The 68,626-nt window shown below is 52.5% G+C and overlaps 1 protein-coding gene and 1 long non-coding RNA gene across 6 annotated transcripts; one reads left to right on the top strand and one right to left on the bottom strand.

Moving 5' to 3' along the window:
• Positions 1–18,084: 18,084 nt before the first annotated feature.
• ANGPT4 (angiopoietin 4) lies at positions 18,085–64,237 on the bottom strand. 5 transcript variants are annotated; one of them, XM_085003486.1, is made up of 9 exons: positions 63,375–64,237; positions 41,000–43,140; positions 39,402–39,523; positions 36,395–36,627; positions 32,194–32,309; positions 29,151–29,252; positions 27,689–27,855; positions 21,148–21,278; positions 18,085–20,244 (listed from the first exon to the last, which is right to left on the bottom strand). In XM_085003486.1, exons 2-9 carry the CDS (start codon positions 41,168–41,170, stop codon positions 20,084–20,086), a joined length of 1,203 nt encoding a protein of 400 aa, XP_084859612.1. In that variant the 5' UTR covers positions 41,171–43,140; positions 63,375–64,237; the 3' UTR covers positions 18,085–20,083. The 5 variants fall into 5 exon arrangements, 2 of the variants coding, with proteins under 2 accessions (XP_084859612.1, XP_013840664.1); XM_013985210.3 differs by having other exon boundaries at positions 41,000–41,155; positions 63,781–64,237; XR_014832134.1 differs by having other exon boundaries at positions 18,184–20,244; positions 29,151–29,540; positions 31,903–32,309; positions 41,000–41,155; positions 63,781–64,237.
• Positions 56,745–58,247, top strand: LOC110257400 (uncharacterized). Its single transcript, XR_002339950.2, has 3 exons — positions 56,745–56,885; positions 57,401–57,484; positions 58,115–58,247. It is a non-coding gene; the product is annotated as an uncharacterized LOC110257400 (long non-coding RNA).
• Positions 64,238–68,626: the final 4,389 nt, after the last annotated feature.

The following is a 68,626-nucleotide window of genomic DNA, read 5'->3' as shown; positions in this document are numbered from 1 at the left end:
CTGTCCCAGGCTTAGAAGCCCTGCCCGGGCCCCGCCCCTCATCTCCTTAGGAGGCTGCCGTACCAGCTCCTTTGCCAACCCCTTCTCTGTCCGGGCAGTGACCCCCAGAGAGCTGGCTTCTGGCCACCCACTGAATACCCTCAGCTCCCGGGGCAGCAAGTTTGGGCAGCTTCCCCGCCAGGCCAGCCCCAGTGACCTGGAGGGAGGTAGCGCCCTCGCCCCCACAGCAGAACAGGGCCCAAGGGCATAGGAGCCAGGCCCGAATCTGGCAGCCCAGGGGAGAGGGACAAAGCACAGACTTGGGGACAGAGGGACGATAGCTAAAATCCCAGCTCTGCCACCCACTGGCTGCAGCACTTTGCTGAGGTGCAGCGTCCAATCTGTGAAATGGGAGCAGGAATGCCCTCCTCCAATGGCCAGTGAGCTAAGACACCTGAAACTGTTGGTGGGAGCTCCGCAAATGCACAAGTGCTCGTCCCTAACCTCTTCCTTCTTATGAGCCTTGGTTTCCCTACCTGCGAATTCTCCTTGTGCCTGAGATGTATCTTGAGGGCCATTTTAGCTCTAACAGTTTAAACCTTTTTAGGGTTTAAACTCTGGCTCTGCTTCTCATCAGCGGTGTGACCTTGGATAAGTCACTGAAGGTCTGTGAGTCCCAGTTTTCTAACCTATAAAACGGCCTATAAATGATACCTATCATTACATGAGAGATGCAGGTCAGATACCTAGTCAAGTGTCTCAAAAAATGTCAGCTAGTTTATCGTGTCATCATTGTCATCATTCCTAGTGTGTGAGTTAGGTCATGCCTGCTGGCAGAGGCAATAGGGCCCGACCTCCCAGGGTGTGGAGAAGTTGTTTTCCTTGGAGATAAATGTTTGTGGGCTGGGCTGGGCCTGCAAACACTTGTGGGAAAACAAAACTTGTCCGTCTCCCCCTGCCCAGGGGCCCTGCACCCATTGAGGACCAGGTCCCAATATCACAGTGCTTATAAAGGGTAATTACACAGGCAGGTTCTGGGAAACAAAAAATACGCATTTCTGTTTCCGATTCTGGAAATTTTGTGCTGTTTTTCTCTACGGGCATGCCTGTTGTTTATGCAAACACCTGGATGTGGGGAGGTGTGTCACAGGCACAGACTAGGGTGGGGATCCCTCTGTCCCCACTGGCGGTGTGGGAATTATCCACGTGGTCCTCCAACCACAGCTAGCAGACACCTGACTGCAGGCTGGCAGGGGGCTGGGGGGAGAACACAGACTTTCTCCTGGGAATTTGACACTTGAATGGATGGCACCTAGAGAGGACCCCTCCCATGAATCCACCGCTGGGCCCCTGGGTTTGTCACTTTCTGGTGTTTGTTACCCAACTCCCCTTGGTTGATATGGTGACTTGCGGGACAGCACACTATTGGGTGTTGAGGACACAGGGTGGATGGAGCAGTGGCCCTTCTGGTCCCTCCAGGCAGCCATGGGGAGATTCTGTGCAGAAAGTGCACTGGACTCTAAGTCTGTTTCTCTGTGACTTGCTGGCTGTGTGACCTTAGGTAAATCGCTTAGCCTCTCTGTGTGGTCCAGGGAGATGGGACCAGGAGTGACCTCAATGAGCAGATGGGGAAATTGAGGACCAGAAAGAGGAGGGGCTTTACATAAAGCCGCATAACAAATTTAGGGTGGACCCCAGAGAGCTCCTGGGTCCCCCTATTCCCCACCCTGGGGGTGGGACATTCCCTGGAGTAGGAAGCTTGTTTCTAATTAGTGGCAGGGTCTGTTTCTCCTGAGTGAACCTCGGGCCCCCACGCACATCACAGATCACAAATTCCTTTCCCAACTGGGTGTCACGTTTGGCTGGCAACATTATCAAATCACATTCAGAAGCTGAGCAAACTCAGGCCAGAGGGTCCCAAGCGGGACTGGTCCAAGGTCACACCGCGAGTTCATGGCAGCCTGAGTCAGATCTAAAAGCCTAAGCTTTTTTTGCTCTAAACCAGTGTTTCTGAAGCTGGCATTGGCAGTAATGGTTAATGAGTTCTCCATGAGAATTTTTCGGTTGCTTGCTTTCATTTTGGTGATAACCCTAAAAAAGTAATTCAAATATATCATGAATCATCTGCATGACCACAGGTGAATCCTACCAGAGATTGTATTTGGATTTGAGATCACACTGGCATCGAAGAATGACATTTACTGAGAAGTAACTATGGGCCAGGCACCATACTTTTCTTACACCCCTGTAAGACAGCTACTCTGAGCATCCCCATTTCACATATGAAGTTGAAGCACAGAGAGGTTAAGCAACTTGCAATAAGGTCAACAGCAAGTGAGAGGTGCAGCCAAGATTTGAAGCCAGCCCGACTTCAGATCCTGGGGTTTTTTTGTTTTGTTTTGTTTTGTTTTGACTTTTTAGGGCGTGCCGCACTTGCGGCACATGGAGGTTCCCAGACTAGGGGTCTAATTGGAGCTGTAGCTGCCGACCTACGCCACAGCCACAGCAACGCCACATTGGAGCTGAGTTTGTGACCTACACCACAGCTCACGACAATGCCAGATCCATAACCCACTGAGCGAGGTCAGAGATCGAACCCTCGACCTCATGGTTCCTAGTTGGATTTGCTTCTGCTGCACTACGACGGGAACTCCCCAGATCCTGTGTTCTTGACAGCAGTGTTTACCACTGTAACCAGCTTGGACGGGTGAGAACAGGGCAGAGGTGGCCTTGTAAAATGAATTTCTGCTAAGTGAAGCCCATGTGATGCAGAGGTAGGGGGTGGGAAGGAAGTTTTGCCATGAGTAAAACTGACCACAGTGGTGGCAGAATAAAGTCATCAGCCCGCAGGGCTGGGTGGAAGTGTGTGACGGACTTAAAAGAAACGGCAGCATGGTTGAATGTCCCACATTCACACTGCTGGTGACAATCCAGGTTTAGCAATAAAACATCATCTGTATCCCTAACTTAATGTTGTTACATTGATGCCGTGGCAGCATGACTTTGTGGTTAGGGCTTAAAAGTCATAATTTTTTTCTTTCTTTCTTTCTTCTTCTTTGGCCACTTCACAGCATATAGAGTTCTGAGGGCCAGGGATCAGAAGATCTGAGCCGCAGTTGTGACCTACGCTGCGGCTGCGGCATTGCCGGAGCCTTAACTCAGTGCCAGGCTGAGGATCAAACTTGTGTCCCGGTGCTCCAGAGATGCCACTGACCTCGTTCCATCTTCCTCCTGGCCTCGTCCTCAGACTGTGGGCAAGTCATTTAACCTCTCTGAGCCTCAGTTTTCTCATCCCTAAAATGGAATTATAAAAGCATCTGAAAGACTGCTGGTTCCCTATGCAATTCCCTTCTCTGCAATTTCTTTGTTGATCAGACCCCAATTTTAGTCCTTGTGGCAATGTACCCAGCCCAAAATACTACATTCCTAGCCACTCTTGCAGCTACTGATAGCCAATGAGTAGAAGTTGTTAGGTGAGGTTTCTGGGAAATATCCTTAGAAGATGCTAATACAGCTGATGGGAAAATTAATTTGCACTTTTTTCTCTTCCTACATGGAACTCAGGCATTAAGGCTGGAGCCCCAGCAGCCGTCTTGGATCAAGAAGGACCTCGAGGATGAAACCACATGGTAAGGATGAAACTAAGAGGAAGCTGGAAGGGACCTGAGGCTTTGATGACACCATAGAGGCTGCACCAGCTTTAGCCTGAACTTACCTTTCCAGACTTCTTTTTTAAAATAAGATTTTGTTTTAGAACAGTTTTAGATTTACAGAATTATTGTAAAGATAGTACAGAGAGGTGCTATATACCCCACACCCAGTTTCTCTTATTGTTACTGTCTCATATTATTACTATGGTACTTTCGTCACAATTAGTGAACTAATCATTAACTATTATTAACTAAAAATCTACTCTTATCCAGGTTTCCTCAGTTTTCCTCAAATATCCTTTTTCTGTTCTAGGACCCCATCTGGGACCCCACAGTACGTTTAGTTAACATGTCTCATTAGGCTCTTCTTTGCTTTGACAGTTTCTCAGACTTTTCTTATTTTTGATGACTTTGACCGTTCTGTCCTTTTGTGTGTGTGTGTGTGTGTGTGTGTGTGTGTGTGTGTGTGTGTGTGTTTTTCCAGGGCCGCACTCTCGGCATATGGAGGTTCCCAGTCTAGGGGTCTAATTTGTGCTGTTGCTACCGGCCTACACCACAGCCACAGCCACGCAGGATCTGAGCCACATCTGTGACCTACACCACAGCTCATGGCAATGCCAGATCCTTAACCCACTGAGCGAAGCCAGGGATATAACCTGCAACCTCATGGATCCTAGTTGGATTCGTTAACCACTGAGCCATGACAGGAACTCCGACTTTAACCATTTTGAGGAGTACTGGTCAGGTATTTTGCAAAATGTCGCTCGTTGGGATTTGTCTGATGATTTTGTCATGATTAGACCGGGTGATATGTTTGGGGAGGAAAGTGGCAGCCTCTTTCCCTCTGTGACCTCCCTGTCAAGTTCTGTCAAGGATAGACAGTGTGTCAACATGACTTATCAGTACGGATGTGAACTTTGATCACTGTCAGGTTCTCCCTGCAGGTACTACCCACCCCCGCCCCTTCCTGTGCTGTGCTCTTTGGATTCCGGTTCTATGTGCAGCCCGCATTCAAGGAATGAGGAGTTACGTTCCCTCCTTAAGGGTGGAGTAGCTACATAAATTATTCAGTGTTCTTCTGCATGAGGGATTTATCTCTTTTATTTATGTGTGTATCTATGTGTGTGTCTATCATGGATATGGGTTCATGGATATTTATTTTATTCCTGGGGTATAATCGGGTACAACTTTATTTTTTTTGCACATATTGTGCCACCTTTGGTCATTGGGAGCCATTTCTATTGCCTCCCAGACCTCTCGACATGAAAAAACAAACTGAGGTAGATTTTTTAGCAACAATAGCCTCAAATTCCTCCCATGCCTCCTACTCAGGCCTTCACAATGTGACTTGGCAGCTTCTAGCTTCAAGAGCGGACTCCCTCCATCCCTGGAGTGTGGGCTGGACCATGTGACTTACTTTGGCCAATGGGAAGAGGCCAAACTTGAATGTGGCTTGTGCATTGGGGCTGCTGCACCTGGGACCCTGAGACCGCCATGTGAGTTAGTGGGGCTACCCTGCAGAGGAGGAGGGGCTGGGTGAACCAGTCACCTCCGCTGGCCCTTGCTCTAGCCAGGCGACAGCCATGTGTGGGAGGCCTTCGATCATAGCAGACTGCAGATGGACATTGCACCCACAGACAAGCTGTCCCCACTGAGCCCAGGCCACACTGCTCAGCCACAGGGTCATGAGCAAATCAGTGGTCAGTTTAAGCCACTATGTTGTGGGGTAGTTAGTTATGCAGCAAAAACTAACTGCTATACAAGCCACTTTTGCAAATGTGTTAAGTTTTCTCTTACATGAAGTCAAGCTTAATTCTAAAAAGACACAGAATTTATTCCACAGGGAGATGGTGGGGCTTGAATGAGTGAGGCAGGGACAGTATGTACAACCGTGCCCGGGTAGATTAATAATAATAATAATCACTCCGAGGAGTAGTAGTAGGTAATCATATTACATTTATATAAGCTATCTGAGATATAGAATATAACAACTATTCTAGTTATGTGATAGTTGTTAGTTTTGGCTTGTGTTAGTATTTAATTTATAACTTCGTCTCAGATGGTAGTTGTTTGACAGCTACAAGCTTCAGGAGCTGAGACGTCAATTTGCCAGTAGACACAAATAAGCAGTTTTCTGTCCCTCCCTCCAGCCTAATCCCAGGAGCACAGCAGCTGTTAAACAGATAGGCTTTACCAGCCACGGCAGGGAGGGAATGCCTGCCAGGGGGATCCCTCACGTTCCAGTAAGAGGGTGTCAAAGGAGGCTCATCATAGGATTCAGGTTAAGGTTAGGCAATTCTGAGGAAATTTTAAGGAAGTGGGGTTTTTCTCCAGACTGGGTGCTGTCAGGAAGTGGGTGTCCTCATGGCGTGGGATCTTGATAATCTTTCTTTTCTTTTCTTTTTTCTTTTTTTTTTTTTTTTTTTTTTGGCTTTTTAGGGTTTTACCTGCGGCATATGGAGGTTCCCAGGCTAAGAGTCCAATCAGAGCCGTAGCTGCCAGCCTACGCCACAGCCACAGCAATGTCAGATCCGAGCCATGTCTCCGACCTACACCACAGCTCACGGCAACGCCAGATCCTTAACCCGCTGAGCAAGGTCAGGGATTGAACCTGTGTTCTCATGGATGCTAGTCAGATTTGTTTCTGCTGAGCCATGACAGGAAGTCCTTGATAATCTTCTTAACAGAGGTTGACTGGAGCCTGGCTGGTAAGCGGTGAAGAGGCAGCAGTCACTGTGTCAGCTGGGACGGGAGTGGGGCGGGTGGGGGGGGCGGTGTTTGGTCATTTTGCACTGAGGCATGATTACAGTGGTCTTGCTTTGGTCTTGATGCATGTCACCCAGCGCCTTGTCTGCTGTTGGTGTTCTGTGAAACTGTTTATGCTCAGCAGGGCATTGGCTGTTACCTGTGAGTGTCAGGCCAGTTTGTGGCAACACCCAGCCTAGGGGACCACCATCCAGGGGGCCCCCAGGGGGCAGATCTGCTTTTCTCTTTCTCAGTCTAAGTCAACACTGGCGGGTCTGGGAGGATTCCTTCCCCGTTTTTAAAGATCTCAGGTTGGAGCAAAATCTCATTTCGGCTCAATCTGGACAGACTTTTTCTTTTTCTGCTTACGGCTGTACCTGCGGCATATGGAAGTTCCCAGGCTAAGGGTTGAATTGGAGCTGCAGCTGCCAGCCTACACCACAGCCGTGGCAACATTGAATCTGGGCCGCATCTGCGACCTATGGCACAGCCTGAGGCATCGCCAGATCCTTAACCCACTGCTTGAGGCCAGGGATCAAACCCGAATCATCACAGAGAAAATGTCAGGTCCTTAACTGCTGAGCCACACTGGGAACTCAAGGTTAGGCATTTTTAGACACTTTTCTTCACCCAGACGTTTTCCTCTCCCACTTACATGTGATATTAACACTATCTTAATCATGTAGTTATTGTCTTAATTATATATACATGAACTATATTACCAATAGGATATATTAATGGTAATAAAAATATTTACCGAGCACTTGCTATGTGTCAGGTATTGTTCTAAGCATTTTGTATCTATTCATTTAAAGATTCTTTACCTGGGGTCTGGTTTTTTTTTTGTTTGTTTGTTTTTTGTTTTTTTTCTTTTCTAGGGCCGCTCCTGAGGCATATGGAGCTTCCCAGGCTAGGGGTCTAATCGGAGCTTAACAGCCACAGCAACGCCAGATCCAAGCCGCATCTGTGACCTACACCACAGCTCATGGCAACGCCAGATCCTTAACCCACTGAGCAAGGCCAGGGATCAAACCCACAGCCTCATGGTTCCTAGTCAGATTCGTTAACCACTGCGCCACAATGGGAACTCCAGCCTGGGGTCTTACCAGGGTCCCTGGATAGAATTTATCTGCAATCATCTTTCATTAAATTCAGCACTTTCTTCAATTATAAACATGGACACAAACCACAGTGGTATTAGGGCCTGGGACTTTGTCGCCATTAGAAACAATGGCTACTTTCATATCGTGTCAGTGGACATCTCAGAATACGTTAACACCATTACTTTGGAATTGAAGGGCCAACGACATCCACCGCCCGGTCCTATAATAAGTGTTAACAAAGAAGCGTATGTAGTACTAAACCACACTTGCATTCTTTAAACATATTTTGATCCTGTGCATCTATCCTGAGAAAAATTTAATTCGAAAAGATACATGCACCCCAATGTTCATGGCAGCACTATTTCCAACAGTCAAGACATGGAAGCCACCTAAATGTTCATTGAAATGAATGGAGCAAGAAGAGGTGGTACATACATACAATGGAATATTAGCCAGAAAAAAGAATGAAATAATGCCATTTCCAGTGACATGGATGGACCCAGAAACTATCACACTCAGCGAAGTTAAACAGTGAAAGACAAACGTCATATAATATCACTTGTATGTGGAATCTAAAAAAAAGGATACAAGTGAACTTATTTTCAGAACAGAAACAGTTCCACAGGCTTTGAAAAACTTACGGTTACCAAAAGGGAGAAATGGGGGTGGGAGGGATGGACTGGGGGTTGGAACTGGCATATGCTACTGAGGTGTATGGGGTGATCGGCCAACGGGGACCTGCTGTAGAGCAAAGAGAACTCTACCCAGTATTCTGTGATAATCCATGTGGGAAAAGAACCTGAAAGAGAATGGGTATGTGTATGTGTGTGACCGAATCCCGCTGTTGTTCAGCAGAAATGAGCACAACCTTGCAAATCAACTACACTTCAGTAAAACTTTCAAAAAATATGTCGATCACAATTTTAATACATTTATTTCCTTCAACATCTAACGCATTTTATAATGAGCATTGGAAAACATTCTGAGAAAGGCTCCATGGCTTCACCACGCGCCATAGGGATCTGTGACAAGACAGGTATGCGGAGTCCTGGGTGTGGATTCGATCCTCCAGTGACCCCATGCACAGGTGTTATCACTGACTTGTTACGGAGGAGGACGGGAGGCACAGAGAGGTTGTGCGGTTTCCTTAAGGTCACGCAGATGAGTGGTGACATCTGTCCGCTGTGTTTACAGTTATGGGCTGCTGTGGGCTTGTTCTCTGAGTTATGCGTATGCATGAGAATGTCCCCAGGCAGGGGTCATGCACGTGGATGTGTGGATCTCTGTCCACAGACGTATGGGTATTTCTGTACGTGGGTGCGTGCAGTGCATATGTGCAGAAAAGGGAACCACAAACACTTGCCCACCCTGGACCTTCGGTCTGACTTCGGGGATCACTTTGATTAATTGCATCTCTGTGTCCCTTGGGCCCTGGAAACTGAAGGGCGGGGCTGGGGAAGGACAGTGGAGCCAGGCAGGAGTGGGGGTGGGGGCAGCAGGTGAAGGCAGGGTAGGAGGGCCCCAGAGCCCCAGTGCTCAGCCTCTGGCCCAGTGCTGAACATGTGACCTGGGTACAGCTGGTTGGCAGGAGAATGTGGAGGGAAGAAGATGCATTTCCCATAGTGACACTCTTGGCACTGGTGACTGAAGAATATCTGGGACCACAGTCCCTGTGCCAGGCTGCCTGTGGGGGATAGGAATGCTGCAGGGAGGTCTCCCATAAAAACCACACTCTTGTCCGGGGCGGGGGGGTGGTCCTCTGCTCTCAATACCCCACTACAACACTACCTTACTTTTGATGCCAGATGTGTGGGTTTTCCACACATCAGGCAGTTCTGAGACACCAGCGCGCTGTGTCCTACAAGTTAACTCAATTCAGACACTATCCACCTGGGGTCAGATCCCAAAAATGTGCCCTCTCTCTGCTCCAGACATCAGAAGTCTGGGGCTTCTGACTGACCAGCTATAAATTGGAATTTTCCAAGACCCCCTCCCCAGGTTTGGTTAATTTGCCAAAGCAGCTCACAGAACTCAGAGAAACAGTTTACCCACTAGATCACCAGTTTATTAGAAAAGGACAAAACTTAGGAACAGGCAGATGGAAGAGATGCGTGGGGCAAGGCTTGTTTCCCCAGAGAGTGGGGTAGTTTGATACACAGAAATAAATGTATCCCAGTTTATTCATCTGGGTTGATTCCAATCTTTTGTTAATACAAATGAAGCTGCGATGAATAACTTTGTGCATAGTTTATGTATATTCAAGACAGATTCCTAGAAATGAGGATTACTGTGTCAAAGGGTAAATGCATTCACAATTTTATTAGCTCTTGCCAAACTCCTCTCTAAACAGCTTTTTTTTGTGTGTGTGTTTTTAAAAAATTTTTTAAATTTTTTGTCTTTTGAAGGCCGCACCCAAGGCATATGGAGGTTCCCAGGCTAGGGGTCGAATCGGAGCTGTAGCCGCCAGCCTACATTACAGCGCCAGCAACATGGGATCTGAGCCGCGTCTGCAACCCACACCACAGCTCACAGCAACGCCAGATCCTTAACCCACCGAGCAAGGCCAAGGATCAAACCCACAACCTCATGGTTACTAGTTGGGTCTGTTAACCACTGAGCCACAATGGGAACTCCTTTTTTGTGTGTTTATAGGATATTTGTACATGCATAATTCTCCTCCTCAACAAACTTACAGAGAATCATAGTGAAAAATGCACAAACATACATAGTGAAAAATGCACAATTTTTTTTTTTTTTTTTTTGGCCATGCCTGTGGCATGTGGAAATCCCCAGCCAGGGACTGAACCCACAGCAGTGACATAGCAGTGACATAGCAGTAACATAGCAGTGACAACACCAGATCCTTAACCTGATACACCACAAGGGAACTCCCAATGGTTTGATGAATTCCTTTTTCTTTTTTTCTTTCTTTCTGTTTCTTTTCTTTCCTTTTCTTTTCTTTTCTTTTTTAAATCTTTTTTGCCATTTCTTGGGCCGCTCCCTCAGCACATGGAAGTTCCCAGGCTAGGGGTCAAATCAGAGCCATAACCGCTGGCCTACACCACAGCCACAGCAACCTGGGATCCAAGCTGCGTCTGCAACCTACACCCCAGCTCATCGAAATGCCAGATCCTTAACCCACTGAGCAAGGCCAGGAATCGAACCAGCAACCTCATGGTTCCTAGTCAGATTCATTAACCACTGAGCCACGACGGGAACTCCATGAATTCTTTTTTCTTCATCTTTTCTTTTTAGGACCGCACCTGCAGCATATGGAAGTTCCCAGGCTATGGGTCGAATTGGAGCTGCAGCTGCTGGTCACAGCCATAGACACAGCAATGCCAGATCCAAGCCATATCTGTAACCTATGACATGCAGTTGTGGCAATGCTGGATCCTTAACCCACTGAGCGAGGCCAGGGATTGAACCTGCATCTTCATGGACGCTCCATTGGGATTTTAACCTGCTGAGCCACAACAGGAACACTGTTTGAGGAATTCTTGATGAAATGAAACACATGCGTGTAACCTTTACCCAGGTCAAGAAACAAACACTCCTAGGAGTTCCCGTAGTGGCGTAGTGGTTAACGAATCCGACTAGGAACCATGAGGTTGCAGGTTTGATCCCTGCCCTCACTCAGTGGGTTAAGGATCCGGTGTTGCCGTGAGCTGTGCTGTAGGTTGCAGACACAGCTCAGATCCCGTGTTGCTGTGGCTGTGGCATAGACTGGTGGCTGCAGCTCCGATTAGACCCCTAGCCTGGGAACCTCCATATGCCGTGGGAGCGGCCCTAGAAAAATAGGCAAAAAGACCAAAAAAAAAAGAAAAAAAAAAAAAAAGAAAAAGGGAATAAACACTCCTAGCACCTAAAAGCTGCCCAAGTCCCCGTCCCAGTGAATACTGCCTTCCACAGGATTAATTTACCACCTCTTATCTAATTTCCTCTTGGTATTTCCAGTTAGGGGCTAATGTGTTCTATGTTCTTTGGCTTTTTAAAAAAACAGTCATCAGAACCTGTTTCACCAATGTCAGCTTTGTTAGATCCTCCTTTGCTGGTCTGTTGGGTTATTGTTCTCAAACTAGATTCCCGTGGAACCCTGGGTCCTTTCTCAAATGACAGGAAATGGACAAATGCATAGAGTGGCTCTTCTCCGTTCAAAGATTTCTCTAAAGCCTCTGGGGTTCAGTCCTACTTGTCTGCTACCAAGTTTTAGCCGTGACAGATGTTCAGGAAACAGGAAATAATGAGAAAATCCAGAAATGCCACCGGCTGCACAGTGGTCCTCGTCCAAGGAGAAGTCTGTTGCATTGGAATTGGGCTTTTAAATACAGTAGATAGAGTTCCTCTAATTTTCAAAAGCCTTTCAAAAATAGGTATTGTGGAAGTTCCTGCTGTGGTGCAATGGGCTTGGCGGCGGCAGCATCTCTGCTATGCCAAGACACAGGTTCGATCCCCGGCCTGGTATTGCCACAGCTGTGGCTCACATCTGATCCCTGGCCTGGGAATTCCATATGCCATGGGATGCCCCCTCCCCCCCAAAAAAAGATGTATTGAGATCCCTCTTTCACTGGGAGTGAAAATCCAGGCTCTGAGAGGAGAGGTAACTTGCTCAGGGTTCCAAGCTCCCACTGGAGGATGGGAGAGCCAGCAAGCTCTGAGCTCCCCCACGGCCCTGGCTCCCTTTGGTTTAGACAATGTCTCCTTGTGTCCCCTTCTCAGCCTGGCACCCTGCCTTTCTCCGTGTCTGTCAGAGCTCTGGCCTCTTCCCCTTCCCAATGCTCTGAAGCTCTTCCCGGAGCCAGCCCCTGGGCCTTTGCATGTGCTATTCCCTCTGCCTGGAACCCTCTTTTTCCCTCTTCACCTAACTCCTCCGTGTCCTTCGAGGATACCTTCCCTGAGTTGGCATCGTTACTCTAATAGCACCATACCAGTTCCCATCACATTCAATATACTTTTTCTTTTTCTTTTTTCTTTTTTGCTTTTTAGGGCTGCACTTGCGGCACATGGAGGTTCCCAGGCTAGGGGTCTAATCGAAGCTGTAGCTGCCGGCCTACACCAGAGCCACAGCAACACCAGATCCCAGCCGCGTCTGCGACCTACCCCACAGTTCATGACAACGCCGGATCCTTAACCCAATGAGCGAGGCCAAGGATCGTACCTGCAACCTCACGGTTCCTAGTCGGATTTGTTAACCACTGAGCCAGGACAGGAACTCCCTCAATATACTTTTTCTCATTACGTTAATTTCTATTGAATATCTGCCTCCTTCTACCCACCCCAGACTGTATGCACCTTGGAGCAGGTGTCTGCCTGTCTTGCTCATGGCTGTGTCCGCAGTGCCTAGCACTGATCAGTCCCCTGTGATTTGCCGACACAGCCAGGCCTGGGTGACTGTGGTGCTGACACCTCCCTCAAGTCAGGGGGTTTCCAGGGCCCCCAGAGCCCTCCCCTGCTCCCCAGATTAGAATTGACAAGGGGGACCTATTCTTGCCCCTTGTCTGCCCAGGGCCCGGTGGTGGCAGGGAAAGCCAAGGAGTTTGCCAATTAAAAAACTCAATCCTGTTCCCAGAGGGCTGGGGGTGGCCGGGTGTGGTCACATGTTCCGAGGCCAGGGCAGGGGAGTCAGGAAGTCAGAAGCAGGAAGGAAGCTCCTGTCCCTGCCCCAAGGGGATGCAGCGGGGACAGTGGGCCTTTATCTTCCTGTGTCTTTGCAGCAGTGACCAGCTCGAACCCAGGAATTGCTTATGCATGTACTTATTTGCCTTTAACCTTGGTCACAGGGTTACGACAAGGTGGATACACCCGGGAGCAGGAGATTTGGATCCAAAGCCACCTCTGTAACCCTTCACTGTGTGACTTTGGCCAAGTGTCTTGGCTTCTCTGGGCCTCAGTGTCCCCATCTGTAAGAGGATGGAGACGATAATATAGTACCCATTGCCTAGGGTCATTAGAGGGCCTCCATGGATATTCTAAGAGTTCTTCGTGGGGTGTCTGGCATAGAGAAATAATTGGAGATGACATCATAGAGACCCATGTACAGACTCTGTTGTAGGGATCTTACAACTTACTAAACCTTCTTGAGGATTTTAGAGGCTCCAGCATTGTCCTTGAAAGGGGCAGAAGTGGGACGTGGACCTAGTTCTCTGCAGAGCCAGAGGGCTGAACCACTAAACCATGTTACTTACAGAGCAGCCACCGCAGCCCTCTTTTTTTTTTTTTTTTTTTTTTTTTTTTTGTCTTTTCTAGGGCCGCACCTGTGGCATATGAAGGTTCCCAGGCTAGGGGTCCAACTGGAACTGTAGCCGCCAGCCTACGCCAGAGCCATAACAATGCCAGATCCTTAACCCACTGAGCGAGGTCAGGGATTGAACCCACAACCTCATGGTTACTAGTCGGATTCGTTAACCACTGAGCCACGATGGGAACTCCAAGAGCAGCCACTGCATACTGGGCCCTGCATTCCATGCCGTGGGGACAAAAAAGCCAAGTGGAAGTGGACAATTCTCCCAGGACAACTGATGGCCACCTGGGACCCTTTCTTCAGAAAGAATGCTTCAGGGCCCCAACTCCAGTATAAGGACCCCTGGAAAAGGGTTGAGCTGGGTGATGAAGAGTCCTGCTCGCATGCTGAGCTCAGGGTCCAGGGGAGCCACTGAAGGCTCTAGGCAGGGGAAGTGACATGCCCGTGGGCCAGGAGGGAGCAAACCTGGAGATGGAGCCCTCCTGGGAGGCTGCTGGGATCTTCTGGGTACAAGATGAGGCTAGGATGAGAGGGTCGGTGCTGGAGGGGAAGTGGTGCCGGATGTCCTGCTTCCCTTCCTGCCAGCTGGGAAATGCCACCTTTGGGTACAGCTGCCTGGGCCCAGAGAGGGAAACCTTGGTTGAGGATGGCAGAGCCACCCATCAGACCTGGACTGTTCAACTCCAGACTTACACGGAAGAGAAATATTTAACTCACTGAGTTTGGGGGTCTTTCTGCTGCAGCAGCTTAGCTGTACCAGACTCTCATCTGACCTCAGGCTGGGCACTTTACTTCCGAGCCTCAGTTTCCACATGTATAAAGTGGGAACAATATGAGAATCTATTAGGATTTAGAGATGGCGTGTGTAGAATAACACGGAGGAAGTATGCAATTAATGCCTATTATTGCCACACAAGCCCCCCTGGCTACCCCCAACTCCCAAGTAGCCCAAGGGCAAGCCTTTTATTTTCTCTTCCTCTTTCGGACTCCCTCGGTGGCAAGCAGCTCAGGGCAGAGGCCACGATTTGGCCCAGATTTATGCAATAACAGAATCTGGATGACTTTCAGACAGAGGTGACCCCTCTCTTGCATTTTACAGATTGGGGAACTGAAGTCCAGAGAGGGGCAGGAACTTGCCCTGGTTCCCAGCGACTCAGGCAGAGTGGTGCTGGATCCCGTCCTTGGTGGGCATTGGGGTGGGGAGTTGACCTCTGCCCTCAGAACCTTCTCCCAACACTCTCCCTGCCAGCTCACTGGCATCACTTTCCCACGCTAGCCTCCTTATTGTTCCTCGAGGCCACCTCAGGGCCTTTGCACTTGCTGTTCCCTCTAGGGGGCCTATTCTTTCCACAGCTCCTCACCTGGCAGGTTCTTTCTCACCCAGTCCTCATTTAAGTGTCCCTCTTCAGGGGGCTTTCCCTGATCTCCCTGCCTAGCTGGACCCTCTGACATCTTTCATCTGTTCCTTCTGTTTATTTTCTTATATTAATTAATCAATTAGTTAATTTAGTTAAAAATTTTAAATTAGTTAATTAATTAGTAAGTTAATTTAAATTTAAAAATCAATTTTGGTGAGTCTCTGGATATAAACTCTATGATTTCAGGATTGTGATCATCTGTCTGTCTTTTTTTTTTTTTTTTTTTTTTGGCTGCACTCATGGCATGCAGAAGTTTGAAGGCCAGGGATTGAATCTGAGCCATAGTAGGGACCCAAGCCACAGCAGTGACAATGCCTGATCCTTAACCCGCAGAGCCACCTGGGAACTCCTCATCTATCTCTCTTGTTCACTCCCTCCCCATCACCCAGGCAGGCCTTGGTCCAGGCAGGTCCTCAGTATGTCTTTGCTGTGTGCATGAATGAACACGTGCAGGCGTGAATAAATACGTGAGTGAACGTGCCGGGTCTGGATGTCCACCACCGCACTGAACTTGCACGACTTCCCCATGACTAACTAGATTCCCATCTCCCCATTGTGCAGATGAGGAAAGTGAGGCTCAGAGAAGTCTCACAGGGGAGTCAGAATGTATTGGATGCTAGAGGCCATTGGACTTCCCTGCCCTCAGGACACATGACATCAGCTCAAAGGATACATGCCCTCAGCTGTGCCATCCCGTGTTACTCTAATACAAGAAAGGAATACATTTATGCTGGATCTGGCCTGGACCAGACTCCATTCTCTAAAGGGCTGCTCCATCACAAGATGCTGATGCTGGAGTTCCCGTCATGGCGCAGCAGAGGCGAATCCGACTAGGAACAATGAGGTTGTGGGTTCGATCCCTGGCCTTGCTCAGTGGGTTAAGGATCCAGCGTTGTTGTGAGCTGTGGTGTAGTCGCAGATGCGGCTCTGATCTGGGGTTGCTGTGGCTGTGGAGTAGGCCAGCAGCTACAGCTTCGATTCGACCCCTAGCCTGGGAACCTCCATATGCCGCAGGTGTGGCCCTAAAAAGACAAAAGACAGAAAAAAAAAAAAAAGATGTTGATGCTGCTGTTGCCAAGGCAACGCCATTCACTTTCTGAAACATCTTTAATGGGAGAGGAGAAGGCCTACGTGCTCCGTGAGCAGGAGGACGGTCTGGGAAAAGGGGTCAAATCCCCCGGCCACTGAGCCAACCCATCTTGATGTTGACTGCTCCCCTGTCCCCTGCAAAGGGCCACCTCCTACCCTGTCCATGATTGTTGTCTCTGGGGTGTGCACAGTGAGCTCCCTTCTCCAGTGTGGAAACATGGGGACACGAAGAGACCTCAGGAACGATGTGTTCAGCCTGCCTGGCTCCATTGGGACCAGTAGGAAAGGCAGACTAGTCTTGAAAAACTTTCCAGAAAATTCCTTCAGCCCTTGATAGAGGTGGAAGGGTCACCACTTCAGCATTTTTGTGATCAGGGCCAAGATGCCTCTAGAGAACTCTGGAAGAGGGAGGCAGACAACAGATGCAGGTGCCCTGGAGGTGGTGATTGGCTGTGCTGCTTGTATAAAACTCTTTCCCTCTCTGAGATCTAATTTCTTCATCACTAAAATGGGGGGAACACTAGCCTGATGTAGAGAAGGGTAACAAGGATTCTGCATAGGATGCAGTTTATCCTGGAAGCCAGTTCCTGCAAGCGGTGGCATCCAGGAGACCCAGCTAGGGCCAAGGCCACTCCAGCCATGCCCCCTAGGGCCTGGTGTACCCAAAGTCCCTTAGCTGTTCAAGTCCGCAGCCATGGTGAGTCAGTGTCACTTTTTTTTTTTTTTAGGGCCGCACCTGTGGCATATGGAGTTTCCCAGGCTAGGGGTCGAATCGGAGCTGCAGCTGCTGGCCTACATCGCAGCCACAGCAACGCAGGATCTGAGCCATGTTTGTGACCTACACCACAGGTCATGGAAACACTAAGGATCACAGTAGATCCTTAACCCACTGAGTGGGGCCAAGGATCGAACTCAGATCCTCATGGGCACTATGTTGGGTTTGCTAAAACTGAGCCATGATGGGAACTCCTCAGCGGCACTTTTGGATGTCTGCAGGTGCTCTGTCCTTATTGCATAGATGGGAACTGGAGGCTCAGAGAGGGCCAGGGGCTCTGCTCCAGGGACAGAGCCAGGACTGTGAATGGTGTCTGACATCTCTGGACAGGACACAGAAGTGTCGGGAATCTGGGAATTGGCTAGAGCATCGGGGCAGGGAGGCTGGGAGAGGGGGCAGAGATGGAGACAGGAGAGATAGGAGCCTGAGGGACGGAAGGAGAAAAAGCAAACACCTGTTCTTGCCTGTCCAGCACCCCTGCTTCCTGAAGTGGTGCCTCAGTTTCCCTAAGGCTCATCCACACAACTTGGGGGAGGTTCTAGGCATGATGATGTGACTCAGGTCTGGTCAACAAGAATCACAGTGAAAAGTACAGGGTTGGACACAGGACCAGTCCTGTCTGGGAAGAATCATGCGTCTGCTGGAATCACTGGGAGCTTTTGGTCTTAGGGATGCTGAAGCAGGAGGGACATGAGCCATCTGTCAGGAGAGAATGTGACTGAGAATGAGGTCAACCTGGGGAATGGCAGGCCCAAGATGTGGGGAGGTACATCATTGAGCACCTGGATCCAACCACACCTGAATCCATCCCTAGACTTCCTGTATGTGAGTCAACCCATTTCTCAGAGTAAGGTTTCTATCCCTTGCACTCGAGAGTCCTGGCACAGAGAAGGAAGGGGAGTAAGAAGGAAGGATGAGTATTTTTAAGAACAGGTGTGTGAGGGTTATTCAAATGAGCTTCTTGGCCTTTTTAGAGAGATGGAGGGCAGACAGAAATTTGGACCCTCACCCCACTCGGAGGAGTTCTGCCCTGGGGCTCACAGCGTTGCCTATACCCTTGTGATACAAAAATAAATGCCATAGATACAGAAATAAAATGTTTACCTTCCCTGGGTCCAGGAGAGGGTGTGGCATGCCAGTTTCTCCATGTCAGGAGCCCGATCTCTCCACCCCATTCAACCGCTTTGGAAACTAGCATTTATTAGGCACCTGCTTCATGCCAGGCTCTGTTAAGAAGTTGAAGGACATAGTCTCATTTCCTCCTTGCCCCCAGGGAAGGGAGGACGAAGCATCACCATCTCCACTTCGCAGATAAGACAACTAAGGCCTTAAAAGCCTGAGCCACTGGCTTCACGTTCAAGAGCCGGAGCAGGTCTGTTTGACTCCAAAGTCCTGCCCGTGGTACCACACTGAACACAGCAGATGCTAAATAAAAGCTTACCGAGCAAATGCTGGATAAGACCATGCCAGCATTCTGGGCAGCTGTCTGCCCCTAAATTCCTTTCCCTCCTGCCTGAAATGTCACCATTAGCAACCACATCCTTCTGTTTCTCTGAAGAAGATCAGCATTAATCTGTGCTGGGTTACCGTGCGGACTGGCTGAGCAGGACTCAGGGGCTGGGGCAGAGCCAGGGGTGATGCAGGGGCCTTGTTTCCACCACCCAGCCTCACCCAGGAGAAAACCTTTTGAAGACAGAGGTACATCCTGGAAGCAGGGAAGGTGGGTCCTGGCTGGGGCCGGGTATTGGCTGAGGATGACAGGACTGCAGGGGCCTCATGTGGACTGAGGAGGGTGACACGGCAATGGGAGTGGGTGGCAGAGTGGCCCTGGCCCCTCTGAAAGAAGCTCATGGGGAGCCCCTGGTCTCCCGGACTCAGGCACAGGCTGAGTCTCCGTGGACCCTCAGCTGCGGCTTCACTGTTGGATGAGGCAGGAGGAGGCTAGGGCTTCTGGCTCGGAGGCAGGAAGGATCTTGACCCAGCAATCGGTGTCCGACTCAAGGCAGAGTGGACAGTCCTCAAGCCGGGATCTGTCTTCCTTCAGGGCCAGAGGAGCCTGGGAGGACACCGGCCCATGGCACAGACCCGAAACTCAGTTCTAGACCCTTCTTCAGGGATGGTGTGTCTAAGCCAAAGGTTCCTTCCTGCTGTTTTTAGAGGCTGATTGAGAACATCACTGGCCTTCAGCTGGGGGCGGAGGTGGGGGCGTGGGTTTCAACTCATGAGGCGTGAGGACCTGCTTTTTCCAAGGGCACCCAGAACCCCGAGAGATGCTTTGGGATAAACTAGGACATTTTCAAATAAGTAAATTTGGGGAAAGCTGCCCACTCTAGCCCTTTCATGGGCAATCGCAAAGCACACGACCGCAGGAATGGCTCTGACAAGTCCTGCAGCTAAGGAAGAATGCCTGTTCTCATTGATGTAACCCCGTGTTTCCCTCCCTCACTTGATCATAGGTTTTTTTTTAGGGGGGAGTCCTAGCTATTGCCTCTGGAACAATACGAGACATTCTAGGGGTAAAGGCATCCTTCTTAGATCTCCTGGAGCATTGAGGGTTAGCTGCTGGGGCCCCGGAGTGGCGGATGGTGTGGGTGGAAATAAAGATTCCCATGATGGGGTGAACGCAGCTCCTTCAATCTTAAACAGGAAGTTCAAGGCCATCTCAAGGCTAAAGAAGCTGGGAACAAGGGATGGCCTTCCCGACAACATGGGGACAGAATCTGGGCCTCTACCTGGGTGGTTTCCTGCCTGTAATTCCACCATTAGTTGTGTATCCCTTGGAGGAGCCCAGTTAAGTCTGTTCTCAGCTCACTGAGGACCTTGAGCTGGCAGGTGGGCCCTGCAGGAGACAGGAGGGAAGGGGAAAGGGGGGTGCTGCAGAGGCAGGAACCCCCTAACGCCCACCCTGTCACAACCTTAGGGGGAGAGGGAGGCAGGCAACTCTTCTGGACTCCTGGGGCAAGGAGGGCTGGCTCAGGGGACCCAGGGTGTCCAGGACAAAGTCCTGTGTTTGGGTCCTGCTTGTCCAGAGGACACCACGTGCAGGTCCTCCTGTGGGTCCAGCCTCCGGGCCCGGCTGCTCCTTAGATGCCCGTGGGACGCACCATCATGCGGGTGGCGCGCAGCGAGTAGCTGGGGCCCTGGAAGTAGTGCCAGCGGATGCCGTTGAGCTTGCGCACGTGGTGGCGAGCCGGGTAGTAGATGCCGTTGAGGTTTGAGAGGCCACAGGCATCAAACCACCACCCTGGTGGAAAAAGAGGGAGAGGCTTTGGGGACGAAGGGGCCCAGTCAGTGGGCTGAGGGCAGCCCCCTACCTCAAAGATTAGTCGGGGCCGCTGGTCCCTCTGGGAAGCCAGCTCGTTGGGGACGAGGCTGGATGGGGATGGGCATGGGGGCGGCATGACCCTCCCGACCCTCCGCTCAGCCTGTCTGCCTCTCCGTGTGCCTCTCTCTGATGTCTCTCTCCCTCTTTGCTCTGTTGCCTTGACTTTCTGGGTCCCTCTGTCTCTCATACACTGCATCCATCTGTCTTTCTGTGGGCTGCATTTCCCTCTCCATCTTTCCCTCTGTCCTACCCTCTGTTCCTGTGTCTGTCACTCTGTCTGTCAGTCCTGGTGTCTCTCCCATCTCTGTCTGTCCCTGTCTCTGTGTCTCCGGAAGTCTCCTTGGATCCCCGTCCCTCCCGTTTGTCCGTCTCTCACTCATCCTCACCTCCCACTCTCTCAGGCCTCTCCTCGCAAAAAACACCGCCTGAGCCAGAGTTGGTGGGCAGCTGCCCCTCTGCCCACTGCCACCCCCGAGTCCTCCCTCATTCTGATCCTGCTTGGCCTGGGAGGAGGGTGGCAGTGGCGGCGGGAGGTGGGGTGGGGAGTGTTGGGTCTGGGGTTGGGGCGGATTAGGCATCGTACCACCTTACGATGCCAGGTGGTGCCTGCTTTAGGAGGAGCTGAGACCCCGGAGGGGACAAGGACCTGGTGGGGGCGGGATGGAATGGATGAAGCACAGCCAGGCCAGCCTATGCCTGGGTGAGACCCTGTCCAGTGCCCACTTCCTGATGGCACCTGGCTGCACAAGGACGCAAGCAGGGAGGGCATGGGGGTGTTCCTCCTGTGGCAGGGGTGGGGGGCTTCACCCCGCCTAAACCCACCTCCAGACAACATTTGGGCGCACTTGCAGAGACAGTTGTCGTTGTCTGCATCACGGGTGCTGAAGTTGGTGCCCTGCAGGACCAGGCTGCTCTGGCGCCCCGCTGAGCCACTGTACCCGTTCAGAGAAAGCCTGGAAGCCACCCGGAGGTGGTGATGGGAGAGAGGCCCAGAGTCAGGTTGGGGCTGGTTGAGGAGGGGGCTTTTCCCTCTGGTCATCCTGGGGTAGGGGGGAGCCCCAGCCTGGGGTGCTGGGCCATCTGCCCTCCTGGACTGCCCTCCCTGCTTGCTGCCTCCAGAGACAGAGCACACACCGTGTGCCAGGCCTCCCTCAGCTGGCTGATCCTGAGTCTTGGACGATTGTGAGAATGATCAGGATCATAATAATAACGAGGACCAAGGCTAACATTTCTTTGAACATCTACCATGTGCCAGGCATGGTTTAAAGTGCATCATGTGGGGTGTTCCCATTGTGGCTCAGTGGTTAACGAATCTGACTAGGAACCATGAAGTTGCGGGTTCGATCCCTGGCCTCGCTCATTGGGTTAAGGATCCGGCATTGCCGTGAGCTGTAGTGTAGGTTGCAGATGCGGCTCAGATCTGGCATTGCTGTGGCTCTGGTGTAGGCTGGGGGCTACATCTCCGATTAGACCCCTAGCCTGGGAACCTCCATATGCTGCAGGATCGGCCCTAGAAAAGGCAAAAAGACAAAAAAAAAAAAAAATTGCATTATGTGGGTTAACTCATTGTCATTTAATCCTCACAATGCCCAATTTTTCCCAGTTTACAGAAGAGGAAACCGAGATCCCAAGAGCCACAGGAGCCTGCCCAAGGTCTCAGAATGAATGAGGGTGCGAGCCAGATCCCAGCCCCATGTGGCTCCATGAGGGAGCTGCCGGCATTCTCCTCCCTGGCCAACCATCTTGCACCCCCAGCCCTGTCACACCTCCTCACACCCACCCACCTCCTCCAGGAAGCCTTCCTTGACCACACCAGCCTGCATGGATCAGGGCCCCGAGGCACCCTAGCCCTTGTGACTTCCACCCCTGCAGCCAGCTGGGGAGTGTTTTTATTTCTTTGTCAGACGGTGAGGCCCTGGCGGGCCCATCCAGGCCTGAGTGGTGATCGTGACCATGAAGTCCGGGGGCAAAATGCCTGGATTTAAAATCTCAGCTCTGCGGCCGGCCGCATGGCCTTGGGCAGCTTCAGTTTCTTCACCTGTTAAAATGGCATCTGGGTCATGGTGATGGGGCAACCTCCGCGTGTGGTGAGTGTGGAGCAGCGCTGGCATGCGGGAAGCACGCAACACGGGCAGTGCTTGTTGGTATGCACCCTGTCCCTGTGTTCCAGCCCACGGCGCACGGTTGGCACAGGCTTCCACTGAGATTGGCTGGAGGGTGTTGGGGGCTTGTAGCGGGGCAGGTGTGTGTGTGTGTGTGTGTGTGTGTGGTGCTGCACCGGCAGCTGAGGAGGGAGCTGGTTTCTCGGCAATCAAGAAGGTCCTACTGGGAGAGGTGGGTGGACACTGGATGCATCCAGGGCAGCTCAGGGAAGCTGCCCCCAGTGGGATCCAGAGGAAATGTGTGGCCTGGGCGTGTGGCCTTGTTCAGTCCCTGTGCCTTCCACCATGACCTCTGTCCCACCACGGGCTCTGTCCCACCACAGACACTGTCCCACCACAGGCTCTGTGCCACCACGGGCTCTGTGCCACCACGGGCTCTGTCCCAACATACACTCTGTCTTTAAGGGCAGCTGTAAAGCCTTAACCGTGCCCTTGATTATGCCATCCTGGACTTGCATGACTGGTGTTGCAAAGCACCCCCCAAGAGGCCCACCTGGCCGGGAGCTCCCTGGGGTGAGGACAGGCAGGTGAGCCCACCAGCTCATGTGGTCCCAGCTTCTCCTTGTGGCCATCGAGGGCCCCCCTCAGGGCTCAGTTCATTTGGCATCGCATTTAGTCAGGGGCTGCATGGAATCAGTGCTGGACAAAGCCGGATGGTTTCACGGGGTCCCTCCAGCAGCACTGGTGCCCCACTGGCCCCAAGTCCTCAGCTCAGGCTCTGCCTCTCCTCCCCTCCCTGCTAGGAGCCAGAAGGAGGTGTGCGTGTGGGGTCTGTGATCTCTGAGGGACCCCTAAGTCATGGGCTGAGAAACCTCACTTGAGCCATTGCTCAGATGCACTTCAAACACAGTCATGGTTCAAGCCTGGGACCCCAGACAAACGCACGACTCCTTGGACATCCCCGAGTGAGACACATGAGGGACGTGAGTGTGTGTCTATAGTGGTGAGCATTTGGATATGAGTATTTGTGCCCGCGTGTGTACGTGGGCGTGTTTTGAGTGTACGTGGCAATATCTACGATGGCTTTGAGTGTGTGGTCGGGAATCTGTCTTCGTGCCTGGGATTGTGCATGTGTTTATATCTGCAGGGCTTCTCTGAGGCACATTTACACACGGGTCTGGGTGTGTGTCTGCTTGTTGGTGTAGCTGTGGCACTTGTGTGAGTCTGTGCTCTGAAGGCCCGTGTGTGTAGCCAGGGGTGAGGTGAGCTCCACCATGTGTGCATGTGTGTCTGTGTGGCCTTGTGTGTACGTGCACCTGTGCTCATTATCAGGTCTGGGTGTGTGGGCACCTCTGGGAGGCCCATGCCTGGTGTCAGTGTGTGTCAGTGCCTTGACTGTGCCACGTCTCCGCAGGCTTACGCATGCGCCCCAGCCAGGCCCCAGAGGGGCCCCATTATTGTGTTCGATCGACGAGGGTGCCCCTCCCACCCCGAGACCCCTGCCTCAGCTGCTGACTGCCCGCGCCTGGCCGCCTCTGGGTTTCCCTGTGGGGACCCTCCCCACCTCACCAGGCAGCTGACTGTACGGTGGGGGCCCGGGGACCCAGCATCTGTTTCTGCCACTCTCCCCATGGCCCTTCTCTGGCAGTTTCCAGGCCCCCCTGCGTTTTCCAGGATCCTCCAAGCTTTTCCCGGATGAGTTTCCTTATGATCCCAGCAGCCGTTGAAAGTCTTGCTCAGGATTGGATTTTCTTTTTTTCTTTTTTCTTTTTTTTTGTCTCTTTGCCTTTTCTAAAAGGGCCGCTCCCACGACTCACGGAGGTTCCCAGGCTAGGGGTCTAATCGGAGCTGTAGCCACTGGCCTACACCACATCCATAGCAATGCAGGATCCGAGCCGTGTTTGCGACCTACACCCTACACCACAGCTCATGGCAACACCGGATCCTTAACCCACTGAGCGAGGCCAGGGATTGAACCCGCAACCTCATGGTTCCTAGTCGGATTCATTAACCACTGCGCTATGATGGGAACTCCAGGATTGGGGTTTCTATGGCTTTTTGATGTCAACTCTCGTTCTGCGCCCCCTGCCCCCAGAATATACCTGCTGCCTAGGCTGCTCTCTCTTTTGTCTGGCGCATGCCCACTCTTCATAGGCATCATCTCCTCCAGGGAGCCCTCCCAGATACACAAGCATCTCTTTGCCCTGTGCTTTCCCCGCAGGCAGCTCCTGTCTTTCTAGGGCTGTGGGACTGCCTGTGGACATACTCACCCCCAGACATGCATGACACATTGCACTGTGAGCAGCTTTGAGGGGTCAAGCGCAGGTTTGAGTCTTCCCCAAGGCCAGCTCGTGCTCAGCACAGGGCACGTGTGCAATATACCATTAGTATTATTTAGGGCTCCACGGAGGGTCAGATAGATGTGGGCCCTCTTGAACCCTGAGCATAACAGTCTGGAACCTTGGGCAGGGAGCTCTCCATGGCTCAGATAAAAAGCCAGAGGCAGGGCATCAAATTCACATAGGAGAGTTCCAAATATAATATACATGTATGTACTTGTTTATGGATGGATATAAATAATTGAGATATATGTAGATGCAGAAATATCATATTCCTGTCTTTGAATTATATTGTTTGTATATATCCACCATTGGTTTTTTATTTTTTATTTTTGTCTTTTCAGGGCCACACCTGTGGCATATGGAAGTTCCCAGGCTAGGGAGTGAATTGGAACTGCAGCTGCTGGCCTACACCACAGCCACAGCAATGCAGGATCTGAGCCATGTCTGCAACCCACACTGCAGTTCACAGCAACGCTGGATCCCCAACCCACTGAGCGAGGCCAGGATACTAGTCAGGTTTTTTACTGCTGAGTCACAATGGGAACTACTCCCCACCCCCTGCCTTTTTTTTTTTTTTTTGAGCCACCATTTATTTAACACTTATGCTAGGCGTTTTTCCACAGATTATTTCAATTATGACATATAAACTATATTTTACAGATAAGGACCGAAGCACAGAGAGATTAGTAACTTGTCTAAGGTCATGAAGCCAAAAAAGCAGTAGAGTCAGGGTTTGTATATAGAGCCTGGCTCCAGGGCCATGTTCTTTTTCTTTTTTTTTTTCTTTTTATAGCCACACCTGAGGCATATGGAAGTTCCCAGGCTAGGGGTTGAATCAGAGCTGTAGCTGCTGGCCTATACCACAGCCACAGTAACACCAGATCGGAGCTGTATCTGCAAACTATGCTACAGCTCGAGACAACACCGGATCTTTAACCCACTGAGCGATGCCAAGGATGGAACCCGCATCCTAATGGACACTATGTCAGGTTCTTAACCCTTTGAGCCACAGTGGGAACTCCAGGGCTGTGCTCTGTAGTGCAATGAGATACTTTTCTTGATGTTTCTTCCCCAAGAAAAATAGCGGATTCTGGACCTAGGCCACAGAAGCTGATGCCCAGGATCTGGGTCATGGAGATGAAGCTGTTACGTGTGTAGGGAGGACCAGGGAGGCTCCCCCAGCTTCCTGTTATGCTCTTACCATGTCCCAGGCACTGGGGATGGGAACAGCAGTGAACTTGCACGGAGCAGGCCAGCCAAGTGTGGGAAGGGCTGGCTCAGGGACAGTAATTACAATATTATTTACTGAATATTTATTAAGTACCAGCGTTGACGCTCTACATGTAGTATCGTTAGAGCTTCATAACACTTTGAATGAGGGAGGTATACCCAGGGCACCGATTTTGCGGATAAGAAGGTGAAGGGACTTGCTCAAAGCCACTCAGGGAGATGGGGATAAAGCCAGGAGTTAACCTTGGCTTCGCAGGACAGTGGCTTAAATAGGAATCAGCAGGGTGTTGTGGGTTCTCAGCCGGAGGAGCTGGGGGCATCCAGCTCAGCCCTGCCTAGCCCAGGCCAGGGGATGCTTCATTCAGCTCTGGACCCTGCACTTGGAGGAGGGACATTATCCGATTGGGTTCGGTTCTATAGGAGGGATGTAAGAACCAGCTCCCTGGGGCATTTCATAGAAGGGAGGGGTTAGGGGCACAGCACTGAGAAGCCCTCAGAGGTGGAATCAGGCTTGTAGTGCAAGGGGGCAGAGAGTCATCAGAGATGATTTGGGAGGACGTGACCTCCCCATTAGTGGAGGCATTCCAGCCGTGGCTGGGTGATGATTATGGCTGTGGAAGGGAGTCTAGCATCATATGAAGAACCAGATGACGTGTGGTATCTTTGTGGCCCTGGAGCTTGCATCTACTCAGTTCTGGCCTGATTCCAGGATAGCTTATGTTCAAGATCCTTGAGTTTCAAAACCAGGGCCTGCCTAACCTGTAACTTTAGGCAGGGGACAAAAGCTCTGTGTCTTGGTTTCTTTGTCTTTTTCTTTTTTTTCCTTTTTAGGGCTGCACTAGTGGCATATGGAAGTTCCCAGGCTAGGGACTGAATTGGAGCTATAGCTGCCAGCCTATGCCACGGCCACAGCAACATGGGATCTGAGCTGCGTCTGCAACTTATACCACAGCTCATGGCAATGCCAGATCCCCCACCTACTGAGAGAGGCCGGGGATCAAACCCACATCCTCATGGATACTATTGGATTCATTTCCGCTGCACCACAAGGGGAACTCCTTGTGTCTCAGTTTCCACATCGCTAAAACAATGCTTACCTAAGAAGGCGGTGGGGAGGATTAAATGGAATTGTGTGCCTGGAACATAGTAGGTGCTCAATAAAATGCTCATTCCTTTTCCTGAATGGAGCCAAGAACCAGGCTGAGGGAGGGGTGGGAGACCTTGATTCTAAAATATGCTTTAAGCCCATCCTGTAGTTAAAAAGCAGAGGTCCAGAGAAGGCTACTTGACTCGCCCAAGTTCCCAAAGTGAACTTGAGCAGAGCCAGAACGAACCCAACCCCCCGATTCCTAGCCTCGAGACTGTTCCGCCTCATGCCACCGCACAGGACAGGCTGGGAAGATCACCACCCTGCTTCTGGGCCTCTGTTAAATGACCGACTTGGGGTGACTGACCTTGGAAGGCCCTTTCCTGCTCTTAGGAGGGCAGCATCAGGGACATTCTCTCCACCCCACCAGTGGCCGGGATGTGCTGAGTGCTAACCAGCCGCCTCCAGATCCCATGACGTGCGCCCAAATGGGGGACAGATGGCGGGATCAGGAGACGCCCAGGGACTGACCCCTGGTGCAGATGCTGTAGCCACTAGCCCAGGGCCTCCAGCCCACCCACCAGCCTGGGCCCCAAGCCCACCTGTACAGCTGCCCCTCGCTGCCCAGCTGGAAATGCTCATACTGGGCATAGGCTTCATTGCCTTCCCAATCTTGGAGCTCCACACGCAGAGAATAGGCTGCCCTGCTGGTGAGCTGGTGCACCACCTCGTTGCCCAGCCAATGCTCCCCGGCTGGGTTGCCGAAGCCCTAGGGAAGGGGAGAAGAGGGGTGGGCTGCATGCCAAGGATGCGGGTTATGCCTCTGGTTACGCCCATTGTGAGAATGGGCTGGGCCAGGCTCTGGGGACACTTACCCGAAACCACTTTGCTTAATGACCGAGTTGATAAAGTATAGTCCAGGCAGGCCTGGGGATGGGAGCTCCCTACCTCCTAGAGCAAAAAGACTAAGACCTTTGTAAATGTAAAAACTTGTTAAAATGTAAAAATAACTGAAAGTACATTTCTATGAAGTTCAAGAGCAGGCAAAAACCTGTGGTGATAGACATGAGAATAGCAACTGCTTTGGGGGGAGTACAGACCTGGAGGGGACATGAGGAGGGCTTCTGGGGTGCAGGAAGTGCTGTATACCTAGCTTTGAATGATGGTCAGGTGGGTGAATGCATATGTGGAAATTCACTGAATCTTACACTTAAGATTTGTGCACTTAGCCGAGTGCATATTAAATCTCAATTAAAAAATAAAAACTCAAATTGGCTGCATAAATGGTAGAGCAAACTTTGATCAGTGACATGGCAGCCACTGCAAAGTTTCAGTGACATAGAAGTGGAAAGCTAGGAGCGTTGGGTTTCTTGCCATCAGTGTCCCAGAGTGGCAAGAAACCAATGCCCCTGGCCGGAACAATGATTCAGCACCAAGGACAAGGCACGCCAAAGCCCCACTCCCCATTTTGGTCATGCTGCACTACCTATCAGTCCAATGGTTACTATTCAGCACTCTTTGGTGTATTTCTGTCTCTGAGCACCCTATTTCTTGTTGTCATTTTAATGATTCTTTAAATCAATTGAGATTAAAGAATCTTGGGTTTAAGAACACATAGCTTCCTTTGGTATTTATTTTTTAATATTTATCAAATGAACAGCAAGCAGACACACAAAAATAGTATTGTCATGTATCTGTGCAAGTATCTTTTTCTATTCCTTTCGTTCTTGAAAACTTTAAGAGCTTTTGAGTCAGCTTGCCAAAAATTCTTTATTCAAAATTTAATTAAAAAAATTGGAAGGCAATCCGACACTATTCCTTGTCTTGTAAAATGCATGGGGTCTTTGAGCCAGCAATTTTGCATAAAAAAAAAAAATCTCTCCTGCAGTGTCTCCTACATTGCTAAGACAAAGACCTTCATTTAAGCAAGGCAGGCAGGGGTCGGCAGCAGAGATGACTTTTTTCTGTTTCCTTTCCTGTAGCCTTTAAAAACCCTTGCCCATAGCCCCCTTCCTGCCCCAGATTTCGGGGCTAAAAAGCTTCTCCCCAGGGCAGCAGTGTTACCTGTTTGTAATCCTTCCAGTTGCGTTGGAAATTCACGCTGCCATTCTCGCGGCGCTGGATGAGGGTCCACCCACCTCCGTTGGCCTCCAGGTCACAGAACACCTGGAGGGAAATGGGGAGGGGAAGCTGGAAGCCCTAGGAGGTAGCCAGATGCCAGGTCTGGTCCAGCCTGAGGGTGACTTGATTGACAGAACCTCACAGAGCGGCGGGCCAGCCAGGCTGTCAAGAGCATCAGAAAGAACCAGGTCCAAACTCCCTATTCTTGTCTTCATTTCTCTAAAGTGCTGGGCAAGTGATGGCGTCTTGGAGCCTTCCTTTCCTCATTTTTTTTTTTTTTTTGGTCTTTTTTGTTTTTAAATTTTAGGGCCGCACCTGTGGCATATGGAGGTTCTCAGGCTAGAGGTCGAATCGGAGCTGTAGCTGCCGGCCTACACCGCAGCCACAGCACCGCCAGATCCTAGCCGCGTCTGTGACCTACACCAGAGCTCATGGCAATGCCGGATCCTTAAACCTGCTGAGTGAGACCAGGGATCGAACCCGTGTCCTCATGGTTCCTAGTCAGATTCGTTTCTGCTGAGCCGTGACGGGAACTCCCCTTCTCTCATTTTCAAATTGAGGATATTAATACCTTAACCTCTTTGTGCCTCAGTTTCTCATCTGAAAACTGGGATCGTTGTGAGAATTAAATGAGTCACCCACTAAAGAACAGAGCCTGGCACATACTAGGAACCAAGCAAATGGAAACTTTTCATTCACTGTTACTGCAAGGTTGCTGTGAGACATAAATGCCAAGGTGTATAAAGCGCTTGGCACACAGTGGAGTTTAGGAAATGTTATTACCTTCAGTGGACAAATGTTTTCTGAGCACTTACTACACGCCAGGCTCCATTCAAGGCACAGGAGATGCCAACATGGATGCTACAAAGAGTTCTATCTCTCAAAGAGCTTCCCATCCATCACAATCACATCTTTCAGTTTAACTTTTGCTCACATACGATTTTTCCATCACAGTGTTCTGGGAGGGCACACTTGGTACCTGGCCCTGTACTAGATGAATCAGAGACAAATCAGAGATAAATGAACCCCCAGAGCTGGCTTGGTCTGGAGTAAGCTAGCAGACTGACAGGGCTAGGTCTGATAGGGCTGGAAGACTACTGAATATGAATATTTGGGCAGCAATAAGGAGAGTTCCCCCAAAGAGTCATGGGGCAACCCCAGAAGTCTTCTCGGGGGAGGTGGCACTGGAACAAGGCCTTGGATGATGTACCTGCCAGATAGAGATGAACGGAAATGGCATTTCCAGTGGAGGGAGCAGCAGGCGTAGGGACTCTGAAAGGATAAAGGCCTACTCAGGGAGAGAAGACAGTGACATCTCTTGTGAGGGTAGCAGAGGTGGCAGGAAGGGAAACTGAGGCCCAGAGAGGGGAAAGGACTTGCTCAAGGCAAATGGGTCAAAATTGAAGCTGAAGTTTGAGCCCTGATCTCTTACTTCCTAGGCCACCTCTTCCCTCTCTATCAGAGTTTCCAAATTTTAGCTATTCACGCCTTCTGAATTTCCACTACAGCTGAATTTACTTAACTTCATATAAAATTCATAAAATGGTGTCTTTTTTTTTTTTTTTTTGTCTTTTTGCCTTTTCCAGGGCTGCTCTCGTGGCATATGGAGGTTCTCAGGCTAGGCGTCTAATCAAAGCTACAGCTGCCAGTCTACACCACAGCTACAGCAACGTGGGATCTGTGACCTACACCACAGCTCACGGCAACGCCGGATCTTTAACCCACTGAGCAAGGCCAGGGATTGAACCCGCAACCTCATGGTTCCTAGTTGGATTCGTTAACAACTGAGCCATGACGGGAACGCCAATGGTGTCTTTTTAAAAGCTTAAATACTCAGATCAAATGTGTTTTAAAAGGAAATCTCATCAATACCCTAAAAGGGAAAATTAGTAAACTCACCTTTATTCAGATAATTGTAAAAATACATACAATGAAGACAAAAGAGTGTTGCAATATTCTGGCTAGAAATTGAAGGCCCGATCTCTTTTTATTAAAAGGGGGGTTTAGCAGGTGTATGAGAACTGTTAAAGACACTCTGCGCTGCTCTCCTTGATAGATTCAGTAGGGTCCAAAGAAAACTGACAAGGGAATATAAAGTGGGGAAACTGGCTAGTTGTTCCCCAAACTCTTCTACCTCTGGGCCTGGCCCCCCAATTTCCCATCCTGACATCCACAATTTCCCTTGACCATCCTCCCATATGATAATTGAACCTCAAAGTTCAGGGCAACCTTGGGAGCCACTCATTGAAGGTGGTGGGGCCTCTATCAGCCCCCATCCCCAATTTGCACCCATACCTGCCTTCAACTGGACTGTATGTAAATTAGAAATAAACTTCTTTGTGTTAAGCCCAAAGTTAAGTTCTTTGTGGAACTGAAATTCTTAAAGGTTTGTTGGTTATATCAGCTAGCATTTACCTGAACCGACAGAGAACCGTTTCCTGCTATTCCAACTTAAAGGCATCCCTGAGAGTTCCCGTCATGGCTCAGTGGTTAAGGAACTGGACTAGCATCCATGAGGACGCGGGTTCGATCCCTGGCCTTACTCAGTGGGTTAAGGATCTGGCATTGCCGTGAGTTGTGGTGTGGGTTGCAGATGTGGCTCAGAACCCGCGCTGCTGTGGCTGTGGTGTAGGCCAGAGGCTATAGCTCTGATTCGACCCCTAGCCTGGGAACCTCCATATGCCGCTGGTATGGCCCTAAAAGACAAAAAGACTAAAAATAAATAAATAAATAAATAAAATAAGGCATCCTTGGAAAAGATGCTGGAGAAGGATGTGTCACCAGCTTTGGGACCTTCTGCTTTAACTGCATGATCTGACACCTGAATGGGTTGGGGCTCCAGAAGGTAGGGTCACACCCACCTTCTCCAGAATCTCAGATGTTGGACAAGGCCTGAAGCTGAAGTGGGGGTAGGGTTGGAGGGTTGTCTGAGCAGCCTTTGGCTCGGCACCCTCTTATGGCCTTGGCCCCCAGGGAGCCCCCTGACCTTTCTGGGCTCTGTCACGTTGGCCACATGGATGGTGTAGATGCCGCTGGCATTGGCCCCGAAGCGCTGGATCTCTGCACAGTCTTGGAACACCTGCTCAGCTGCCCTCATGGAGGCTGCAGTGGGACAAGGTAAAAACAACTGGAAGTGAGCTAAGGCGAGTGGGAAGGCATCAGGGGTCACTCCAGCCTGCTCTGTGTCAGGTTTTGGGCTGGGAGGTGCTGGGGACAGGGAGATGTATTGGACCTGGAAGGTTTCCTAGAGGAGCTGACGGTGAGCTGGGACCTGGACAAGGAGCAGGAGGCGCCCGCACGAGAAGGGGCGAGGGTCCCAGGCACAGGGAACAGCATATGCTCAGGCTCCACGGTGGGAACAGTCCTGGCGGGTGCAGGGAACGTGGCGAGGGGAGCTGACGGAGGCCATGGACGGGAGATGACTCACACCCTGATGGCAGAGCGGAGGCCAGAGGGCGCTCCGGCCGTTTGATGGACCTGAGAGGAATGGGGTGAGGCTGGCACAGAGGAGGTCAAGGAAGAGAGATGAGCTGAGAGTTTGGCCTTGAATGCCAGGCTGAGGAGTCCAGTCTGTGCTGAGGAAGAGCGCTCTGGCCAAAGTGTAGAACAGCCACCAAAGTGGATGAGACTCAGAGCAAGGAAGCCAGAGATAAACTTCTGGAATCTTCTAGGACAGGTAACTGGGGCTTGAGCTCTACTGAGGTCCATTTGACAGGCCAGGAAGCTGAGGCCCAAGAGTGCTCAAGGGCACAGAGCTGGTGGGGCAGGAGGAGGTGGGCAGGGCTTTCCCTCTCCCCAGGTCTTATGGGCCAGAGTGCCCTCCACAGCCTACTCCTTCAGCCAGAGAGCCTTGCAGCCCTGAAGGTGGGCCCCCTCACTAGGCCCGCCCTGGGAGCTGACTGACTGCTGGCCTCAAGTGCCGAAGCATCTTACCTCAGGAGAATATTAATTTAATGGCTGAATCCCACCAGGGCCCCAAGGGCCTCCAGGCCCAGCCTGAAAAAAGACTCTTGGTAAATAAACAATAGAAGTTTCCCATCCCTTCTCTGGCTCTTTTCATGGGATCCAGTGAGAGCTTGGGCTATGATTCCACCAGAATCCTATCTCTGGGTAGGTGGGTATCCGAGGATAGGGTTGGAGTTCCAGATGGATACATATCTGCATCAGCGGAGAACCAGGAAGCTACCAAGGGGTCTTTTGGCCTCATACTTGAACTTGGATTCTGAGTCCTGGAGCTGGGGCCCTGTTAAAAGGAGACTGCTGTTCCCAGACGACAAATGAAGGGACCAAGGCCCCAATCCACCCGAGTCTGTGCACCAACTTTCCCTGGGCAGGGTCTCCACAGCCTTACCTGTCAGCCACCCTGGGCCCTGGGGAACAGGAGTCCAGCTAAGCCTGGTAGGGTGCTGGCCTGGAGGTGGGCTGGGACAGGCCTAGGGCAGAGCTAGGAGCTGGCCTCAGAGTTCCAGGCACTCTTGCCTAGGTCCTGTCCACTACAGTTGTCCTTAGTCAATGACAATAGTCTCACCAACAGTAATGACAACAAAAGTGACATACCCACCATGGATTGTAGTGTTTCTTGGCCAGTGACGGCCATGGGCAGTTTGGAGCCAGGAAAAATATTTCAGGGAGCATAAGAGCAAGGATGGACCAGTATGGACATGCAACATAGTCTGGCCCCAGCCTGGAGCCCTGAATCTTTGAACCAGCTTCACCTCCTTTTGGCCCTAGGCCCTGTGCTCAGCCCCTTTGCGTGCTTGAACTCATTTGATCCTGTGCAAGAACTCTGTGAGACAGGTGCCATTATTAGGCCCATATTATAGGGAAGGAAAATTGAGACTCTAAGACGTTAAATGCGTGCAAAGCGCGGGTGCTAGTCAGCGAGGGAGCCAGAGCTCGAACCCTGCTCCATCTGACTGGAGAGCCAGTGCCTTTCCTATGACCCGCCTCCCCTTGGGTCACCGCCACGGAGTGGCTGTAAGGCTGGACAAAGAGACCTCGTCACTCCATGCTGCTTCGGACACTGTGCATTGGAGAGGTCTTTTCTACCTGGGTCCCCACCCTTCTAACATTTAGAAGGCCCCGAGTTCTCCACCCCTTGTCCGCCTCCGCCTGCCTAGGACAAAGCCATGCAGAGAGGGGTGCAGGCTTCCCGCTGGCCTTCATGGATGCCCGTTTTCTGTGCCCGTCTCTGTTCAATTTTTTTTTTTTTCTTTTTAGGGCCACACCCACAGCATATGGACGTTCCTAGGCTAGGGGTCAAATCAGAGCCACAGCCACAGCATCTTGGGATCCGAGCTGCATCTGCGACCTACACTACAGCTCATGGCAACACCAGATCCTTGACCCACTGAATGAAGTAGGATTTGAACCTGCATCCCTGTGGATACTAGCTGGATTAGTTTCCACTGCTCCACAACGGGAACTCCTCTGATCTTCTGTTCTACACCTGCCGACTAATTCTCTTCCAGTTTTTCCATCTAGACAGGAGGGAGAAATGACTCCTAGGGCCTCTTCCCTGGACACAGTGGGACAGGAGGACAGATGTTTGGGCAAAGGGTGCCTGAGGTGCCCATCACCACCTCCCTGGTGAGCCTGGGGAGCACACACCGGGTCACAGCTGGTGGTTGGGTCAGCGGTGAACCTGTGGGGAAGGGGTCAGGCCCAGGCCGCGTGACACGGGATTAATTTAGGCAGCCGCACTGCTGAGGCTCTGCACAAGCCAGGGATGGGTTCCCGTCACTCCTAATCTCCTGGTTTGGAAGGCGCCCACCCCCTTTGCCTGTGGCTACCTCAGGCCTGAGACCCCTCCCTGGTGGGGCCTACCCGACTTAGGTGGAGCCATGGTGCCACCTTTTGTCCCCAAATCTCTGCCAGACATAGAGCCTGGAACCCATCGCTGTTGTTTGATTCCTTGAGCCTTAAAGGATTTCCAGTCTCCCCCTTCTGGTGACCTAGTCGCAGAAGGAAACCTTTCTTTGTCTTTCTCCTCAAGCCATTTTCCCCTCCCGGGTTCCTCAAACTTGGTCCCCCTCTGTTCAAAACCCTGCGGTGGCTCTTCACTGCCCTCAGCTTAAAGTTTCCTATCCTGCGGCCAGGCTTTTAGGCTTTCCATGGTCTGGAAACTTCAGGAATACTGTTAGCAGGGCATCTGGCACATAGTAGGTGCTCAGCGAGTAAGCATTCCTTCCTCCTTTCCTTGGAGACCCACTGTTGGGTGTTGGGTGGAGACAGAGGCCACAGTTCCGCTGTTCACTGCCGTAGTCCCAGCACCCAGCCCTGGGCCTGGCTCATGGTGGGTGCCCAGTAAGTGCTTGTGGATGGAGTGACTGAAGCTGGAACTGGGAATGCCTTGGTCACCTGGAGTTAGTCCCATCAGAAGAGGGGACTAGGGCCCAGCCATCGTCCTCCTTTCTCAGAAGCTTGGGCCAGAGGCACCTCCCCACATCTGTTTGGCCTTCTTGGGCTTAGGGGCGGGGGTGTCAGGGTGAGAGAAGTCCTTGGAGGGTCCACTCTATAGATAGGGAAATTGAGGTGGGGGCGGAGGCCCCCCCCCCCCCCCCAGCCATCAAGCCTAGTGGGGGTAGAGGGAGCCTCCTGGAACCTTAACTTGTCAGTCTGGGCTGGTGGTGTCCTTATTATCACCACTTCCATCAAACAGATGGCTGAACAGAGGCCAAGAGAGGAGCAGGGGCTCAAGGTCCCTCATGGACTCAGGGAGAAGAGTCTCTGGATTGGTTCCTTTCAGGACTGTTGTCTCTAGTTTTACTACTTTTTTTTTTTTCCCCCTTTCTATTTGCTTTTTAGTGCCACACCCATGTGGTATGGAAGTTCCCAGGCTAGGGGTCGAATTAGAACTATAGCTGCCGGCCTAGGCCACAGCCACAGCCACGGGATCCAAGCCGCCCCAGCGACCTACACCACAGCTCATGGCAATGTCAGATCCTCCTACCCACTGAGCAAGGCCAGGGATCGAACCCTCATCCTCACGATTACTAGTCGGATTGCTTCCCCTACGCCACAAAGGGAACTCCCATATCATTACTCTTTATTATTTGTTTCTTAGGGGGGTATGTGTGTGGAGGGCAGATCAGGGGTCTTTCCCGCGGTGGCTTCCAGGACGAGAGGGAACGAGGGGTCCCCTCCCCCTCCAGCCCTCCTCGCATCCAGGCGCCCCCATCGCTCACCAGGGCCCTGGGTCACGACGCGCACCAGGCGCTGCACGGACTCCAGCAGCTGGCGCTGCTGGCGCTGCAGGAGGCTGGAGTTGCTGCTGGCCGCGCGCAGGCTGCGCTCGAGGCCGGCGAGGGCGCCGCTCTGGCGGCCCAGCAGGCGCCGCAACCGCTCCTTCTCGCCGCGAAGGCTGGCCAGCTCCTCCTGCTGCTGCGTCTCCAGGGCCAGCACCCGCGTCTCCAGCGCGCTGCGGGGCGGGGGCGCACAAGGGTGAACCCGCCGCCCCCACCGTGCAGTTACACTCGCGCGCTTCCTCCCTCTGGATCCGGGGGACTCGCGGTACAGACTTGCCCTGAGGCTCAGAGAGGTGGAGCGTCCTGTCCAGGGTGACACAGCCCGGAAGTCCGTGCCCACAGATAGAACAGAGTGAGGAGGGGAGGAAAGAGAGACCTGGAGTAGAATAGACTGGGGTCCAGGGGAGGAAAAAGGTGGAGTGGGATGTAGCCATTATCAGATTCCCAAATATGCTTGTCCTTTGACCTAGCAGTCTACTCTCAGGAGATAACCTCGAGAGAGAGCACGGGGCAAGGATGCTGGTAGGGGAACGGGTTGTAATTGGGAAAACCCAAACAGCCTAAATGGGGAGTTCCTGTTGTGCCTCAGCAGTAACGAATAGGCTAGTATCCATGAGGAGGCAGGTTCACCTCTGGTGGAAGAAACAGCTGGGATTGCGGGTTGCGGTGGCTGTGATGCAGGTGGGCAGGTGTAGCCCCCATTCAACACCTGCCCTGGGAACCTCCATATGCTGCATGTGCGGCCCTAAAAAAAACAAAAACAAAAAAACAAAAAACGCAAAGCAGCCTAAATACCCAACAGCCAGAACTGGCTACGTTTGTTCTGTGCTGGTGTCCCTGGAAGTGTTCTGGATCCATGAAGAATCGGAAAGATGCCTGGGCCCTGGCACATCAGGGCCGCTAGTCCAATCCCACATGTGGGAAATTAAAAGAGACAGAAAAGACCATGATGGAAGATAATATAAGCAAGGCAATGTATTATGTAGGTACGACTGGGTCACTTGGCTGTACAGCAGAAATTGGCAAAACACTGTAAATCAACTATACTTTAATTTTTAAAAAGAAAAAAAAAAGAAAAAGGTATTCATGTGAATGTAGATATTGCAGAGCTTATAGGAAAAGGCTGGAAAGACACGTGGAAGGACACAGAGGCGCCTGTCTTTACAGAGAATGTGCAGGAAAACCCACTAAGTGCTGTTACTTCTGCAGAGCAGGTTTGATTGGATGAAGAGCAAGATGGGGGCAGATGGAGGGGACAGACTCTGCCTTTACTAGTCTCTATTGTCTGGTGATATAATTAGCATAAGGCATTTTTGTCATGAGTTAAAAAATAAAAAGAAGAGTTTTTAAAAAGCAGGAAGATGCTTTGGGCTTGGCTCTTGCCCCTGTGGCATTTTATCCTACAGATTTGCTCGCATGCGTGTGCGGGGAGATAGGGAGACGTTGTTCATGGCATCGCTGGTTGGCGTCTTAAAAGACTAAACAACCTCAGGACCCATTGATCGGGGCTTGGGAAAGAAAGGCAGGGACAGCCACCCAGTGAAACGTGATGCTGCAGGGGAAAAGAATGGGCAAGGGGGTCTTGCGGTTATGGAACTCTTTCCAGGCTAATTGAAGAAGCGAAACCAAAAAGCAAGAAGTGGCGAGCTCCATTTGGGTTTAAAAAGGGTGAAAAGGGGACTGTGCATACATATTTGTCTCTGCTGTGGGTGGGTGGGTGGGTGGGCGCCTGGGAGATAGGGGTAGGAGGGAGACCTTCTGCCATCCCATTTGCCAGACTAGGAAAATGAGTCCAGGGAAGGAGGAACTTCCCTGGGGACCCAAAATTATGCCCCTGGAAGAGGGACAATGGGGGCACACTCGGATTCTAGAATTTTAGCTGACTCCATGGGCCGAGAGCTTGTTGAGGACATCTTCACTGATTTCGAGGTACCTGGTACCAATTCAGAACCAGTGACAATGTCCCAGTTCTCACCCTCCCCACCTCGGGGTGAAGAGTAAGAATAAGACAGCGGCACACACACTCTCTTCAGTGGCCCCTGGATCACAGGGAGCGAGCGGGAGGATGCTTATGGCCTTATCTTGACCCAGCACGTGGCAACAATAACATTTTGCCCTGGTCACAGCCCCTGTGACTGTTTCCCCGTGTGGGTTTTGCTTTCTCTAGCAGCCTGACCTTGGCAGTTTTTTCTCCACTCAGCTTGAAACCGAGATGAAATCAGCTTCGGGGCGTCCTTGTCTCTGCCTATCTGTGCCTCCTGACTCTCTTTCTTTGTAATTTAAAGGGTGTTCCCCTGTGTGTGGTTGCTTGTAAATGTGGAGACTGTCCGTCCGCTAGGGCAGAGTGGAAACTTGTCACTGTGCTTGCTTCTGGGAAGGGGAATCGGTAGATGAGGTCCGAGTTATTTATTTACATATACGTAAATGGAATTAAAATGCACAGGGCGATTTATGTGGTGTGTAAATTGCAGCTCAATAAAGCTGTTAGAAATGATAAACAAAGGAAGAAAGCAAGAAGGAAAAAAAATAAAGAGAGAAAGAGAGAGGCAGAAAGAAAAAGATACAACAGAGAAAGAATCAGGATGTCCTGAGCCCTAGGAAAATGCCTGTCCCCTGTCCCCACCCAGGCCCTGTGCCTGCCTGGCCTCCAGCCCCAGCCTCAGCCAAGTCCCAGTGTCCACCTTCACGCTCAGCTTTAGTCTCATCTCCGACCCTGGTTTCGGTCCTTACCTGGCCCTGGCCTCTCCCCAGGTCTAGCTCCAGCCCTGCTCCCCTCACTCCAGTCTCAATCCAGGCCCCTGGCTCTGGCCCCGGCCCCTGTCCTAGGCACTAGCCCGAGTCCAGCTTCCACCCTTGGCCCTGGCCTGAGCCTAGTCCCGGTGCTCACCGTGGGGCCCAAGCCCACGTGGGTCCCAGCCTGGCTCCGGCCCCAGGGGCCAGTGCTCACCTGTTGCGGCCCTGCAGCCGGTGGAGCTCGTGGCCCTGCAGCAGCAGCTGCTTCTCCAGCTTGTTGGTGGACAGTGAGGTCTCCAGCAGCTGGATCTCCATTCGCGATGTCTGGTTTAGGACCTGCCCCGGCAAGAAGGGGAGGGGCGGGGACAGGGGCTCTGTAAGCTCTTCAGGGGCCCTGCCTGGCAGCCATACACCTGCCCTCCAGCCCCGACAGTCCAGAGACTTGCTGACCTATTTCCACCCTCCTTGTAGTTAAGTCCCATGGTTGTTCATTCATTCTTTCATTCATTCACTCGCCTACAGACCCGAACTAAGCTCAAGATCTGCTTCCCCAGTTGGGTCTTCCCCATCGCTGCACAGGGCAATTCCATTCTGCTCAGACCCCAGGAGGAGTTACCCTTGACCTCCACATGCAATCCATCGGCAAGTCTCATCAGCTCTGCCTTCCAAACTACTTCCCTGCCCTCCGTGGCCCCCACTCCGGCCCCAGCCCCCATCACCTCTCGCCCTGCGTCCTGTGCCAGCGCCTCCAGGGCTCTTTATTTCTGCCCTTGCCCCCTACAGTCCCTTGTCTGTTTGGTACTCCTAGGCAGACTTTTAAAATGTGTCCCCCTGCTCAGAATCTCCTTGTGGCTCCCACCTCACACAGCGGGGGCCTCCATCTGCCCCCATCACCTCTCTGACTCCTGGCCCACCACTCTCCTCCTGCTCGCTCCAGCCACATTGGCTTCCTTGATGTTCCCGAGCTTCATGGTCCCACCCCTGGGCCTTTGCACATGCTGTTCTCCCTGTCTGCCAGGCTCTCCCAGTAAGCCTGGCTCCAATCCTACCCTCCCAGCAGTGACTTCCCGGCCTACACTACTGTCTACACTTGCACTCACCCCTCCCGCCACTCCCAGCTCACACTCCCCACCCATCTCGTCCAAGCTCTCCTCTCCCTAGTGCTACCATCGTCTTACACACATACTATTTCTCCTGTTCATTTTCTTGGTGCTCATTAGAAAAGCGGCTCCAAGGCGGGTACGGATGCCTGCTTGTTTTATTTACTGCTGTAAACTAGAAGCTGGCGCCCCCAACAGTGCCCGGCACTTAGTTGGGTTTAACAAACACACGCCCCTGCCATTTGTCAGGCATCTTTTCAGACATTCCCTCACCCTCATTTATACCCTTGTCCCCTCCCTCCCTCCCTCTCTGCAGATCCCAAGTTCAGAGTCATTGGCCCCCTGAGGGCTGATGCACTGTTTGTTATCCAGCTTCCCCTGGAGCACTGTGAACCCCCTGAGGGTGGGGGCAGGTGCTTCTGCATCCTGTCATTCCAGTGCCCAGTGTGGACCCGGGCCCTGGAGTCACTGGCAGAAATGCCAAATCCAGGGTCTACTCCCCTCCCCCTCTTGTACCCCCCCACCCCAGGTTCATGGCCTGGTGGAAGACAGTCTGGGGACAGGGTCATTAGGAAGGGGTCTCAAGGCGGCTGCAGGCCCAGGGGAGGCACTGACCTTATCCGGGGACAGAGGTCAAGGCAAGATGACTGAGACTATGAGCCAGGCTGGCCAACCATGCGCCCCCCAGTGCCACCCCCTGACCCTCTAGTACCTGAGCCTCCACGTCGGTCAGCTTGCGGGTCTGGGCAGTGGTCTGGTTCAGAAGGCTGGTGCCCAGTTCCAGCATGGTGGCCGTCTGGTTCTGGACCATGTGCTGCTGGGCCTGAGCCAGCTCCAACCTCAAGTTCATCCGGATGTACCTTTCTAGCTGTGGGGAGACCATGGGCTGGGGTCATGGGTAGAGGCTGGGGGCAGGCTCTTGTCCCTTCCATATGCCCCCATGGAGGGACATAGAGCAACCAGGGAAGGCCTTGCTGCCAGCTTGGGCCACCATTACCCCTTGCCTAGACTGTTCCAGTGGCTTTCTCTTTGTCCTCTCCACCTCCATCTTTGTCCCATACACTGCCCATCCTCCACTCAGAAGCCAGAGGACGCCTATTAGACGTAAGTCAAATCACATTGCTCCCCTGCTCAAAACCCTCCTAGGGTTCCTGTCTCACTCAGAGGAAAAGCCAACATTCTCCCCGACTGCAGCTTCTTTCATGACCTGGCCTCCTCTTACCACTCTGATTTCCTCCCCTCGTCCTTTCTCCTTCACTCCACTCGGCCTCTGATACCCTTTCCACACAGCAAGCGTGCCCCTACCTCCGGGCCTTTGCACATGCTGTTCTATCTCATCTGCATGGCTCACTCCCTCATGTCATTTCAGGTCTCTTCCTACCATACTCCCTGACTTTGTATTACATATTTATCTGGTTTATAGCCTGTTTTATTTACCCTTGGAATGTCAATGCCATGAAGCCAGGGGCTTGGTCTTGCTCACCAGCTTATCTCAATATCTAGCCCAATGCTTAGCACACTGAGGGTGCTCAAAAATATGTGTTCAATGAATCGATGAAAAGGAAAGCAGCGAGGGTCAGCTCAGAGCCCCCAAGTTCATGCCCATCACCCCGCCTCCTAGGGCTGAGCCAGTAGCAGGAGGTGGGGATGCATTTTTCCCTGTACATGAATTTGCAGGTCCAATCACCAAGTTGGACTTTCTATTTTCTGGCTCCCTCCATCTGCCAAATGAGGCTGCACTGGCTGGCCTCCAAGGGTTCTCCCAGCTTGGATGTTTTGGGATCTGACAAGCTAATGTTCATTTTTTGACAGGGCTGCTTTCTTTCCCAAGAGCCGGAGAAGCTGGTCTGGCATGAGACCAGGATCAAATTGCAAAGGTGAACAGCGTGTTCTCAGGGCTCAGTGCCTGAAGGCGGGAGCGGGTGCCCCTCCTCCACTCCCTCTCCATTTGGCACACTTAGCGGCCTCTTGCCACAATCTCTACGCCCCAACCAGCCTGGGCTCCTTCCCTCCGCCTGTCACTCAGTCTTCCAGGAGGTCCAAAAGTGGTGCTTCCCAGGGAGAGGCAGTGACCTTGGCCAGGGGGCCAGGCTCCAGCTGTCTCTTCCTTCGTGGTCTCCCCTCTTCCATCTCAGCTCTTGGCTCCCATGCCTTCCTCCCCTGCTTGCTAAGGGGCCCGGCCCATTGTGGTGCAATGTCAAATCCTGAAGGGGGCGCCCGTGGTATGGATGATACCTGTGGTTCTCAAAGTGTGGTGCTTGAGGCAGCATCACCAGGGAGTTTGTTCTAAATGCAAATGTATAAGCCCACCCCAGACCCTCTGTGTCGGTGACACTGAGGATTCGCCCGGACGTGGATGGTGAATTGGATGTTCTCTCAAGTGTGAGATCCAGTGGTGTGGAGGTCACAGAGGGGACTGAGGACTAGGGACATGAGCACATCTGAGCTGATCAAGCCCTTTTCCCGTTAACCCCTTCCTCCCCTGTACCATCAGCTCCCCCACCTCCACTGTGCCCTGCACCACGCAAATGTGCTCCCACCTAAAAAAAAAATCCTTGGCTCCAAAGCCCCCTCCAATTTCTCTGCTCCCTCAAACATCAAAACTTCTTGAATAAGTTGTCTCTATTTTCAGTTCCATTTCCACGCTCACCTTTTATAAAAGTTAGTAATATTATTATGGTATACTTCCCAGACACAAACAGCATAAAGGATGATATACTAAAAGCTGTGTATTTACCACACTCAAGAGAAAAAAATACGGGAGTTCCCTTTGTGGCTCAGTAGTTAACGAACCCGACTAAGATCCAAGAGGTTGTGGGTTCGATGCCTGACCTCACTCAGTGGGTCAAAGATCTGGTGTTGCTGTGAGTTGTGGCATAGGTTGCGGATGTGGCTCGAATCTGGCATTGCTGCGGCTGTGGTGTAGGTCGCAGACGTGGCTCAGATCCTGTGTTGCTGTGGCTGTGGTGTAGGACAGCAGCTACAGCTCTGTTTCGACCCCTAGCCTGGAAACCTCCATATGCCATGGGTGCTGCCCTAATAAGACAAAAGACAAAATACAAAAAAAAAAAAAAATTGGCATTTCTTTCAGTTGTGAGCATAGACCCCAAATCATAGCCCTCTTAGCTGATCATGCAAATTCATTACCAACAGAAATCACCAATATTTTCATATCATAGTCCAGATGTTACAGTCTCTTAAAATGCTGATCATGACTTCAGAATTATGGACATTTTCAAACCCACCGCCAGATAATGATACAACCGTAGCATAGATTTATTTATTTATTTATTTATTTATTTATTTATTTATTTATTTATTTATTTATTTATGGCTGCACCCGTGGCATGTGGAAGTTCTTGGGCCAGGGACAGAACCTGTGCTGCAGTTGTAACCTGCACCACAGTTGCAGCAAGGCTGGATCCTTAACCCACTGAGCCACAAGAGAACTTCCAGCACAGATTTCATTTTTAAGCTTTTTTTTTTTTTTTATTTTCCCACTGTACAGCAAGGGGGTCAGGTTATCCTTACATGTATACATTACAATTACAGTTTTTCCCCCACCCTTTCTTCTGTTGCAACATGAGTATCTAGACATAGTTCTCAATGAGATTTCATTTTTAATGTTTTAATTATAACTGCAAAGTCACTGGGAGTTCTTATACTTTATCTGTTTAAGAGTATTATTCTAGGAGTTCTCCTATGGCTTACGTATCCAGCGTTGTCACTGCAGCAGCTTGGGTCACTGCTGTGGTGTGGGTTTGATCCCTGGCCCATGAACTTCACAACCATGGGCATGGCCAATTTAAAAAAAAAAAAGTATTATTCTGACCCTTAGGCTTTACCCAGATGGCAAAGTGCCCAGGGCCCCAAACTCATCAGGCCCCTAGCCTCCTCCATGGCTCCTCAGGAGTGAATCACTGATGCAAACAGCCACACAGAGGCATCTCTGAGGCATCTCTGATGTATTACATTGCACGAAAAAAGCCAGACTCAAAGGTACATACTGTAGGCAGGCAACCGCAGCTCCAGTTTGACCCACTAGACTGGGAACTTCCTTATGCCGCAGGTGCAGTCCTAAAAAGCAAAAAAGCAAAAAAAAAAAAAAAAAAAAAAAGTATATATATACTGTAGGATTCCATTTATATGACTTTCTGGAAAAGTCAGAATCAGTGGTTGCTAGTGGCTAGAGCCTGGGGCTGGGGATTTATTGCAAAGGGACACAGGGGAAATTTTGGAGTGTCGCAGTGTTCTATATTACATGCTGGTGATTGCGTGAATCTACATACTTTTGTCAAAATGTCTAGAGCTGTACATTTAAAGGCTGATTTTCACAGTCTGTGGACTATATCTCAATATAAAACCAACCCCCCCAACCCAAGGTTCTATAAACTGTCCCATATAAATATGTGTTATAATAATAAATATATTTCCCAAACGAATCCCTCACCTCTCAGTTTCATTCAAGTATTCAACTCGGGAATTATTTCTCGAGCACTTATTTTGTGCTAGACCCTCTACTAGGTTCTAAATAATCAAGAATGAACAAAATTGGCAAGTTTTCTGATTCCACGGCCCTTCCACCGACTACATCAGGTAAATGCCAGAAATGATGAGTGCCATGAAGAAAATAAGAGGGGTAATGAGGGGGGCAGTGGCAAGTGTAGCCAGAGCGGCAGGGAAACCCTCCCTGAAGGGGCCATCAGAGGGGAGCGGATGTGAAGGAGCCGGCGGTGGGAAAGTCAGGAGGAAGGGAATTCCAGAAGCAGGGAAGGGCCAGTGCAAAGGCCCTGAGGTGGGAGTGTGTCTGGGGTATTAGAGAATCAAAAAGAAGGTCAATAAGAACAATGCGTCCTGCTTGTCTCTCTCCTGGAAATGGTGCCTGTGGTTCACATGTGGGTAAAGCATTTTGTCCACTACAGAAAAAAGTCAACCCAGACAGAGATGCCTTGGATGTGATGAGCCTCGGTTTGAATCTCAGCTCTCAGCTTTGCGGCTGTGTGACCTTGGGCAGGTACCCCTACCTCTCTGGGCCTCTTCTCTAGAATGGGGATAATCGTAGCTCTCATCTCCAGGTTGTAGGGAGGATTCCTGACACAACCCATGTAAAGGGTCGGGAGCGTGATAGGTAATTGATACCCGACAAATTCCAGTAGGTCTCTATGTCCGTGTTGTGGTTTGCATCACTGTCCACCCAGTGGGCCATGAACTCCAAGAAGACAGGGGCTTTGCCTGCCTACAGAGCTTGGGGTACCTGGAACGATGTCTGGCAATTTCTTGGTGCTCCATGGATATTCGTTAAGTTGAATGAATGAATAGATGGGACATCTCCCCTCTTGGAAGAATTAGCTTTGAAATAAACTAACCCGTGTGGCTCTGTAGTGCAGCCGCTGGGAAATAGAATGACAGGAAAGGAAAGAAGCTTTTACAAAACATTTAAATCCTAGTGGGAGCTGCCTCCTGGCTTTCCACTTCCAGCCTTTGCACCTCTGTTTCCCATCACTACTTGTGGTGGGCACAGGACCACTTCATGGGGTTGGAGGAAGGTAGAAAGGAGGCAGAGCTCATTGAAAAGGGCCCTGTGGTAGGAATGCTGAGAGCTTCTCTGGTCAAGGATGCTGCAGGATGCAGGGAGGCCAGCAGGGTAGACGTCACTGTCATGACCCCAGTGGGACAGAGCTGTGCTGGGGTGGTGGCTTTGGGAGTCAAAGGCATCTCTGCACAGGGTCTAGCTCTGGGTCACTGCCGGCTGGATCTCAGCAGGAGGCCTGGTCTGCCCGGGAGGCTGGGGGACTGGCCCTGTCCCCTGGGTGGGAAGGGCCTTGGAGGAGAAGGGGGCCCAGCAGCCGTCCCTCCCGGGGCTGGCCAGGCTTCCAGTATTAGACCTCTAGGCTCTGGGTTTGAATCCCAACTTCTCCATTAACCGCCATGGGACCTCAGCTAAGTGTCTTCCTTCCAAGCCTCAGTTTCTTTATCTGTCAAATGAGGAAGCCTCACACCCCTTCTTGGGGTTAGTGTGAGGCACTGGGGCAAAGAACCAGAGAGTGCCTGGCATGGAGCTGGTGCCCAACAAACACCACAGTCTCCCTGCATCGCCTCTTGAGAGGCTCTGGAAACTTCCTCTAAGAACATTTTGTTTCTTTTTGCAGGCTGGAGAGGGCCTCTGTTTATATCCAGCCTTGACTCCTATTGGCTGTGAGGTTTCTCAGAGCCTGTTTCCCTGGCTGTAAAATGGGCACAGTAGCAGGACCTACTGTATGCAGTTGTTGTGGGTTAAATGAGACACGGGTGTTCAGGGAGCCCATGCTTGGCACGTGCTGTGTGCGCAGTAAATTTAGCTGCTGTTATTATTCTGCTGTTGCCATTAAGCTGCTGCCTGGTCTGTCCCAGCACCTCCACCTGCAGCCCAGGCCAGGGGCTGGCACATCTTGGAAAGCTGGAGGTTCTGTCCTACTGCAGAACATTTGGCCTGGCCTCTGGTCCCTCTGTCCTTTGCTGGTGGGACTTTACCAGGAGTGGGAGTGGGGCAGAAGTCAAGGGCTCTTGGAAGACGTGGTTGTCCCCTTTATGGCACCTCACTGTCCTTTGCATGGAGGCTCTGCTATTGATCCCACTTTAATTTTAATTTTATTTTTTATTTTTGTCTTTTTAGAGCCACAGTGGAAGCTCCCGAGCTGAGGGTCAAATTGGAATTGCAGCTGCTGGCCTCCGCCATGGCCACAGCAACACCAGATCCGAGATACATCCGAAACCTACATCATATCTCAATGCAACACAGGATCTTGAACCCACTGAGTGAGGCCAGGGACTGAACCCGTAGCCTCATGGATACTAGTCGGGTTCTTAACCTGCTGCGCCACAATGGAAACTCCCTGACCCCATTTTATAAGTGAGCAAATGGAGGCTCAGACACGTGAAGTTTACCTCCAAGGCTACCTGTCAAGTTGACAGCTGCTGGGTTCATACTGGGTCTGCTGATTTTGGAGGCTGGGAGATCAGGTGCAGTGGGCACAGGAGGGTCAGGTCAGGGGCTGAGCAGGTGGAAGCCGTGCCTCCCTCACCCAGTGTGGGACCCGAGGCTCAGCCTCCCTCCAGGGAGCCCGGAGCACCAATGTGCCTGGCTGCCGGCTTCTGCCTGTTGCCTGCGTTTCTGGGTTCCTTGCCTCAGGGCTCCTGCCTGAATGGGACCAAATATGAACCAGGGGCTTCTGCGCATTTAGGTGTCAGTCAGGATACAGGAAAGACAGGGATTCTCCCCCACCAAAAACCACCTCCCGTGAAATTGCAGGGAGGCAGCAGGGAGAGAGTGAAGCAGACTGTCGAACTGGGAGCCTAAGACCCTGGATCCACATCTCTGAGCTCCTTGACTTTGGTCAAATGATTTCATTCTTTTTTTGGGGGGAGGGGGGGTCTTTTTGCCTTTTCTTGAACTGCTCCCACGGCGTATGGAGGTTCCCAGGCTAGGGGTCTAATCAGAGCTGTAGCCACCGGCCTACGCCAGAGCCACAGCAACACGGGATCCGAGCCACATCTGCCACCCGCACCACAGCTCATGGCAACACCGGATCCTGAACCCACTGAGCAAGGCCAGGGATCGAACCCTCAACTCGTGGTTCCTGGTCGGATTCGTTAACCACTGCGCCACGACAGGAACTCCCCAAATTATGTCATTCTTCAGTAAACGCCATCCTTCCGGTCACTCAGGCCCAGCCCCTCGGAGCCAGCCTCACTCCTCTCCCTCCCTCCCTCCCCCCACCCCGCCTCCCCTCTGTGGTGTCCCCTCTGGATCACATCCAGAAGATAATCACTTCTTCCTCGGCCCACCCCTACCCCCACCCCTGAAACCCGGTCCAGCCTCCATCCTGGCTGCGGTGGGCATTCACAGCCTCCTTGCTGGGTTCTCAGGCTCTGGCCTTGCTCCTGGGCCACCAAGCTCCCTGGCCCACACGGTAGCCAGAGAGACCCCAGTAAACGTGTCAGGTCACTGCACCTTCTGCACAAAACCTGCTGTAGTTCCCATATCACTTAGCAAGAACCAGGCGTTCTTGCAAATTTCTTTCCAAGAGAAAAAAAAAGTCTTTACTTTGTAAACAGGAAAAACTATCCCAACAAGCAGGGTCTAAATTGGGTTGCACTTGAGATGGGGTGGGAATTAGGATAGAGCCGGACAGGCTAAATTCAGGCTTAATCACTCAAGGTGGGAGGGGAAGGTGGGAAGAGATAAAAGCCCAGAAACAGAGAGCCCGGAGGACCGGCAGGGCCTACTCAGCCCAGCCTCATTTCACATATGGGGAAACTGAGGCCTCAGTCAGATACATACTTGCAGGAGGCTCCACACTGGAGCTAGTGGCCCAGTCTAGCCAGACCTGTGAACAGCTAGGAAGTCAGAGAAGTTCCCAGGCTAGGGGTCAGATTGGAGCTACAGCTGCCAGTCTACACCACATCAACGCCAGATCCGAGCCGCATCTGCAACATATACCACAGCTCACGGCAATGCTGGATCCTTAACCCTTTGAGTGAGGCCAGCGATTCAACTCACATCCTCATGGATACTAGTCAGGTTCTTTTCCACTGAGCCACAGTGGGAGCTCCAGAAGTTAGAGCTTTGATGACTTTGCGCGTGTGTTTCAATTTAAAAGCAAACTTTTGAAATTTTAATTATAGTTGTTTATAGCCACTGAAGGGGCTCCCAAGTTTCCTCCCAGAGAAATGCTAAGCCAGTACCAGCAGTATGTTTATATCCCCTTGCTTCCCGTCTGTGAAAAGGTCAGCTCGACACCCTGCACCCTGCATCTTTATTCTTACTATAACTCGGCGATTGTTCCAGAGTCATCCAGAGACACCAGCCTTGCTGTTTTAATAGCCACCACTGTTTGCTCATCTGGTCCCTTAGAGCTGGGGCCATAGGTCATTTCCATCCCACCAAGCTTTTGCCGTCACACCAGGGCTGCCGGGAACATCCTGCCCGCTTGTCTTTCACCCTCCTGCGAGGCTGTACGGGGATAAATCCTTCGATGCAGAACTGCCAAGTTGAAAGGTGTATGCCCTTGTGATGTGGACACGCTGCCCTGAGCAGAGGTCGTGTCTGTGGTTTCCACACTGTGTTTGGAGGAGGGGCCCTGGGGTCTGGCCACAGGAGCCACAGTGTTTGTTACTTACTGGGATCCTCCCAACACACATCCACATGCCCCCAGCTCAGGAGCCCCCCGAGCTTCTCCCATCAGCCCCCTTCTGACTTTCAGGTCTGCTCACAAATGTCACCTTTTCTGAAATGCGTTCCCAGGCCACCTCATTAAAGGTAACTCTGCCCCCAGCCCTACTCCACCTGCCAGGACTGTGTGGGTTCTTCATGGCACGTCCCACATCTGAAATCACTGGGGTCACTTGCTGTTTGTCTGTTTCCCCCGCGGAACATCGGCCCCAGGAGCCCAGGGCTGCCATGTCCATGGCCACACCCTCTGTCCCTCCAGCAGTGCCAGGCACATAAGAGGTCCTAGGAAGAGTTTGTTGAAGGAACAAATAGATCCGTTTTACGTAAGGGGCGCTGGGTGTCCACAGAATAATGGTTTGGCTGCTAGAAATAAGTTTGGGCATCCCGACCCAGCCCCAGCTGCCCCGGGAGCCCTGTGAGAGGTGAGGCCAGAGGACCAGAGAGCTGGGGCGACCATGGGTCCAAGGGCAGGAGGGAGAGGGGAAGAAATGCCAGCTTGGAGACAGGAGGGCAGGGAGAAGGAGCAGAGGGAGGCCCACGGCAAGGGAGGGAGCCAGCTTGGGGTATCTGCAGGAGAATGTTCTAGAAATCTGACACAGTACAACAAATTCATTAGAAGTACCAGGACCCGTGAGGGGCGCTGGGCAGAGCGCAGTGACCAGAGCAGGCTCATTCCTGCTCCCGGGGTGGACTGAGCTCTGCGCAGCTGCGGGGCCTCCGAAGGCAGGTCTCGGCAGTGCTGAGCGTACCAGCCGTGGCCCCAGGGCCTTACGAACAGAGCCCACTTAGTCTCGGCTCTCTCATTGCCCCCATTTCACAGATGAGGGAAAGAAGCATAGAGAAGATGACCCTGTCTCCCAAGTCACACAGCCTGTGAGCAGCACAGGCTGGCTTGGGACCAGGTCTTAGGGCCCCCGAGACCACAGCCTTTGTCACTCAGGTGGGCTGCCTGTGCCAGCCAGACCCCAAGGCAGCCCCAACGACCCCCCTCCGGGTCCTCGTGCCCCAGGGTAGTTGGACTGGCCAGTGTGACCAACAGGATACTGTAGAAGCGTTGGAGGTGATGGTGGTGACAGCATCACTTTGTGGCTTCTGCTCTGTCCCCTCTTGAATCTCTTAATTTGGGGGAAGCCAGCCCCGATGTCCTGGGGACCCTCAAGCAGCCCTGAGGAGGGGCTGATCTGGAGAGGAACACCGGCCAGCATCACCCTTCTAGCCCTGTGCGGGGCCACCTTGGAGGCTCCTCCTCCGGCCCCCTTCGAGCCTTCAGGGAACCGCAGCCCCACCTGACATCCACGTGTAAGTGCAGGGAGGAAAGCCCAAGTCAGAACTACCATGTTAAGCTGCTCCCGATTCCTGACTCTGGGCAACTTGACAGGTAATATATGTCCAGGGTCACTTTAAGTTGCTAAGTGTCTCAGGGCCTAATGTGTTTATGCTGCAATAGGTAACAATGCTACTGCCTTTGCAGAGGTTACAGAGGTCAGACCCTCTTGCTCCCAGGTCCTGTCCCCCCACCCCCGCCTTGGTTGTCACATCTCATCTGCCCTGTCTTCCCCCACCACCCCCCTTGCCCCCGCCACCAGGCCTCAGTGTCTTCATTTTCTGCATGGAACTGACTTTGGCTTGGGAGCCTGCTGGCCAAGGTTGGCCCCTCCTCCTCTGCCTGGCTCCAGGCCCCCCCACTCCCTCGGGACCCACACAGGCCCTGACCCCTGGCTCGGGGCAAAGTGAGGTTTGTCTTGTTTTTTCTGAGCACCCACGCCCAGTCTTCCTCGGCTATTTTCCTCCCTGCGGGAGATTCTGTTGCTTCTTCTGGGTCGGGCTTGGAGTGAGTGGAGTGGGCAGGGAGCCAGGGGTGGAGAGGGTCAGGGACCAGCGAGGCTGTTGAGGCGGGATGAGCGTTTCAACTCTCAGCCTGATTCCCGGCACAGGCCTGGCTTCGCCAAACGCCCAGCTGCGGCGTGGAGCCTCGTGTGGGCCTGGCGTCCTCGCTGACAGGCGCTGGTTCAATCCTAGCTTTGCCTTTTCTCCTTTGAGCCAGTGATGTAACTTCTCTGAGCCTCATTGCCTACATCGGAAAATGGGGCTCATTGATTCCTCCTGGCAGAGGGCCTGGCATGGGTGCCCCTACCCCGTGAATGTGGGTAGTGCTTCATCTTCTTTTTTTTTTGTCTTTTGATGGCTGCACCCGAGGCATATGGAAGTTCCCAGGCTAGGGGTTGAATCAGAGCTGCAGCTGCTGGCCTATACCACAGCCACAGCAATGCGGGATCTGAGCTGTGTCTGTGACCTATGCCACAGCTCATGGCAATGCAGGATCCTTAACCCACTGAGCGAGGCCAGGGATCGAAACTGCATCCTCATGGATCCTAGTCAGGTTCATTACTACCGAGCCACAACAGGAGCTCCTGTGATGCTTCTTATAAGCTGGGGAAAGGCTGCCAGGACCTTGGCCTTCTCGGGCTTGGCTATCCCTTTGTGGTTGTGTGTGCCTAAATCTTGATTTTGGAAGGTTTGTCTACAATGGGGCCTAATAGAGGAGCCCTTCTTATTCTCCCACATACAGAAATTGAGAGTTTAGGAGTTCCTGCCATGGTGCAGTGGGTTAAGGATCCTACGGCAATGGCTCAAGTTGCTGCAGAGGTATTGTTTTGATCCCTGACCTGGTGTGGCGAAGTGGGTTAAAGGATCTGGCATTGCTGCAATTGTGGCATAGCTTGCAGCTGCAGCTTGGATCTGATCACCGGCCTGGGAACTTCCATATCCCTCTGATACAGCCATAAAAAAAGAAAAAAATTGGGGAGTTTAATTGAGAGGAAGTAAAGCAGCACATTTCTTGCAATTGCTCACCTCTGCCACGTGCATCAGCCTTAACATGGAACGGGGTCGCGTGTCCATTTCGCTTGGCAAGTGTCTACTTAAAACTCATCATGGGCTGAACACTGTTCTAACCACCATGTATATTAAATCTTTGTTGCCACCCTCTGAGGTAGGAGCTATTATCAACCCGTTTTACAGATGAGGCATGGAGAGCTTCAGCAACTGGTCCAAGGACACGCAGCTTGTCAGGGACACATTCAGACTGTCTGGGAGTGGCTGTCCCAGGCTGCCCTTCTCCAAAGTCACCTTGGCTGAAGTGATCATGTGACAGCACCCCTCCACCTCTCACAACCCCAGCTCCACCTGGGGGAGGGAGGCAATCCTGTGCTAGAGGGAGGGAGGCTTTGCTGGGGCATCTCCCCCAGAAGCCCCAGGCTTTCCTCCTGTACCCTCTGGTGTGTGGCTCTGCTCTCGTCTGATCCCCAGCGGCCTGGAGGGAAAGAGCCATCACCCCCCACTCGACAAATGAGGAACCTGAGGCCCAGAGAGGATTGCCCACAGCTGGCAAGTGAGGATTTGAACCCAATGGCTAGGTGCTCTGCCCCCTCCCACCCTGTGTGCCAGGTGGCTGAGGCTGACCCTGAGGACAGGGTGATGGGGGTAGGACCGGGGTCTGGGAAGGAGGCGGGGAGCAGATCCCGATGTCTGTGGCCACTGCCCATTGCAGAGCCGTCCTCGCTGGGCGCAGGGCAGAAAAGTGGCCACATCCAACCTAGTGCCTGAGAGCCTCTTGAGTAGGGTCAGGCCCAGGGAGGCCTGATCTCAGCCCTGATGAACACTTTAGTCTCATCTTGGTCACACTCTCTTGACTCTGCTTTCTGGTGACACAGAGCCCTTTTCATTTCCTCCACATCACCTTGCTCCACTCCACCCCAGGGCCTTTGCACTTGCTGTCACCTATGCTTGGAAATCTTTTTCCTTCCCTTCCTGGCCTAGGAACTGCCAATCCACCCTTTAAATCTCAGCTCTGTCCTTCCTCCTCTTGCCCTCCCTCCATCAAGGTTGGGTCCCCTACTCTCCACTCCTAGAACAGGTGAGCCCCTCCTTCCCAGCCTGTATCATGGTTGATCACTGCCTACGAACAATTCCTGGGTGAGTGTCTCTTCCACGGCCCCCAGAGTTGGATGGACTGTGTCTTCCTTTATTTCTGCTGAATCCTCATTACCTGCACAGAGCCAGCCTCTAAGCTCTTTATAAACATCAGTGGAGGGGGTGATGAAGTGAAGGCAGGAATGAACACCCTACCTGGCCAGTTAAGTTCAGAATGCTGCATGTGTGCAGGTGTGCAGGCCTGCACAGAACTCCAGAACTTCTTAACTGTAAGGACGCATGGTATTCACAGGGCTTATGCCATGCGGTGTGTCCTGTCCCTACTAGGGAGGAGAAGCAAGATGTCCTTGCCAATTACCCCCCAGGGGTGAAGGTGGTCAAGTCACTCCCCCTCCCAGGGTCGGTGTGCCCATGTGTAAATAAGCAGCATGGAGAGGCGATCTGTCTGGTGGTGACGGGTGTGGGGTTTGGAGCCAGCCTGCCTGGGTTCGAGCTCACCTCCCTCCCTTTGCGGCCAGTGAATTCTCTGGGTCTGTTTCCCCTCAATAAATGGAGCTCAAAACAGTCCTGACCTTTTAGGGTGTTGTAAGGTTTAATAAGCAGCAGTATTTGTAAAACACGTACCCTGGTGCCTGGCACAGACAGTCCTGTGTGTGTGCCGTCGTGGCAGCAAGGAGACGTAACGACAACAGCATCTCCCACTTACCCGCAAGAGGCAGCAGCGCCAGGTGCGCCCCCAGATCTCAGTTATCTGGGCGCCACAGCACGTTCAGGCATGCGCTTACCATCGTCCCCAGCTTAGAGATGGAAAAACTGAGCCTCAGGCCTTCCCCACATTTGCAGAGCCATAAATCTTTAGACGTAAGGTTGAGTGAACCAAAGAGAATTGTACAAAGAGAGAGTGTGACCCCACTTATCTAGGAAGCAAATGCACCTCGGTCAGGGAGGGCTAGACCTGAGTAAGAGGTCGTTGACACAGAATTCACAGCCTCTCTGGTGGGAGAAGGAGGCAGGAGAGGGGCAGAGGCTTAAAGGGATTGGTAAGGTTTTGTTTCTTTCTCTCTCTCTCTCTCTCTCTTTTTTTTTTTTTTTTAGTTTTTTTGGCAGTGCCCATGGGATGTGGAATTTCCCTGGCCAGGGATTGAACCTGAGCCACAGCAGCAACCCAGCTGCAGCAGTGTGATAACGCTGGATCCTTTAACCTGCTCCGCCACAAGAGAACCTCAGTAAGGTTTTATTGCTTAAGCTGAGTTGTGCGAACAAGAAATTTGATTTACTTTTTCTCTCTACCTTTTCATACATCTAAAACATTTCAGTGAAAATTTAAAATGCATAGAATGAACAACAAGGAAATTAACTAGGAGATGATCAGGGGATTGAGAAGAGAGTGATTTTTTTTTTCCTCTCCCGTGTCTTTACACACTTTCCTATTTCCCAGCTTTTACATGTGAAACATTAGTAGCTGAGAAAAACAACCAGGCCAATGGCAAGGGGTGGAGCTGGGACTGGAAACCGGGTAAGCAGGACCCTGAAGTGAGAGGCCTTGCAACCCCTCTCCAGCTCATCTCTGTGCCCAGCGGGCCCAGCTACAGCCCTGGCAGCACTTTCCTATGTGGGTTCCTTTCCATGCTTGAAATCGCCTTCCTTCGTCAGCCTCACTTGGTGGCCGCGCTGTAGAGCAGCAGGTGTTACCCTAGAGTCAGGAGTGAAGGGCCACAAGGCTCTGCCTGCCTAAGCTTCTGAGGATCAGTTCCTCTGTCCAAGAGGAAGTAGTTTTTTATGGGTTTTTTTTTTGTGTTTTTTTTTTTAATTTTTTTTTTTAATTTTTAGGGCCACCCCCTGACATATGGAGGTTCCCAGGCTAGGGGTCGAATTAGAGCTACAGCCACCGGCCTACACCACAGCCACAGCAATGTCAGATCTGCGCCTCGTCTGCGACCTACACCACGGCTCACGGCAACACTGGATCCTTAACTCACCGAGTGAGGCCAGGGATCGAACCTGCATCCTCATGGGTGCTGGTCAGATTCAGTGCTGAGAGTGTGGGTTCTGGCCACAGAGACCCTGAGTGTGAATTTGACTTCACACTTGCTGGATGTGTGACCTCGAGCAAATGACCTCACCTCTTGGTGACTCAGTTTCCGCATCTGTTAATGGGCAAACACTCTTACTTCATAGGCTCATTGTGAGAATTCAATGCAGTAATTCTCCTGACGTACCTAGGACAGTGTCTGGCACACAGTAAGTGCTCCATAAATGCTGGCCATAACCCCTCTTCTGTTTCTTCATCCTGCCCTCTCTCTGAGAGGCAGAGGATTTTAAGTTCCACCTTACAGAGGAACCACTCGAGGCAGGTGGCTTCCCCAGGACCCACAGCTGGTGGATGGCATGCTTGGCCCATGACCCCTGACTCAGACCCGGTTCCAGACATTTCAGAGCTGACTCCAGGGTGAAGCAAATGCTCAGAGGCCAGTCTGGGCAGAGGGACAGGCTTCGGGGCAGACCTGGGGCCTGCTTGCTTCATTTCCAGCCCAAGGAGAGACGAGGAGAGGGGCTGTGTGCAGCCCAGCCTGGCTGAGCTCTGGGGCCTGGGAGGAGAGAGCCAGAGCCTGGGGCCCTGCCGGCGGGGGTTGGCCTGATCCTCCGGGGGCGCCCATTCAAGGGGCTGCTGCCGCCCCTGCTCCCTGCTCATCCCTAGGCCCAGGGCATCTGTGCCACTGTTTCTAGGCTCCCTTCTAAGAAAAATAACCCCAGTCCTCCCCGAAGGAGATGCTGTTCTCCCCATCCCCTCCCCCAGCCCCAAACTTTTTAGAGGAGCCAGTGGTGAGGTTAGGAAATCAAACCCCAAGACATTTTGTTCGGCAGCCGAGATTCATTTCTTGTTTGGATAACTGGAGGCTGAAAATGCCAAGAATTTACGGGCAGCCTGGGGAGGCCGGGGCAGCTAGGAGCCCTGGCCAGTTTGGGAGGACCTTGAGCTGGGCCAGGACCCCACGCTGCGCCCTTGCTGGATAGGCTTTTGACCCACATCCAGCCAGGCCAGTCCTCGAGACTCCTGGGCTGGGGGACCGAGTTATTCTGAGGTTTGACGTCAGGGACGTGGAGCCAACAGCAGAGGCTGGGGGGCTTCTGCCCGGCCCCTGACCCCTCCCCGCTTGGCTCTGGGGGCAGAGGAAGAAGAGAAAGAGGCCCTGGCTGAGAAGTTTGGCTGAGGGGTGGGCACTGGCCAGTGCATCCGGCTGGTGTGTCCTCCAGTGTGGACAGAGCAGGTGGCAGGTAGAGGCAGGAGGGCCGGATGGCCTAGGGTCAAGGGGGAGATGCCTCGGGGAGATGCCAAGGAGACAGGAGAGAGAATGGGAGTGACAGAGGAACCCACAGAGTTCGAGGAAGGGAGTCAGGCCACCGTGAGAGCCCCAGGACTCACAGGGACACACAGAGGCAGAGACACACAGAGGTAGGCAGAGACGGCCAGCTGTTCTTGGGATAGGTGAGAAAGTAGAGGGCCCCTTGATTTGGGGGTTCAGTGTCTGCCCTGCTCCTGGGACCCTGGAGGCTCAGACGTGCTGTCCTCAGATACTGGGGGGCAGTTTGGGAGTTGGAGGGTGGGGGCTGTGTTTCCTCGCTCCCCTCGTGTGAAGGGAATGTCCCACTGGGGAGGCATGGGAGGGGGCTGAGGAAGGTGCTTCCTGGCTGGGAGGCCGCTGGGGGACTCACAGGAGAAGAGTGGGCCTTTATGGAGCACCTGCTGTGGGCGGATGCTTTCTGGGCTCTGCCTCTCTTGACCCCACATCAGATGTCAGTAGGAGGCGCTTGCACGCTCCCATCTCACAGATGAGGCTCACTGCGCTGGTCGCAGGCGGGCCCTAACCAGGCACTAAACACTGGGCGGCACAGCCCAGCGAGGGACCCCTAGCTGGCTCTGTACCCCCACCTCCTGTCCCCCCCCCGCCCCCCGCATCCCTGCTGCAGCTCTTCACCCAGATGAGGGGGTGTAGTGGAGCCAAGAGCTGATGTGCAGCCCATGGACAGGACAGCCGACAGCAGGCTCCAGACGTGAGTCACTGGGGCAGAGGCTTCCAGGAGGAGAGGGGGGAGAGCAGGAGAAACAGGGGAGGGGGAGGGGTGCATGGAAGGGCAGGAGGAAGGGGGGAGGGGCAGGCATGGGGTGCCCTGCATGCACCCGGAGTCCAGGCAGGAGGAACCACGGGAAGAAGAGAGTGGGTGTCGGGGTTTGGGAATTCTGAGTCAGAAGGGACCACCCCATTATCTCAGATCTGGCTTCACCCACCTCCTTGACACCCTCCAGAGCCAGAGAAGGGACTCAGACTTTTTGGAGGGAGAAGCCAGGTTGGGTGTCACTGCTGTGTGACTCCCACAAGTCCCTTCCCCTCTCTGGCCTCAGTTTTCTCCCCTGTACGCTGGGAACAGGGAGAGGGCTGGGGACGTGGGCTGAGCAGGTGTTGGCTGCAGTGAACTTGCCGCAGCGAGGTTCTTCCCAGGTGAGCGAATCTTGCTGAGAGCCCAGTCTGGGAGGCCAGCGGTCCCCACTCATCCCTGGTCATCCCTGATGGCGATGGTGGTGATGGTAAAGATTTTTAAAAATCTTTTTAGATTTTTAACTTAACATATAGTTAATTACGCCAATTTCTGCTATACTGGAACTCATTTTTTCCCCTCTTCCAGGAGGTTCCAGCAGAAGCCAAAAAGAGGCCCTCACATTTCGAAGACTCTGAGATAAGCCCAGACCAAGAGACCATACAAGAGAAGAGCCAGAGGAAGGTCATGGTCGCAGAAGGTAATAAGCATCCCTGACTGGTGGGCGATGACTGTCTAGGTCATGCCTGAGTCAGGGGCCCCACGTCTCATCTGGGGGAGAAACACTCAAGAAATGCAGGGCTCATGTTTCTCTGCAGGAAGAGCTCCTAATGGAAGCAGCTAACATGGGTTGAGAATTCTCTCTATGCCTGGTGCTGGACCAAGGTAATCATAGGCATCATCTCATTCAATCTTCCTAAAGGTCAGTGGTGTTGTCACCACATTTTATAGGTGAAAAAATAGAGGCTCAGAGAGGTGGAGCAACTTCTTCCAGGTCACACAGCTAGAAAGGGGCAGAACAGATCTTAAATCCCAAAAGGTGGACTCCAGAGTTGGGCTCTTACCTGCTATGGGGGTGGCTATGCTGCTGTCCAAGGAGGTGACAGGACCAGAGGAAAGTGACTGCCTGATGTGTTTGAGCCGATGGGTGTTGTGGCAGGCTCCATTGGCACAGAGTGACCTGGCAGTGGCCCAAAGACTAAAGGGCATGAAAGGGACACTCCATCCAAGGGTACCCATCAGATGGCACCGCAAGCCCCTGCTTGGACCTCACCAGACACCAGGCAGGACTGGAGATCAGAGAGAACACCAGCATGGACAAGTGACATTTCCTGCCCCAACGTTGCCTGCCAGCCTTGAACTGACTTGACAAGGACTGGGCTTCCCCCGCCCAGTGGTGCAGGGCTCCCGAGAGAGATGGTGTTGAATTAAGTAAAAGCCTATTGAGCTACTGTGTCTTAACCGACAAGAGCCACCCTGTGTCTTCATGAAGCACAAGGCTCGTATTAGAGCCAGGCAGCGGGCTGAGAGCGGTGCGTGTGTGCTCTCGCTGGTCCGCCCAGCCACCCCCAGACGTACTGTCATTTTCTCCATCTTGCAGGCGGGAAATCTGAGACGTGCTCATCCATAGCCATGTGGCAAGTAAGTGCTGGGCCCAGGATGTGAACGCAGATCTGCCCGATTCCCACATCAATGCTCTTTAGACCCACAGCATTCCACAGTGACTCCTGCCCGGGGTGATCAGCCTAGATGGACAGACAGGTCCGGGAGAGGACACTCCACTGCCAGCAGAAGTGGTGAGCCGGGTGACCTTCAGACCTGAAAGCCATCGATTTAAATCTAACATTTGGCTCGGCCAGTGTTACCCAAGCACCAGGCACCCAGGGGAGTCAAAGATGGATGAGAGGGTGATACCTGGGGTAGAGAAGGCAGGAGGGAGGTGAGCACAGTGTCTGAGCCAGAGCAGTGGCCATGGAGACAGGAGGATGGGACCCGTTGCCTGGGAGTGAAGGACACTCCTTGGGCCATGGATGGCCTGCTGGGGAGGATGGTAACGCTTTCAACAGGAAAGGTGGGCAGAGGAGAGAAGAGCTGCATCCCAGGCAGCTTTGGAGTTGAGACACTGTGGGCCCTCAGAAGGGAGATGTCTGGGGAGCCCAGGCTCATGGATTTAGGTCTCAAGAGCCCATCAGATGTTGGTTTGGTGTCATCACAGGGCAGGTCAAAGATGGTGCCATGGGAGTTCCCACTGTGGCTCGGGGGTAATGAACCCAACTAGTATCCATGAGGATGCAGTTTGGATCTCTGGCCTCACTCAGTGGGTTAAGGATCCAGCGTTGCCATGAGCTGTGGTGTAGGTCACAGACACGGCTCAGATCCCAAGTTGCTGTGGCTGTGATGTAGGCTGGCAGCTGTAGCTCTAATTCGACCCCTAGCCTGGGAACTTCCGTATGCTTCAGGTGCAGCCCTAAAAGGTAGGGGGTGGGGTGGGAAGATGGTGCTGCAGGAGCGGCGGGGGCAGCCCTGGGGGTTGTGCCAAGAAGCATGAGAGGAGACAAAGAATGGAGCCTAAGTCCTGGGAAACACGGACATTTCAGGGTGGGAGGAGGAGCAGGAGCGGCCTGAGAGATTGGAGGACCGTCCTCGCATCCCCACATTCATCCATTCAATAGACATGCATTGAGCACCTACTATGTGCCCGTCACTGTTCTTGGCCCTGGGAACCCAGTCGTGAACAAGACAGACATGGCCCCTGCCCTCTTGGAGCTCACGGACCGAAAGAAACGCTTTCAAGAACAGACGATGGCAGGTGCTAAGAGAGAAAACCAACGCTGGGCGAAGGGACAGAGAGTGACACAAGAAGGGTGGCTATTTTCAATGGGGTGGACAGGCAGGGCCTTTCTGAGGATGTGACATTTAGGCAGTAGTCCCGAGGGGGGTCAGGAGTGAGCCACGCAAGTGTCCGGGGGAGGGTTGTTCTAGGCAGTAAGGACTTTTGCTTTTATTCTAAAGCGATGGGAGCCCTGGGAGCGTTTTGAGCAGAGGATCTCGCTTAGGTTTTAGTGGGCTCCCTCTGTCTGCTGAGTGCAGGATGGACCATGGGGGTCAGGGTGCAAATGGAGCCCTGGGCAGTGGAGATGATAGTGGCCAGTCCAGGGTGGAGGCAGGGAACGTTGTTGCTGGAAGAAGAAGAGGACTTGCAGATGGAGGCGGTTTCTGGAAGGAGGCTATTGGTCAGCAATACTTTGCCAAAGGTCAAGTAAGATGAAGACTGAGCCGTGGCCATTGGAGGAAGGAAGTGGGAAGTGGGAATTGGGGGCTACTTAGGGAAAGGAGGCGATGGAGGAGGACGTGGAGGCAGAGCGTGTGGCCCTCTGAGCGCCAGGCCAGAAGTCAGAGCGGGTGGGGGTTGGAGAGTGGGCTTGTTCTCCCTCCTTCTCCTCTTCCTCTGCCCCTTCTTTCCTCCTCTTTCTTTCCTTCCTTTTCTCTTTTTCCTTCCTTCCTTCCTTCCTTCCTTCCTTCCTTCCTTCCTTCCTTCCTTCCTTCCTTCCTTCCTTCCTTCTCTTTTTATAGCCACACCTGCGGCACATGGGAGCCCCTGGGCTAGGGGTTGAATCAGAGCTACAGATGCTGGCCTACCCCACAGTCACAGCAAAGCTGCATCTGAGCCGCATCTGTGACCAGCACCGAAGCTCACAGCAATGCCAGATCCTTAACCCCCTCAGCAAGGCCAGGGATTGAACCTGCATCCTCATGGACACTATGTCGGGCTCTTAACCTGCTGAGCCACAACTAGAACACCTTTTTCTTTCTTTCTTTTTTTTTTTTTTTACACAGCAGATACTTGAATGCAATTAAGCCCTGAGGGGAAGGACCAGCAGAGAAGGAGGAGCTGTTAGAGACACAGGAGGGGATAGGCGGCTTGAGGTGGTTGCGGGGCTACAGGGGATGGGACCCACAGGTAGGGCCCATGGAGGAACGTCTTCCCTCTGAGCCAGAGAAAGGCCCTGGAGACTGGTAGGTGCACGGGTGAGTCTGCAGGTATAGGGCAGGCAGTCGAGGAGCCTCTCTCCTCTGGGCCCCATTTGTCGTTGACGTAGGAAATCCACAGTCTGGTGAGAGGATGGGTGGAGGGTGAGAAGGAGGCGAGGGTGGGCAAGGCCCTTTGGGGCTGGAAACTGCTGCCTGAAGAGACACACACAGATTTCAGGACAGCACCAAGCCCCCTGGGTTTGAGGCCCAGGACTCCCTTGAAGGGGGATCCTGGGGTAGGGCGGTGGCAGCTGGAAGTATTGCAGGGCAGGAAGGGTGGAGGCCAAGTAGGCATTATGGGAAGATGGTGAATGGGGGGCTGAGGAGGTAGAAGGTTGGGGCAGGAATGAAATAGGAGGTTAAGTGTGTGCGCACATGGGTGTGAATGTGAGTGTGTGCACAAATCAGCTTCCTTAGATACGTGTAGGACAACCCCTCTCCCTTGGGGATGCATCAACCCAGGGGATGCAGAAGGCAATCCTTTGGAAAATAGGAGGAAACTACCAGAACTTCAATTGACATGATTTTGTATACCTTTTTGGGGGAAGTTCCCAGGCCAGGGATAGAATCCAAGCCACAGCTGCCACCTCTGCCACAATTGCAACAATGCCAGGTCCTTACCCACTGTGCCACAGTGGGAACTCCTCATATACCATCTTCTTAAGGTTCTATCTTCAGTTGTGTCATTCCCTGAACATATTGTATCAGTGTGGGCACATGTGCAATACTAAATAAATATGCATATATTGGGGGGTGGGGAGCACTGCCTATCTAGCAAATGATTTGAACAATTTGGAAACCATGGGGTAAGGGGGGGAACTGCTCCCCATCTTGAACACCACACTATGCCCTTCCCACCCCATACCCACCCCGGGCCAAATGTGCCTTATTCACCGCCGTATCTCAGTGCCTCGCCTAGGGCCTGGCACACAGTAGGTGCTCAGAGTGTCGGCTGAACGAATGAGGATAGGAGACCCTAGAGTGGCCTTGACCTGGCCTTGGGCCAAAACATCATTGGGGTCCTCGACTCCCTGAGTTCTGCCACCCCATGTCCAATTCATCAGCAGAGCCCGTTAGCTCCCCCTTCAGAGTATTCTAGAATCTGACTGACCACACCCTCTCCCCCAGCCCCGGCCAGCTCTAGGCCTCCGTCACTTCTTGTCTGGTGGCTTTGGTGGCCTGCTCCTTGGACCTCCAGCGTCCACTCTGCTCCTTACAGTCTGCTCTGTTAAAGCTAAATCAGCTTGGTCTCCCCTGCTCAAAACCCTGCAGTGGCTCCCGTGACGCTCAGAGCAAGAGCCAAAGTCCTTCCGGTGGCCCCCAAGGCCCAACATGGGCTGTCCTCTCCTCCCCTCTCAGATCTTGTCCCTCCCCACTCTCTCCCCCTCCTCTTCTCCAGCCACACTGGCTGCCACCGGTACCCCAGCTGCATTCCCACCACACAGCCTTTGCACCTGCAATTCCCTTTGCCAGGAATGCCCTCCCCCTAGAAAACTGCAGGGGTTGCTCAGTCACTTTGCTTATTCTCTGTGTTCAAATGTCACCTCCTCCAAGAAGTCCTCTTGGATTATCTGACCTCAAATAGCCACCTCTGGTCATTCCCTGCCTTTTTCCCTTTTTCATTTTGCTTCACCGTCTGACATAGTAGATACTTATCTCTCTCTCTTTTTTTTTTGGATGTTCCCAGGCAGGGGGTCAAATCAGAGTTGTAGCCACCGGCCTACACCACAGCCACAGCAACACCAGATCTGAGCCACATCTTCGACCTATGCCACAGTTCACAGCAACACCGGATCCTTAACCCACTGATCAAGACCAGGAATCGAACCTGCAACCTCATGGACGCTAGTCAGATTCGTTTCTGTTGAGCCACGACAGGGATTCCTGTTTATCTTTTTATTGCCTCTTTCCTTCCCCAGTCTGGAAGGTAATATATTGTCTTGTTTACTGTTGTATCCACAGCGCCTAGAATGGGCCTGGCCCATGTGTTGAATGAATGGAGGGCAGATAAGGAGTCACGTTTCCAGTTCTGACTCTGCCCAATTTTGCTGTGTGGCCTCAGGCTCATCTCCGCCCCTCTCTGGGCCTTGTCATCCCAATCTGCACAATGCAGAGGCAAGAGTCCTATCAGCCTGGCTGTCTGTGCCCAGGGCAGGCTTCTGGCATGGATATTCTACCAGCTGCTCACCGCCTACCGCCCCCCCCGCAGGCCCAGCCCTTACCTTCTGCAGCCACTGCGTGTTGTTCTCCAGCATTTTTTCCAGCTGTCGCACGCGCTGGGTGGGCCAGTCCCCGAGGTTGAGTGCAGCCGCCGGGGAGTCCCTCTGGAGGCTGTTGGAGCCCCCGAAGGCCTCGGGGTCCGGAGGGCAGGGCTCAGGCTCAGGTAGCACGAAGGTGTAGCTGCACTGGCCATGCTGGACTCGGTGTGCCCGCCGGCGCCCGCCGGCCTCCTGCCCCCTCCGCTGGGCCACAGTCACGGTGGCCCCAATGAGGAGGAGGCCACCCAGCAGCATGGCTGGCCGAGAGGGCATCCAGAGAGGTGGCAATGGTGAGGGGTGTCTGGTCAGAGCCTGGGGGCCGTGCCTGCCCACTGCCTGTCTCCGTGCCCAGGATGTCCCCACCGTGGCCAACAGTGGCCGGGCCTGGTTGCACAGCCGCTGCAGCTGCAAAGCCCTGTCTGGCTGAGCTCCGGCCAGGCGGCTATTTATACTTGCTCCAAATACCACAGCTGCTCGGCTTCCTCCCACCGCCTCCTGCTCCGGCCCCCGACACCCCCTCACCTCCAGTCTCCCCCCTTTCCCTTCCTGCCTCCTCACTCTTGTCCACACACTGCCCTGTCCCCGCGCTGGCTTGCTCTGCCCGCCTCGCCTCTGAGTCCTTTTATTATCCTGAAGGCCTGGCCTCCCTGCGAGAGAGGAGGAAAGAAAACAAAACACACACACACACACACACACACACACACACACACACACACACACACACCCTCAAACCCCCAAGCTGCCCGCTTTGGAAAACCAAAGGCAACTGAATTCTCTCTTCCTGTCTCTGTCTCTGTGTGTGCGTCTCTCTCCAGCCGCCCCTCACCAGGCTGGGATCTCAAATTTCAGCCCCCACCGCCTTCCCCTTCCCTCCCCCTCCACCGTCCCCCCTCTGATTCCCCATTAGCCTTGGAACACAGCGAAGTGACCCTAAAGAGCAAAGGAGAGGGGGCAGAGGGGCGAGGCTGGGGAGGAGGCAGCCCATCCAGTCGGTTTCTAGAGACAGAGAACATTCTTACAAGTCCAGGGAAGTGGGTGCCCCAGCTGGGAGCTGGCTCCCATCCAGCCTTCTCCCTTGGGGCCTGGAGGGATGTTGGGCCCTAGGGTGGCCCTGACTCCACTGCTGTTGACAGTGATGAGAGATCATCCTGTCTTGGGGCAGATTGTTCTGGAGCCATCTTTGGCTGGAGTGGGGAGGTGGATTGTGGGGGGAAGAGTTTGGGGTGCAATGGTGTCTCGACCAGCCCCTGAGTTCGGGGCAGCTGGCTCTAAATCCTGCTCCCTAACAGCTGGCCCTGCAACCTGAGGTGGGCAGTGTCACTTCTCCAGACCTCTAGATTCTAATGCTAGGCCAGGTAAACTCCATCTCTTGCATAAGGAATGTATGTGAGTTCTTGGCGTGGGGACGGGTGCATTTTTGATTTACTTCTTTACTTGTTTACTGATTCAAATCCTGGCTCCACCGCTTTCTGGCTGTGTGGCTTTGGACAAATTGCTTCACCTCTCTGTGCCTCTGTTTTGCCTTGGTGAACTGAGGGAAATAATTCCATCCACTTCACGGGGTGTGAAAACTCTGTGAGCTAGAGCAGTGCTGGCACAAGATGAGTGCTAACAAAATATTTTTTATTGTCATTTTCAGTGTCATAGTTATCCTGTATCTCTCTTCTCCCGATGGAATCATTTTGTCCTTGGGGCATGGGTCGCTGGGCTGAAGGTGCCCAGGGGTTGGTTGGGCCCCTCCTGTTGGGCTCTCTTCCAGCTTTCTCTGCTTGTTTTTCCCAGAGTGGGGGCTTATCCAGCGGTTTGGTATTGTTTTTTTCCCTTTGTTTTCCCAAATCCTGGCCGGGTTTTGAACGGGGCAGTCTGCTTGGGACAGTGGCAAACCGAGGACGCACCTCGGGGGCTGAGAGCATGACACCGTGTATGAGGCTTTGGCAGGAAAAGGAAAGGCAGCTGGTCATCCGTCACCAGCATCCACTGAGCCCTGCTCACCCACCTCCGCCGACCTTGTGGGAAGAAGCATCTTGATGCAAATCACGAGTTTATCACCATGTGAGCTCGGGGCAGACGAGCCCAGCGTAAAGGCAACGGTCATTAGGCTTGTGTCTGTTGAGCTTTGCGATAATCTCCACAAGGCCAGCGGTATTTTCTTCCCCATTTTACAGAGGAGAAAACCGAATCCAGAGAGGGAAGTGATTTGCCCAAAGTCACACAGCCTGGAGGTGCCTGACTCGGCACTGGGGAAGGAGCACGGGTTCGACAGGCAGGCTGGCTCCAGAGCCTGTCTTACCCCTCAGAGCAGTGCAGGAGGACGCCTGCCCCTCAGCCTCCGCCTCCTCATCTGTGCACTGGAGGGAGCCTGGACACCTCCTCATGGGCACCACGGTGACACTGGACGATCCCAGCACAGGCGACACATTTAGCCTCATAGACTGAAAGAAGGCATGAATGTTCATCTCCCCTGCTCCAACCAGGCTTAATTAAATAGACACGAATCCCATAATTACACGAACATGGAAGGAGGAAATAGGATTGTCTGTTTACAGGAGAAATGCAGGGAGAATCAAAAGAAGTTCTGGAAAATCTTGGAAAGGCCCCTGTTAATCTCCGCCCCTTCATTCCACCCCAGGACCTTTGCACAGACTGCTTCCTCTGTGCAGAACACGGCTGTCCACCTGCCCTCGCCCCCACCTTCCATCCTGTTCCTGTTCCTGTGGCTGCCAGAAAATTACCCCGACACTTAGTCGTTTAAAACAAAAATAGCCATGTATTATCTCTGAGGGTTTCTGTAGGTCAGGAATTCAGGAGCAGCTCGACTGGGCAGTGGCTCCAGTGGCTCATGGGGTCAAAGTCAGATGGTGGCTGAGCCAGGATCATCCTGAAGGCTTCTTCTCTCACCTGTCAGCACCTGGGCATCCACCTCACTGTCCACACTGGTGTCCCCAGCATGAGGCTTTGGGCAGCTGGGCTTCTTACCTGCCCCCAAAGAGCTACAAAGGTTCAGGTCCCCAGAGAGCCAGGTGGAAGTTATATCACCTTTTATGACCCAGACTTGGAAGTCATTCAGCGGACTGTCTACCATAGGCTATTGGTCGGGGTTTGCCCAGCTTCAAGCAGGAACATAGACCCCCTACCTCTTGATGGAGGAGTGTCATTGTCACAAGAGAAGCCTGCAGGACGGGAGGTGCATCGGTGTAGCCGTCTCTGGGAAATGCTTCAGGCTGCAGAACTGACACATGCGCACCAGGCCTCAGCTCTGCTCAAGTCTTAAATCAGAACCGCCCCTCTTGGAGCCCGGCCCCTTTATCTCAACCCTTCTCAAGGTGCTCAGAGGTTAATTAATTATTTGTGCAATAATTCACCTCTTTCTGTTTGTCCTCAGCATTTGATATATAATATGTTTTCAGTAAATATGCTGAATGAATGAATGAGTTCTTTTTGGGGGGGCTGCCCCACAGCATATGGAGGTCCCAGGCCTGGGATCAGATCCAAGCCACAGTTGCGACCTACACCACAGCTGTGGCAATGCCTGCTCCTTTAAACCACTGTGCTGGGCCAGGGATCGGACTTGCGTCCTGATGCTACAGAGATGCTGCTGATCCAGTTGCACCACAGTGGGAACTCCTAGTGAGTGAATACATGAGCCAAGCTCTTCCTGTCAGGCTGATAAGGAGCAGGAGGCTGGAGTGTTGTGGAGCTGCCACGGGGCTGCAGGACCAGGGCAAGCCCCAGCTGCCACAGACCCTGGGAGGCCTCGGGAAGGTCACTCCTGCTTGGGGCCGGAGCTTCCTCCTTCTTGGTTAGAGGGCATGAACGGTCTCTACCCACGCCTCCTGAGACCTGGCAGAGGTGAACTCTATGGAGAGTTTGCCACCTGTTGGGCAGCTGAAGATCTTTGCACACAGGGCCTCATGGCCAGTGTTGGAGGTGGTTTGGGCACAGGGCTAGCCCGGAGGCGGAGACTTTACAAGGTGACCACTGGGCCTTTGGGGAAATGAGAACACTCGTTGCCATGAGAAGCAGCAGGTGCCTGGGTGGTGGCAGGCAGGAGGAGCTGGTGGCTGGGCCCAGGGAGGAAACTGGAAAGATGCCATCCACAGTCAGTTAGCAAGCTCAGGGACCCCAAAGACAATATCGAACATGGTAACCAGTGTGCTCTATGCCCCGGGCTCCTGGGCCCAAGCTCCCTTGTTTTTTTTGGGTTTTTTGTTTGTTTGTTTGTTTTGCTTTTTTTTTTTTTTTTTTTGATCTTTTTAGGGCTGTATCCGCAGCGTATGGAAGTTTCCAGGCTAGGAGTCAAATCAGAGCTGCAGCTGCTGGCCTACGCCATGGCCACAACAACACCAGATCCGAGCTGAGTCTTTGAACTACACCTCAGCTTGCAGCCACACCGGATGATTTAACCCCCTGAGCGAGTGCCTGGGGATCGAACCTGAGTCCTCATGGATACTTGTCGGATTCTTAACCTACTGCGCTGCAACAGGAACTTCCCCAAACACCCTTCTGAGCACCAGAGCCAGAGCCATTTGCCTTCTGGACGTGACCTCCTAGGTCTCAAACAGAACTCCCATTTTTTTTTCCTTCCATGATTCTACCCCAAAGGAGCTTCTTCTGGATCCTTCCATCTCTGGGAATTCTGCAACCCTGACCAGGCATCTGGACCAGAAACCTGGAAGCAGGGCAAGGTTCATGGGTGTGTGACCTCTGCAACTCACAGGGCCCCATGCTTAGCAGAGTCCCACACTTCGTTTAATGCTCTGCTGTCACCACTTTTTTTTTTTCCTTTTTTTTTTTTTTTAGGGCCACACCC

This window comes from Sus scrofa, chromosome 17 (assembly GCF_054392235.1).
Source record: "Sus scrofa isolate SSC_HxYL_T2T_F1_AM1 chromosome 17, Sscrofa_HxYL_maternal_Yorkshire_Landrace_v2.0, whole genome shotgun sequence".
In the NCBI taxonomy this organism is placed as follows: Eukaryota; Metazoa; Chordata; class Mammalia; order Artiodactyla; family Suidae; genus Sus; species Sus scrofa.
Note: the sequence above shows the minus strand (reverse complement) of the source record. Positions and strands in the feature narration are given on the sequence as shown.

Excerpts from the sequence above, each read along its gene's own strand:
- ANGPT4 (XM_013985210.3), bottom strand. The coding sequence starts at position 64,089 with ATGCCCTCTCGGCCAGCCATGCTGCTGGGTGGCCTCCTCCTCATTGGG. Across the intron at positions 27,856-29,150 it reads ACTGGAAGGATTACAAACAG|GGCTTCGGCAACCCAGCCGG; the intron begins GTAACACTGCTG and ends CCCCTTCCCTAG. Across the intron at positions 21,279-27,688 it reads AGCGAGGGGCAGCTGTACAG|GCTTTCTCTGAACGGGTACA; the intron begins GTGGGCTTGGGG and ends GGTGGCTTCCAG.